Raw genomic sequence first — 71,408 nt, 5'->3', positions numbered from 1 at the left:
CATACCCTACTTTTTGCTCACAAGCTTTGCTCTGGAGTCAGAGCTGCCATGAGGCTGAGGCAAGAGGTCCATCTTTCCTTTGAGGAGGGCCCTAAATGGGTGCAAACACTCCAGGACTAGACTGACTGCTGTGGGCTCCTGCTAAAGCACCCAGGAGATGTGCAGAGAGCAGGAGGCGATGGCAGCAACAGGAATGACCCCAAGGAGAAGAGGGCACTGTAGAGCACCAGGAATAAAACCTCTTGAAATAAGGGATAGTGGAGGCAAGGCACCAGATTTTGCCCTCTCTCCGACTGTGTACCAATATGATTTTTCTGTTAGGTCCTTGCTAGAGCTGCACAGCCACAGTGCCACAGTTCAAAGCAGCAGGGAGGCTGCCCAGGAGGCTGGGGATGTTCCTGGGCAAAGGAAATGCAGGTATCCTGTGGGTTTCCAGTGTGGCACCTCTCACCCAGGGGTCTGGCAGGATGCCATACATCCCAGACACAGGCTGTAGGGGTCCAGTCAGTCCCTGTGGCCCAGTGGGACCGTGGGCTGCCTCACACCAGGAAAGGTTAGTGGCACAAGCCCTTGTGCTTGGAGAAGCTTCTTACCGCTCTCAACAACTTTGCAGAAGTTGTCTATAAGTTGGCTGCTCAGGTAATACCCCAGTGGAGTGTCCATCTCAGGGTTCCCTGTGTGACTTAATATTTCTTTCTGGCCAGCTTTGTCATCAGTTGTGGTGTGACTATTTCATTCTGATTGCATATCATTAGTTAAAATAGTCCCATGCTAGCTCACCTTTTCCTGAAGCCTCAGAGAGCCAGCAGGCTCAGTTCTCAGGTAGGTGCTGATCAATGTCTATGGATGAGGGCTGGAGTTCTGCAGCATACTTGAACCAACATCAGGTTTCATTTGGGTTTCTCAATTTAGATTTAATTTCAAGCAATTTGAAGATTTTAAGGTACCAAAGGGCACATTTCCAGGTAGCTGCACTCAACACAAAGGCACAGGTTTTCTTACTGGATGTTGGCAGGGTCTTGTTGTGTATCCATAGGCAGCATCTTAAGGCACAATGCAGTCAGAGCCTCAGAGTCAATGAAAAAAATTCTTTTTGCAAGGAGCTAAATCCATATGGCTTTGCAGAAGGGAAGGATTTTGGGGGGATCACTGGGCTGAGCTGTATGCCTGAACCATGCTGTGTCCTCAAACCTTACTGGGCTGGCTGGGATGTGTGTTCTCCTCTCCCACTGCTGTCCTCACCACCTTGCAGGACCGTGCCCATATTTTGACTCCTGAACGCGTGGCCCCAATGTGGCCGGGTGCTGATCCCAGCCTCTCCAGCAAGCAGAGCGCGGTGTTCCGCCTGTCTGCTCGCAGCTTTCGCCTTTCTTCTGTCCTCCTGCTATTCTATCGCTACCATAAAATGCAGTTCTGACCTTTTTGTCCTCAGCAAGCTATTCATTTAAAATACAAATGCTGTCCTCAAACAGCAGTCATTAATATGAGGCAGCAAATTCTTTTCTTTGTTCTTTATTGTTGATTTCCCCCCATTGGGAAACTGGGTGGCAGGAGAACTGCATAGCTGCAGAAGCAGCTTGCTAATTGCATACTTTCAAATACTAATTTGTACGGGTTGGTTTGGTTAAAAAGGGGAAAAGAAACAAGGCAGGGGGTGATAAAAAAAATGTCAAGGTTATAAACTCCACAGAAGCTCTCTAGCCTGGAATTTTTATTAATTCTTTAAATGTAAATTGCAGGCCCATGGCTGCACATCCATGCCTCCCGCGGAGTGCCAGGTAGTGTGGTGCAATTTGCCCTGCAGACCTTCCCGAGGAACTGAGCTCTGCCCTCAGCTGCCCGGAGCGAGGTCGGCGAGGTGCCAGCCAGGAGCCATTCCCAACTGCACCCAGCTGGCGCCTGGCTGGCTGTGGGCAGGAGCCAGCCCCTGGCCCAAGTGGGCACAAAAACATCTCTGCCTTTATGGAGCTGAGGTCTGGAGTGCTGTCACACAGAATCACTAGGTTGGAAGAGACATTCAAGATCATGGAGTCCAACTCAGCCCTAATATCTCAACTAGACCATGGCACCAAGTGCCACATCCAGACTTTTTTAAAGCACATCCGGGGATGGTGACTCCACCATTTCCCCGGGCAGACCATTCCAGTACTTTATCACCCTCTCTGTATAAAACTTTTTCCCAGTATCCAACCTGTATTTCCCTTGGCTCAGAGACTGAGTCCTCTGGTTCTGTCAATGCTGCTGGGAGGAAGAGACCCACCCCCACCTGGTGACAACCACCTTTCAGGGAGTTGTAGAGAGCAATAAGGTCACCTCTGAGTCTCCTTTTTTCCAGGCTAAACAACCCCAGCTCCCTTAGTCGTTCCTCATAGGGTTTGTGTTCCAAGCCCCACACCAACCTTTTGCCCTACTCCAGTCAGCCTTGTGTCCGTGATGGTGTAAGGGAAGAGGGGAAAGAAGGTACTCATCAAGGAGGGACACTTTTTACTATACCAAGAGGTATAGCTGGAAAAAAAGCAAGTCTTTGAGCACACCAGATGAGATTGCTGCTCAGAGATTCCCGACATGCATCCCAATATCTGCTAATGAAAGTGCTAAACATGAACTGCAAGCTTTCAGTATTTTTTAATGTGCCTGGATGATTTGTATTGGAAAAAAACCCCAAGACTTACAGTTATTCAGCTCTTTCAAGCTCTTGACTACCAAGAGGTGGTTATTATTATTTTGAGTGGTTGTCTTTTTTCCACTTTTTTCCCACTTTTTTGCCATACTTGATGTCTTCATACAGATTCTTCCTTGCCACCAAATAACGTTTGCTATTTCTCCTTGTAAAAGGATATTTTTAGATGCTCTCTTCGGAGAAGATTACAGTACCCATCATGGTACTCATGCATAGTGGGGACATTTCTGCCTGCAGCAGCCATCTCAGTTCCATTTGGACATTATTGTCACTTTATTTCCTTGCTTGTCTCTGTTTCATGCATTTTCTTGTTTGGAGAAGCTCCCTGTGCTCACCCTCAGCACCCGTACTGCCCTTGCACTCAAGAGCCATGGCAGCCAGCAGCCCCTGCAGCCTGCGGGGATGTTCCCCAGCACGGCTGCTGCCCACGCAAGGCTGCCCCGAAATGTGTGCTGAACTGATGTGAATGTGGGAGAAAAGCAACCCTAAGGGCCCCCTGTGCTGCTCCTGCATGAAGGATGTGACAGAAGCCAGTGCCAGGAAGGACCTTCCCAGGACAGCGAGGGTTGGAGGGACAGGCACAGCACAGGGATCTGGAGTTCACTGTCACACCGAGCACAGTGGGCAGCGTATCAGCAGCTAAAGATACTGGAGGGCTCCAAGGCTGTGAATGCGAGGGAGGCAAAGTCAAGGAAAAAATTTATTAACTGTGTTATTTTGTGTCAGTTTGCTCAGAACAGTAGCTATCTCTGTTCACTCTCTTGTCACACGATGTGATACAGAGTCAAAATGGATTTTATTGTGTATTATTTGCATTTAAACAAAATCCTTCCCAGTTTATGCTACAATGTATCACTGTTATTATTTCCCTCTCTGCTTAATAAAGTTATCATGGATGCATGACAGCATCAAGGGAAAAAATATGTGGAGGCACCAGCTCTCTCAAAAATAACTCTTATTTCATTGCTGACAAAAGGTCAGAATCACTGGCCAAGTCCCACAGCTCAAGTGGGTTTGCAGTGGAAAGCACCATAACTGCCTTGAGCAGCAACAAAACCAATATCTAATTATAACACATGCAAATGTTGTGTTGGCTGGGAACTGATACCTGAAGGTTGTTTCTCCTTTATAAAGGGCAAAAAAGTGGATCCCTTAACAGGAATCTCATTTTTTTAATTGAGTTTTATGATACTTAATATAATTGACCAATTGACCATTTCCTTAATGGTAAGAGAAAGGATGAGTCAGTAATCTTTATGGCTTATTATTAAAATAGAGTTTAATCAGTGAGTGGCAGGGAGAAAATTGCAATGGAAGTAGTAGTGCTTAGCAGCTTGTGGGCCATGGATAAACCCGCTTGGTGAGCCATTAGGAAAACCCCACTTGGTTGCAGAGAGTGAGGTCTGTAGCACCTCTGGCTCGCAGAAGATGACCCTTACTGGCTCCCAGATGTCTGCATGCTCAGTGAAGGATCCTCCCCTGCCCCAAGTCTACAAGAAGTGGCCTTTGATGGGCTCCAAAGCCAGACTTTATGTTTTGTGAGAGCTTTCATATGTGCTGGAAAACAGAATCACACAATGGTTTGGGGTTAGAAGGGACCTTAAAGGTCATTTGGTTGCAAGCCCCCTGCCATGAGCAGGGACACATCCCACTACACCAGGTTCTCAGTGCCATCCAGCTTGGCCTTGAACACTTCCAGGGATGTCAAGGTGGGTGGATACAAACCACAGAGTTTGAAATGCCATGCTGGTTCTCAGCAGGCTTGTTCCATGGCAGCTAAGCTGTCACCAGCAGGCTGTGAGCTAGCGTGCGTTCCCTGCCACTGGGGTTCCTGCAGCCAGACAGTGGCATCTGCCTCCATCCTGCTGCTTGACAGTGGCCTGCTGGTAGAGGGGATGGGCTGCAAAGCCTCTGTCAGGACTGTGGAAAGTGGGAGGTGCGGTGGTCTTACCATGGGAGCACTGCCAGCTGTGAAGGCCCAGCGCCACCCTGCTCCCCTGTAATGCCAGGAGAGGAAAACAAAATCCTCCAGAGAAGACAAAGGGGACAGTGATTCTTCCCCAAACTCTGATTGCCCCAGAGCCCTCAGACACTGCAGTTTTTTGGGAGAAAACTTCCTAGGACAGCACTTAGTATAACCCACTTAGTATAAGCCTGTTGGTTGATGCTGGTGGACCAGCATCCACCAACAGAACTGCAATTCTGCACCAGCTTGGGAGGGGGAATTGGGAAGACATGTATCTCCATGGGCTACAGATAATTAAAATGAAAATGTTTCTTCAGTTTAATGAAGAAACATTCATAACATTACAGAAATTGTACTAAAATGATGGTAACACACATATTCCTTTGACAGCAAAGCAATAAGCTTTCTTTGCTACAATTCACTCAGAAAAAATCCTTCCTTAACATAACATGGAAGCAAAATCCTTGCTTCCCCAGGTGGGGGAAACTTGGAGATTGCCCATGTAGGTGTATTTTTCAGGATGCCTTCAGATAAGCTGTTCCTCAGAAGACGCTGCTCTGCTAGCACACTGCAGGGAAAATAGCAGTGCCTGAACTGTAACATGAAGCAAGAAGTTATCACAGTCGTGGGTTCGAGTTTGAAGCTGGCATCCAGCTGGCAGAGACCGGATGACTATTAAATATGTCAACAGCCCCAGATGAATGCCAGGATAGCCTTGTGAACAGGAACTCCTGATGGTGTTTTTTCTTGTACTGTTGCTATTTTAGTTCTTTTTTATTTCTCTCTATTTTGGTTGTTACATAGAGGATAAAAAAAAGACTCTGCTGGAGAAATCAGAGTCCTGGAAGGAAAAGAATGACCAGCTGGTCACTCTTCCTTTGCCCCTGGCTGGTATAACTGCAGTGTATTTGATTTTTTCAAGTCACAGAGGGTTTAAACGACAGGTATAGTATGGCTCAGTGTATGTCATCATCTGCTGGGTATTCAAGGATTTCTAAGGATTTAAGCTTGCCTGTTGTTTGAATACAGAATGAGCAGTGATTTCTGTTCTCTGGCATGTGTTGTGTTTCCCTGAGGGTGGAAAGGGAGAATGGGATTTAAAGTGATTCTCGTTTACTTAGTATTTCCCTGTAAAAAAAGCAGGGAGTTTTCCAAAGCTGACTGGAGTGCAGTCATTTGTGGAGAACAACCCGTGGCTGCTACCTGGGTTACATCGGCATGTAACAATACCTGTCTGCCCCGTGAATGTCAGACAAAGCTGTCATAAATCTTGAAGGTCAGGCAGTAAAATTAATAGAAATTGCAGAGAGCAGGACCTTGTCAGCTTCATAATAGTGCTGTGGGTGGAAAAAAAAAATCTCATGGTTTCCTTCAGGCTTTCGGCAACTCACCTACTGATGCTCAGTGGCCATTATCCAATTATAAGCGCTTTTTGCTCAGAAGAATTCAGTCGTTACTGCTTTTGGTGTGTTAAATAGTCACCAGCGTGGAGCACAGGCGAGGGAGCAGACCCCGGAGCGGCAGGAGCCGCACGGATCGTCCCCTCCTCCTGCCGGCGGTGTGGGAGCTCTGTGCAGCGCCGCTCGCACTTTGTCATTTGCAGTAATGCTTTGTCATTTCACAGGTGACCGGGGCGCAGCGGGGCCCCGGCCTCTTCCCTCTTCTGCCTTGTCCAGCTGATCTCTATCTGCCAGAGGTGGGGCGTCCTGTTTATGTCCCCGAGCAGGACTGGGAGTGCTGGCGCGTCCCGCGGGCACCGCCACCGTCCCTGGTCCCTGGAGCGCTGCCGGGGCTGCTCCCGGAGCCTCGAGCCGGGCTGTTTGTCCGAGCCGCCGTGCTTTGTATTTACTGCGCCTTTCCTTCGGGGTTTCTGCCGGTCACCCGCCGCGACCCGGGAAATATTTTTGTTCCCCCTCTGCTGCATAACTTGGCTTCTGTTTTCTTGTTGTTGTTTTTTTCCTCCTGACTTTGTAGATGTTGGCTGCGGCCAGGGCCAAGTCACGGGGCAGGATGTGCTGCCTCTGTGGAGGTACAGACATGGGAATAAATGACACAGTTTTCTGGAACTTCCCCAGGCACTGCAAGGTGAGAATCTGTGCCGCAGAGCTGTCAGGCTGGCTTTTGGCACAGCCCTGCACCACTCCATCCCCTCCTGAAGCCCCGGCCTGGGGGCTGCCCAGGGGCAGCATCCCTCAAAAAATGTGTGTGTCAGAGGTGTTTGATGGCACAGACGGGGGTTGCTTGCATTGCAGAGTGGCTCTGGGCAGTTTATTTTGCACACACAGCTCCACATGAGCATTTTCAACCCACTTAGGCAACTGCAGGCTGCGTGTGTTGCCATGACCAGGTTCAGACTCCCTTGAATCGCCCTCCCTGTTCCAGTCCTGCAGCTCTGGGGGCCTTTTTGAGGACCTGCTCTGCAGGTCAAGGAATGGCCTCTTCTTGTAGCACTCTAAGGTAAGAGGCTGATCAGGTCCAGGCAGCCATGCCCAGCAAGAGGCAAATGCTGAGGCTTCCTTGTCTCCTGTGGCTGGGGTCCCTTGTCACTGTATGTGCCCACAGCTACAGAGGTGACAGTGTCCCTGCTTGCACCTCTGTTCTGTTTAACTTCCCTGAAGCATGAGTTTAATCCTCTGCTTCTATGCCAGGAGCACCTTGCTGATGCTCCTCAACTTGCACAAGTACCTGTGCATCTTTCTGCCCCCTCCCCTGCCCCGGTGGGGCAGCTGGTCAGCTCTAATGACCCCTCAGGGTGCTTCTGGGTCTTTTCTGCACCCCTGGGGGGATTGGGGGATCCTGTCCTGACCACCATCTGCCACCAGCACCTCACCTTAGGGGAGGTGAATCTCTCCTTGGCTGTGTATCTGAAATAATGTTTTCTGATCTCTCAGTAACTGGTGTTACTCAGGTGAAGTCCAAGGAGAGATTGTGCAGCAGATTTGACCACACAGAGGCTTCACAAATGCTTGAGGTCCAGATGTGAGTTGCACCTGGTGCAAATCAAGGAAAGCTCCGATGAACAGCAGAGACAGAGAGCAAACATATTTTTAAACGTATATATCTTCAGGTAAAATGTGAAAAATACCTCCTACTGATCCAGGTAGAGATCATGAATGAATCTGCCACAGGAATTGCAGTGAGGAATGTCCTTTCCTCCAGGTTAATGCCAGCTGAATGGGTGGTTGTTTGGTTTTGATCTTTTTTCACCTGTTTGTGTACCTCAGCATGTGTCCTGAGTCTGGAGCTGGGCTGCATTTTGCACCTGCTAGAAGGGGTGCATATCCATGTCCCCAGCAAGTCAGTTTGGGGAAATTTCACTAATGTTTGCTTTAGGAAGCAACTTTATTCTTCTCAACAATTTTCATACAGACCTGAGGGCCTTTCGCCAGCCCTCATTTCCAGATGGCTTAAAAGCCATGTCCTGTGCTAAATAACTGTACTTAATTTCTATGTATAAATCTGAGACAAGAGGTCAAAGACAGAAATGCAGTCAGAATGAGCAACCTGCCTGGTCAGGGGGAGCTCAGAGACATGAGCAGAGTAAGCACCATCTGGGAATGAAGAAGTGAGCATGGGGATGCACATACACACACTTTCATCCATGCCCACAATCCCCCTAGACCTTTAGTGGCCTGGCAAACTTCTTTTACATTTCTTCTACAGCTGAGAAAGTGTCCAGGTAGTACTTGGAGATACCTAGAACTGCATGTGGCATTGCAACAAAGCTTGGGCATGATGACATTTTTCTGGACACTGAACTTGCCTGGGCTTAAGTGTAGCCGTGAGTGCATCACACCAGTGATACATCACATGTATTGTAAACAACCCAGCACTATTTTTGCTCAAAGGACCCCTAAGAGTTATGGAGAAGTGAGGAGATGAGCTAGACACAGAGAGTGGCTCTCCCAATGCCTGCTGCAGCACTTTGGCCTCTTGGCCATGCTAACATTTTCAATATGCCTAAAAGTTTCCCATATATAGTGTATTTCCCAGCCTTTGAGGCTTGCTGAGGCATCACTGCCTTCCCTTGAAGGAATACAAGGCATTCATGGAGTTACTGTGCTGAACTGTGGGAAAAAAGCAGCAAGAAACTGTGACCCCTGGGTAAGAGCATGCTTTGGAAACACCATCATCAAAAAATCAACACATCAGCCCAGAAGGCCCACAGACAGCTGATCCCCTCCAGCCTTATCAGAGAGAGAGCTCCTGTGGATGCTGAGGCAGCAGCCACCGGACATTTTTGAGATGTTTTTCTATCCTGTGTTGATATTGAAGTCAATACAATAACTAAAAATAAAGATTAAAAAAAAATTACACTGCAGCTATTTGTTCCTGAATGGCTATGTTTACCCATACCAGCCCAGATTTCCACTTAGGCAGGCCTGTAGTCCCAGATGTTCAGTCATTTTCAGCAACATGGTCATATCCCAGAAGATTTAGCCTGCTGGAGCAACTATATTAAACACGCCTGTAATTTTCCACTGTAACTGGGAGATTGCATTCCTCAGGGGCAAGCAATCGCTGACTGGGTGGCCCTGTGCACATGCAGGCAGTGACTGCCTGAGTCCTCTCCAGCCTCTCACCATGGCAGGAGGGCACAGCACTTCTGTAGCCCACCAGGGCTTGGTCTGGGATGAGGAGGCTCCCATCAGTAGCGCTTCCTAGGGGAGGGGGCCATGCTGCTGGGGACCCATGGCCAGCTGCGGCTGCAGGGATGGATGTGGCTGGGCCTGCTGGTGGCTTCTCTGCTGGCCCTCTTTGCACTCAGAGGCATGGTTAATGTCTGTTGAGGTGATCCAAAGAGAAAAATGGTCTTTAACTGGATAAAAGCAGATGCTTCTCCTAATCACCTCCTGCTTCCTGGAGGGCTGGGCAGAGGTACCCATCACAAAGGCCCTGCACAGCTGGGGAGACTCACCCTGCTTCCAGGTGCTGGTGTAAGGCCACCTCTCAGGGAGGATGTGGGATGTCTCTGAGTACAGCCTTCGCAAAGAACCCAGCTTCATGTTAGGGAAAACTAATGGACAGATCTGTGTGGCTTATTCTGCTTTCTTCCACAGGTAGCAGTGGTGGCAGAGGACAGTGGAGAAAGCCACAGTGGCTTAGTGCCTGTTCCTGACAATAGTTTTGGCACAGGATTTACCTTGGAGAGTGCAAGGAGGCATTGAAAACTAGCTGGAGCCAGGTGTTCCCTTCTCTGTGCCGAAGCACCTGCTGAGAGCTCATGTACCAGAGAGTGGAGTGCTCATGTCCACCAGAGTGAAAGAGGTGTCCCGTGAGTGCCTTGGAGTACGGGTTTGGGTCAGGTGTTGCTGTGCTGGAGGGGCTGTACTGCTGTGGATAGCCAGGGTCAGTGCTGTGCTGGCAGCTGGTTCCAACACACCTGCCTTACCTCCTCCAGCCAAGCCCAGCTTACCAACACCACGCACTCCTGCAGTGCTGACAGACAACCAGGAGCACGGGGCTCTGGCAGGCAGCCCCAGCCCCCATCCCTGATCCCTGGCCACTGCTTACATCTGACCTCCTGCCTTGGAAAAAGGAAGACTCCACCACGCTTCCTTCAGCAGCAGAGAGGTTGTTCTTTAGGTTCAGGTGAGGCATAAGGACAGCATGAAGATGCTCTAGGGAGAACTGTGGCAATTCCCATCTCTGGTTCCTGAAAATCCAGCACTCACCTCTTGACAGGAGCAGCACAATCCAGAAAGGGCAGCCTGGCCTCAGCTTTGCCTGCATCAGTGGGGCAGTTCTGGAAGAAAAGACCCTTCTGTGGGTGCTGTTGCCAACTTTGGTTATGACTGGGTTGGTTTTTCTGCCACTGATTTTTGTCACACAGAAGGACTGGTCAAGGCATTGCTACTCCTGGAATCATCAAGCAACACATCTACTTTTCAGGTGGGCAGAGACAGTTATCCTCTTCACATATACTCACAGAGGGGAGTAAACAGATAAACCAGGCAGGCTGCTTCCATTAACTCACTGAGCTGCAAAGACATAGCGTCCAAAGAAACTTTTCTTGCTCAGGAGGGCTTGTCTGGCCATCTTGTGATCTCATATGAAAAGAGGGACAGAAAAGGCCTAGAGGGTAAATGCTGTGAGGAGTGGCTGAGGGAGCTTGGATTGTTCAGCCTGGAGAGAAGGACATTCCGGGGAGACCTTCTCTCTCTCTACAATCACCTGAAAGGAGACAAGACAAGAGGACACAGTGTTGAGCTGTGCCAGGGGAGGTTCAGCTTAGACGTCAGGAAGAATTCCTTCACAGGAAGGATGTTAAACACTGTAATGGGCGGCCCAGGGAGCTGGTGGAATCACCATCCCTGGAGGTGTTCAAGAAACATCTAGAGATGGCACTTAGTGCCATGGTCTAGCTGATCAGGTGGTGATTGGTCAAAGCTTGAATTCAATGATATCAGAAGTCTTTCCAACCCAACTGATTCTGTGATTATTTGATATCCAGCTCACCTGCTTCTGGTAATGGGACACTTCTTCCAGCCACAATCCCCTGACAGAAATGGCATGGGCAGATTTGTCCCTCAGAAGTTAACCCCTTTCCTCCATGAAACCACCAGTGCCCAGCTCCAAGGCTAGGACAGGAGTCAGACAAGATGCTGTGAGCAGCACTGCTGACAAAGCTATCCTGATTTCCTACAGTGCTTGAGTAGGCTGGGACATTGGAATCACACCCTCCAGCTCTCACAAGGTCACATGAATCACCTAGCCATTGCAAATGTATTTTCAGTGGCATTAAAATAAAATGAAGCTAAAAATGTGTCAAGCAGGTAAACTCACAGTTTTAAATCCAAACAGAGCTATTGGAGGCTCCTGGTCTCTGAGTGCCTCCACAGGGGAGCCTGTCCCTGCCCTCTCCTCCACCAGGGAGATGGGTGCTGCTGCAGTCACTGATTAACCACCCACCTGGGGAGCTGCTGCCCACACTGTGGATTATGTCTTGACCCCCTGGCCACTAATTTCTGATGCTTGACTTCACTCTGCAGTGTTTTTGTAGACCTTTTGCCATAGCACTTGTTTCCCACAGCCTTTTGTTTCCCCTTAGTAGTTTCAAATGTAGGGAACAAGCCTTATTTCTGCCATCCCCGACTTGCTCCTTATAAGTACTTGCTCCACAGCTCAGCCTTCAAGACTGTGTGGAGGCAAGGATCTGGCCAGCTTTGAAAATATTTAGGTACAATTCCCCTTCTTATGAGAAGAACTTATAAACCTGCCAAAACAAGAGGTGAAATGGGATTTTTGTGAGCCATCCATGCTACTTTGCTTTCTACCACACATTGCATTTTACCCCCCAACCAGAGAGGAAAATATCCCCCACGGCAGCTTCCCCTCGCCCAGTGCAATCTTTGCTTGTGCTCTTTCATTCGGGCATGAAGACCCTGCTGCCATTGGCATAAACAGTAACAGGAGAAGAAGATGTTGAAATCATATTATATTTATTACATACATGAGATAAAAAAACAAATTACCAAAATAGCATCTTTTTTTTTGTGAGTCCACAGGACCTTGAAAGAAAAATACATACATAAAGTGGATTGGTAGACTAGTGACTTTTCTGGTGTTGTATGTCTTCTTTCCCCTCACACTCATGAGGGGAAAGAAGATATACAACAAAATACACTCTATGCAATGTGGTTTAAGGATGCTTTACAGAAAGGATATATTTTAGTGCTGAAAACTGCAGTAAACTGTGCTATATTTCATACTGTGTTAATGAGGAAGTATAATGGCTGTATATATTGCAAACAATAACACAGAAGAAAACAAATAAAATGTTCAGTTTTAAATACTAACATAAAAATAAAATAAACTCCAGGCCCACCATGAATTGCTGGGTTGTGATATGTGAATGCAAGTCCTTTCCATTCTCTGCATCCACTCCTTTTCCTGCAGTCAGAGTTTTTCTCCTCCAACAATTGCATTTTTATCTCAAAGTCTCTTCTCCCCACTCTGTTTGCAAAGTCTTGCTGGAGTCCTGCCCACGGGGTCCAAGTGCTGGTCTGAAGCTGGGACTTCAGTGCAAATACTCTGTCTTTCAGATTGCATCTTCAGATATTCTGAGTGGCCAGTGCCAGGCTGGCCATTCCCTTTATACTGTTAACGCTGTCCAACTGCGGGGCGTCCTCCGGAGTGCTTCTGTTTCAGGGAGTTTTTTACCATGTGCCACCTTCAAATTCTTCTTTCCCCAACACAATTAGACTTCCCGCACCATGAAGTGGCAGGTAGTAAAGTGCTTTATACAATGAAATATTTACACTAGGGCTAGGTTCATTTTTTAACACTTCAAGGACAAAAGCTCAGAGACACTGCACTCTCTGCAGCTGGCTCCTCTCTGCAGCCATGCAGTGGGTGGAGAGCTGGCCTCTGCCCTGCATCATGCCTGTGCCAAGGCAGAGGGATTCGATTCACTCCAGCAGCTCTCTCCTCAGCAGCATCAGCAGAGAATCTAGCCCTTGAAACCTTCAGCAGGGCAAACAGGTTAAAAGCAAGGGGCACCCACTTCTCTTTGGTGGGTGCCATGTCCTAACCTGTAAGGGGGTGTTTCTAAAGAGTGGTTCTCCTTGCCACGCTGGTGGCAGCACCTACCCATTGCCTTCCCCACAGCATCCTCTGGGAACCCCTGGAAGTCACTCAGGATGCACACTAGTGGCACTGGCAGTGTTTTGTTTCTCAGCAGTAGCTCTTCTAAATTCACCCCAATTTAGTCTTGGGTGATCAGTGGCTTCATGGGAGTTGCTCCAACAGTGCACTGGAGCGAGACAAGCATCCACCACCCTTTGTTTCCCTCAACATAATGAGCAGGGCTCAGGGTGAGGCCCTGACAAGGAAGATATAGGCAAGTGAAAGAACATTGGCCAGAAAGGGTTAAATTAGACAGCGCCTACAACTCTGAATGCCTCACTACATGTTTTGGCACTATTTTCTTACATTCCAGTTTTCATGCTAGAGGTCTTCTCTTTGTGGAGGCTGTTGCATTTTGTGCATAAAGAAATGCCCTAGGCAGTTGCACACCTCTAGTTGCAGTCTCTTTTCAAAATCTCCAAGACCTTTCTTCCGAGTGCTGACTTCCACTGATGGACAAAACTTTTCATGTTGACAATGAGTCTGCCTGTTCGGATGTCCTCATGTCCTGCCACAAGATACTCCAAGCCTGCAAACCAGCAAAGTGGTCAGGGACTGCACAGTACCATGCTTAAGAGGCTTGTCGAGCTGCAAAGTCAGCCTGGATATCCAGTCCCATGTAAAAAAGCACTTACACCAAGAAATATTTATATGTATTGGCTCTCACGTATATCTGTATATCTATAGCTCTATCTGTATCTATGGCAAAATGACCCCTGTCAGAGAGATGCAGTACACAAAATGTGACTTTGTGAGCTTCTAAATATAAGTGAAAGCTGAACACTGCAGTTTACACCTCTTCTGGGAACTGCTATTACCCTCGTTTGGCAGCCATCTGCCTCACTTCTCCCTGCATAAATCTGGGCCTGGAAATCAGTTCCGTGAATTCAAGGAATGGAACAGTGCAGGATGGTCCAGTGCGTGGTATCTTGCTCAGCGTGGCCAGTGGCCCCTTGGAGGCAAAGGCACACCAGACCCCAGTGAGAGCCAACACTAAATGTGCAGGCAGCAGTACCCTGGAAGAGCCTGAAGGAGTGGCTGTCACACTTTAAAGAACTGCTAATTTCTGCCTCTGCCAGGTGTTTTAGAGACATGACAACAGGGTCTGACAAAGCCAGCTGGTTGTCCAGAAACAGATAGAAAGGGCTGGAGTGTGTCCCTGTAGTGTCCTGCTGCAGGTCTTTCCTCAGGCATCCAGGTCTTGACTTTCACTCTAAAGAGTGCTTGGAACCAAATAACAACTGCTAAATAGGGGGATAGAGCAAAGCCTTTGGCTTGAATTAGCTAAAGAAACACTGCCACAGATCCAAACAGCCCAAATGGGCCACAAATGTGCCATTAATGGGGATAATAAGGAGTATAATCCCTTTCATGGCAGGAGGAGTTCCCTGTCAAGGTAAGCATGCCACTGCAGCACATTTAGGGTACAGCCAGCATTAGACACCTCCTGTACCCACTCCTTCCTTCCCCCTTCTTGCACCAGTTTGAGGAGCACAACGCACTGGTGCAAACCAGGCATGGGAGATGGACCTTCCCCGGTGCTCTCAGCCATCCCACTCCATCCTGGCAGCAGCTTGTGTTGTTTTGGGTTTTCATTTTGCAGTCCAGAATCAAAGGAGGGTGCCTCCCAAGCTAAAGGTCAAGCAATGCAATTTGCTTTCTACTTTATCTGAGTTTTTGGGCACGCACATCCTCTCTTCTGCCAAGTAAACACAGGATAGGTGTATGGCAGCATTGCCCTTTGAAAGACATTAATTTTGGCCAAGTCAATCCTGCTGTTAAAAATATCACTTTTCAAGGGTTCCTAGATTTATTTCCCTTGAGAGAGAAATGTGTCACACACACTCAGAGAGCAAGCAAATATTGCTGTGGTTGCTGACTGTGTAGGGCTTTTTAGATTTTCAACCTGTTTGCTACAGAACTGTGAAATTAAAACGAATCAAATCACTGAGATGCCACAAGCCAGGACTTGAGGCTGTGCAGTTTCCCTGGCAGGCTGCTCTCTGCCTCTCTGCCTGTGCTTGGCAGAGCCATGGAAGGGATGGGCTCCTGTTACCTTGCTAACAGGTGAGATGTTTAAATCTTTCAGCTCAGTGTCCCCCAGAAGCAGAATCTGCCTCTCTGTATGTGTGTGAAGCAGAAGGTGTGCAAGGGTGGTGAAAAGGTTCCCCTTGTATGAACTTGAGCACGCTTTTCATCTGAAAATAGCCCGCAGACAATTGATAAGTGTTTGCAGGTTTTTTTTGCGTTGTCAGAGCCTTTAAGAGCCTACTTTCCTTTTGGTATCCCTTTACTTCTATAAAATAGTATAAAAACACATCTGTCTTGCTTTTACGTTTATCTTTGATCTCCTCTATGTTTTTGAAGATGTGATTTCCATTATAGCTGTATGTCAGAAAATTGCTTTATGTCAGCTTGACTTTTCATCCAGCTGGTTTTGGTTTATGCACCTGTAGGACATAAGCTCTTACTGTTATAGAGGGTTAAATCTGCTCATATTGTATTGCAAGCCACTCAGAAATGAATGTTGTAGCTAAAGAAAATAATGAATTTAAAAAATATTAAAAAAAAAAGGATCTGGGATCTTTTTTTCCCCTCTTTGACATAATTGAATCTTAAAGATTCACTCAACGGATGTTTTCAAGTTTCCTATTAGCAACAAACTTCTTTTCAACATGAAGACTGAGACTAATTTATACTCATGGGACCAGCAGCTGCATTTCAAAACAATACCAAGTTTTGCAGTGTAAGTCATGAGAGCTGGCAAGGAAGTAACAAGGGATTAACACCTGATGTGTCAGACACCTGGACTGTCACTAAAGACAGTTGCATCTCCACCTTTCTGCTGTTGTCTAAGAGGCCTCCACTGATTCTGTGATTAATGCTGTCTTTTCATCTATTGGGGAAAATCACTGAAGCTCCTCTGAAGTTAGTCAAGTGGCAAAGCTGGGTGTCAGGTGTGGGGCTGCCCTGCAGGCTCAGTTTTGGACAGCTTCCATTGCATTCCTTCAGGCTCATATTCAGGCAGCTGCATCTGGGCTTTCTTGCTTGAGTTTTCATTGCATATGGAAAAACACACCAGCTATGGCTATTTGATTAGTGATTTATGGTGTTCCATATATCCAAAGCAATATCCAAAGTCTTGCTGCACTTAAACAGTAGGGCCCTACCTAATGCTGCTGATTCATCTGACCTTTGTGCCTGACAAGACTTCCTAGCTACAGCTGAGCTATCACAGCAGCTTGCCTCCAAAACCAGACAGTCACTCCTGAGGACATGAAAGAAGGCTGCAAACACCTCATCAGTGAATAACCCTTCTGCACAGCCCAGCCCCACAGACAGCCCTGTACCCCCTAGCTCCTAGTGCTGCACATGAAAGGGATGTCTCAGCACCTGCATCAATGCTTCCATTGCCAATTTCCCAGTGGTGTATACACCTCATGGAAAGAAAGCCCTTCATTTGAATTAGTTGGTAACTGCTCATTTATCTTGGAGTTATAAAGAGAGGTGTGTCAGCTGGAGCTTAGTTTTGCTCTGTGGAAGAAACCCCTGAACCTGCATGTCCTTGTCCATAGTGGAGACTGCATGCACTGTTTAGCCACTGTTGCTTATGCTCCATTTCTGTGAAAGAAGATGGGAAAAAACTGTGGAGCTCTCCCCTCACTGCATAAGAAAATTTCTTCCAAATCTTGTAGATCTAAATTTGTGTTACTTTCAAAGAGAAATCTTCCCTTGAGTTTAGATTAGAACTTCAGTGCAGTAACCCAACTCAAATTAGATTTACCTATTTTTTATGGATTCAAATTAGCTTTAGCTTTGAAAGATGTATCATGCTATTATGGTGTGATGTGCATCTCCCTCCCTTTGGGAACAGAGACTGGTAAAACTGAAAGCCTGTTACTATGCTATGTAAAGAGAACTGTGTGTTTCAAAGCCTATAGGATGAACCAAGTTTTTCTCTACGAAATTTCAATTTGATGGAGATTGCTGTTGGAATCCAAGTGATGTAACAGACAGTAATTTTTAATCACTGGGCTGCAATCCCAGCTCATTGGTATTAGGGGATAGAGGGGCAGGAATGAAATCTGTGTATATGTGGTGGGGATGTACTGTTCAGGGAGTCAAACTTACCAGGATTAAGGATGGGACAAGTGCAGCCTCTGTTAGTCCAGGATTCAGGGTAGAGTGTCCTCTTGCCCCGGAGGATCTTCAGCTTTGTAGACTTCAAGACTTTCTTGATCTTCACACTGACTTCTGCATGGGAGCCTTTGTCATGAGCTGACAAGATCTTTGTCTTGATCACTGGGAATACAGGAATTCAAAACCAGGAATATACAGCATCTTTACAGGGCTCTTTTTTTCTTTTTTCTTGGTCTAGTGCTGGTATCTGGACAATTGCTTTGTTACAGTGGAGTTAGCCCAGTGCTCCTTGCTGGGGAGCCCAGGATCACAGCAGCTACTGGGAAGTACGTACATCCCCACACCCATGGGCAGAAATTCTGCCAGTTTTGGCAGAATTGCCCCTGGAACTGCCCTGAGAGTGTGAGGTCCATGTTTTGGCCATGGCCCCTGGAACTGCCCTGAGAGTGTGAGGTCCCGTTTTCCTCCAGAGTTCAGCAAACCCTTTCTGTTCCTCCCCTCTTTTGGAAATCAATTTGATTTAGGGATGGACCTGGAGACTTTGCTGGCCTCAGCCTCATCCCACCCTGGTGCCAGTCCTGCTGCTTTGCAGAGCTGCCAAATCCAAATTCATTGGAGGAAAGCGAGATATTGGTGGGGACTGGGGCAAATCAGGGAGTATTTTGAGCTCACTCATACCCACATTTCCACCACCTGGCATTCCACTGCTGAGCCCCTGTGAGGTGGAGGCTCAGGGCTCAGCTCCTGCACCCGACCTGTACTGGTAGGTATCCCCATATTGGTGGTGCTTTATTCAGCACTCACGCTGGGAAGCTCAGGGCAGCCTCTCACAGTGTGACCTCCTGGAGCTCATGATGAGCCCCGTAATTCATCTGTCTCTCTAGTTTAGCTGACACCTTCACATGCTGACTGATGAAAGCGGGGGAAGCCTGAGTGCACTTTAGATAAGATTTATGAACTTGGAAGTTTTGTGACTTTCTTTTTTTTCAGTTGCTTATCTTTTGCAAGATTAAACACAGTTATTATCGTGGCTGGGAAGCAAAACAGAGCAGAATCAAATTTTTTCCTAATATCACTAATCCAGGGCTACATTTCAACAACTGGCAACCCCTTGAACTCCACTTTGTGGGCTGCTCTGCAGCCTGCAGAGGTATGGGCTAGCTCTCTGTGCATTTTCAACTTCAGTGTGAGACGAAACAGGTGCAAGAGACCCCTGCAAGAGATTCCTTGCGAAGGAAGGGAGTGCTGCACAGAGCATTCCTTGCTCTGCCACAGTATGAAGGAGGCAGTGCATTGGCACACACCAGGGAGGTCTTGGGAAACAAAGAGCTTCTTCTCATTCATTTAAATCCAAAAGACACATAGACAATATACATCATCCCCTTGCAACTTTGTTCAAAAAAGCTGAACTTTGTTGATAGTGGGAGTTCCCAGTAGCTACTGGAAATGTTTTATCCGTGGAGTGGTGATCACAGTCCCTCCTTACATTCAGTATCATTCAGATACAGTCATTTCTAGACTCTGATTAGGGCCCCTTGTCTACAGACAGCGTTTCAGTGACCCACTTTGGGTAACAGTGGTTTATAGTCTGTGTTGGATCTAGACAACCTCCCAGGGACCTTTCCAGCTCTCGTCCTCCCATGATTTTTGTAAGGGTGTTTTGATAGCAAGAGAGATGGGTAACAGAACAAGATTCACCCACCTTGACTTGGAAACACGATACCTGTACATTTTGGCTGAAGTTCTGTCTTTAGCCTAAGTATCCCGTGGGTTTGCCAGGATGGAGTGGTGCACACACAGCGACTCTCATGTTTTACATACACTTTTGCACTGCCTTGCAGCACTTCCCTTTACAGCCCCCTCACCCACAACTCACCATAGGTGTACTTCATCCCGCAGAAGACCTTGGGATTCCCTAAAACTTGCTCTTTACATTCGCATTTACCTGGGGAAAAAGAAGGGAGCAAATGGCTGTGAATTGTGCTTCAAAGACAGGAGCATTTGCAGGCAGAGCCCAGGAACTGCCAGAGGTTTTTCAAGTGGTCCACAAGCCTCATGCAAAAAAAAGAAAGAAATTTGCAACTGTTTTCAGACTGAGAGTGAATACAGACTCTTAGTCCAAGGGCAATTACTCCTTGTTTACAATTAGAAGAGAAGGAAAACAAAGGCCTTATTATTTTGCCTTGGGATGCAAATAACATGCGTATCTTTCCCTGTGGTATTTTCCACACCGTAATGTACCAGACAAAATTTTAAAAGGAAATGTTGCAGAGGTTAAGGCAGATTAATGACTTCCGTGATCTTAGAACAAAGAATAACATGATATACTTATTTACGTTTAAAATGAAGTCGCCTAGACAAATGATGGAGCTTTCCCCTCAATTAACTCAATTATTGTATCTTCGAGATGGTATCAAGCCCCTCTCTGAAAATGGAGGAAATGACGCTTGCCTGCTTGCATGCAGCAGCTGCAAGGGAGGAGAGCTTGATGCTGCCCCACGGGGCCAGCCTGCCTTGCACCAACCTTCACCCACCTCCCCCAGGCTGGGAACACTGGAGGGAAATAACTTCTCCAGCTGCATGCTAGACCATCTCAAATCACATCATAAGCAGCAAGCAATGCCAAAATCGTTGTGGGTATTGGGGAAATAAATTCTGAGTTAGAAATCCCCTAAGTGCCTGCCAGTGAAGTGGCAAACCCCATCCTTTAAATAAAGTTGCTGGTTTGTCGAGTTTGAGGGAACATGAAGATACCTTTAAAACATGATGGTCAAGTAAAACATGAGGGCACTTAGCCTTGAAATTCAGAGCTGGGATGGCAAATTCTTGCCTCACAACAGATAAATGTTGGGTACAGGCATTCGGCACGGAGCATATGTCTAATGGGTTTGCACATCCTTGCATTGATGGGATGAGCCATAAGGCTCCTCTGGCTCTCGGAGGGGAAGGAGGTGCCCACAAGGAAATTCCTCCACATGTTAGTGCGGGAATGTCCATTCCCCCCTGCAACTGCCAGGGTGCTAACTACAAGTCAGTGCAGGTCTGCAGTGGCTGCTGATGGGAGGGATTGGGCAGGTGGAACACGTGCAAAGCCGCAGTCCTACCAGAGTGCCGGAGTGCTGAGAAGCCCTGCTCATCCTCCCAGCCCCAGGTGGGCTCGCTCTCGTTGAGCACTGCCTGGAAAGGAGGTGCTTCATTGTGCCAGGAAACATCTGAGCTGTTGAGGGGAAAGGGAGATGATCAACCTTCTTCCAGGAGCCAGTGGAAAGCAGGGCCACTACCAGCCCATCCTCCAGACACAACGTGACCGTGTGTCTTGATGATGGTAAATGCAAGAGGCAGTTTTGGAAGTTTAATAGGTTGAGCGTTGTCAGAGAGGATCATGGATCCATTTTGGGTTTAAAATACATTGTAGGGATTTATATACCACAAATATCTTCAGTCTGGTAAAAAAAGCTACATGTCAGATTTGGAGAGTGGGGTATTATTAAAATGTGCTGTTTTCTAAAAGTCAGAGCTTGACTCCAAGCCACAGTCAACATAAGCTGAGTTACAACAGCAAAATTAAGCCTTCAGTGTCACTCAGATGTCCCTGAGGCTCACATTTTGCTTGTGGAGAGGAAACAATTGTGAAGGTTATGGAAAACACTCGATACATTAACACCAGCACTGAGAGCAAAAACTCCAACATTGCTGGAGCCCTGCCATGGTGTGCCAGGTACCCAAGGGAACCACAGCCTCAGCTCCCACTCTATCCCCACTTCTTGGCCATACCAAACCCATACCAAACCCCAAGTATTTGACATAATGGATACTTTTCAGCCTGCTTGCCATGTGCAAATAGAGCTGAGATCAGAGTTTTGGCGAGACCCCCCAGCTCACCTGCTGCTGAGGCAGTCCCCGGTGTGGGGGTCGCAGCTGCGGGCGCAGTGGCAGGGCCGGCAGCCGTAGGGCCCGAAGCCCCAGTAGCCGGGGAGGCAGTGGTCGCAGCGGGGCCCTGCCACGCCGGGCTTGCAGGGACAGTCCCCGGTGCTGGGGTCACAGAAGGTGCGGGGGCCCAGGGGGAGCACGGCCGATCCCACGGGGTGGCAGGAGCAAGCTGCAGGGGAGGGACACCGTCAGGGACAGAGCATCTGCGAGTGCACAACCTCTGCATTACGAAGGTGCAGGAGATGCCTGCAAAACCACCTCCCTGCCGAGGGACATTCCGGGGTTTCTGGGCTTTTTTATCCCTCACCTCTACAAATCTGAGCAGAGTCTCCCTTTGGAAACTGTAGAATTTTACGTTTTGTGAGCTAGTTTTTAATTGGTCAGCGTACCCTGGTGTTGTGTTATGCTTTGTCAAACAGGCCTTTATTATTTTCCTTGCAGCATCTGGATTCTAATCCGGCCAAGTAGCCAGAGATGTGCCTGCTTCGCTGTGATGTTTAAGCAGCTGCGGGTGCTTCATTGCAAAAATGAATCAGAGCATAATTGCTTTTTAAAATAATAACAACTCTCTTGCATTCAGGAGGTTAAAAAACCCCTCAGAACAGTCATTTTAATTAAAGTGAAGGCTGAGCAAAAGTACCCCTCTGTCTCTGTCTGATTTTTCAAACCATCAATTAAAAACATTAGGAAAAAAGAATGAAGAAAGTGACAGCTCAGAGACAGGCTTTTGCATATTCTCCAGGATACGTGTTTGCAGAGTGCACATCAGAAATGCCAGCTGCTCTCTTTTCTCCCTCACAGCCCCTTGCATCAGAACAATGCACCAGAACTGTGCTGTGTGGGAGATACTGTGTTCTCAGAAAAGATGCCCTAAAACAGGTGCTGTGAAGTTTTCCTTACCTACTCCTTAGGGTTTTTTTAACATAAACATAACTTATGTCTGTTACAAAGCTACTTCCCCACCAAGATGTTAATGTTTTCGAAGAACAGAAATACAGTTATCAAAAGCATGAGCCAAACCTCTAACCATGTGGCCAGGTCAGCAGATGATGCTGTGGCCTGCAGGACCAGTAACTGTGTGACTTGTGCTCTTCTTGCTTCAGGGTTTGGTTCTCTGACCAGGACATGGTACAGTCAGCCTTACACATTATGGCAAAAAATTCCCTGCTGAAACGCCTTTGCCCAAAGCATCATTTACACAAAATTGAGTTTCCTGAGAAAATTATACCTGTAGGGAAGATTTTCGCTAAATTCTAATACCAATCTTTCTATTTTACAACTTTGAAGGCAATAGAGCAGGAAATCCATTACAGCCAACATATTTCTTTCTCTTAAAATACTTATTACTGCACACATACATTTAATTTTGCTCTGACAACATTTTTGTGGTTTCAGGAATCTGACATACCTGGAGTATAATTTCAAAATATTAAAAGATAGATTAATATTGGCAGTTAACTTAGAGGCGACTATGATTCCAACATCTTTGCCAAAGTAATCCCCAAATTTTCCCCACCCTTTCCACTTGCAAACAAATATAATTATATAAAATTAAAAGATTAGAAAGGCTCTCCACAAACTGCGTAAGTAGCTGCAGGCAGTGAACTCTGGTACCTTTAATAGCATAGTTTTCAACAGTGTGCACTGCGACTTGCATACCTTTCTCCTGAAGTCTGTGAAGTGTTTTACACCTGATACACACAGCCAAATGCTCTATTTTCCTACTAGATGAGGAGGGTATTTCTGGCATTCCTCAGGCCCTCCAGGGGAAATATTAGGCACTTAAGGCTCTTCTATTCTCCTCCAGTTATTGAGATAAACCCACTGCTCAGCCAGAGATTTTGTCCTGTTTTGGTCAGGTTTCAGCTAAATTTTACATACAACGCTATTGGGGTTGGAGCTTTTATGTTTTAGACAATTCTTTTACACACTTTTTTTTTTCCTAATATATAATTTAACATCAGTGGCAACACTATGGTGAAGCAAGAACATTAAATTTACAAAAGCTATTTTGAAAAAGAGCAGTAAACTCATAGGTAATTAAAAAGACAACTAAAAATGAGAATGTAGTTGGCTATACTTTTTAATAAAAGCCACAAAGAGATGTGTGTGAAGGCTGGTAATTTCTAACAGGCCTCCATATCCACTTCCATGGATCCCATCCTTCCTGGCTGCCCCTCAATGAGCCAAGGTGTCAATCCTCTTCCCAATGGTGGCTGGCAAATTGAAAGTTTTTGCTCTTGGATTGTGGGTGAAGGCCCAAGATGTCACTAAAGGGCATTAATCTGAATGGTTTGTGTGGCAGATTTCCAACACAGTAAACGTTTGTGATGGGCTGCAGTGGGAACTTACTGAGCAATGCAGACATAAAGTGAAGCCCATCGCTATGCACCAAGCACAGAAATGAGGCTCCAGAGCTCAGATGTGAGCATGTTATACCACATTTGAAAGAAATGCATGGGAAAAGGATGGAATGCTTCCATACTATGGCGAAGGCAGGAAGGAAAAATTGCAGGACTGATTATACAATGTTTGAAAGCTAGAGCTATTGGTGCCTCATGGGCAGCTGTGCTGTGTTGGTTTTCGATCCCATTTTCCTCTTTCCACAGAATCTGCATCTCACTGTAGCACAGGTAGTAGGAGTCCCACATCCAGGAAGGTGAGAGGAGCAGCTGAGCAGCAGAGAAAATAGCCACAGTCAGTGTTGGATGGCATTTCATTGTGGATACACAGGTGCAGAGTGTAAGACTCAGTGTGAGGCTTCTGCACAGTGCGTGTCTCATGTGCTGTGGTCACTTCACCAGCGAGGCTGGGAGTCTCCACAGCCAAGGGAGCTCCTGTGAGAGAAGGAATGGCTGGGCCCTAGCCTTGGATCAAGAGAAACCTTCCACAAGCTTGATCCTTTTCCTTTCTTTTTGATTTGTAAGCAGCATTGCTAAAAATGCCAATTTACCAGCCAGTACTACATAGCAGTATTCTGCATGTGACTTCCATGCACAGATGAATTAGCAGCTGCTTGTCCTGGCATTGCATGTGCTGACTGGGATGGAAAACCAGTGAGTGGGATGCCAGCAGAACTGGATTTCCCTGCCCTGGACTGGTGATACTGTTGTGGTTTCCTCGGCTACCAGCTAACCTTTAGAAATGACAAATATTTACCCTCAAAACCCTACAGCTGAAAAGCAAAATAAACTTGGCAATTATAAAACTCAATTTTATTGTCTGCAATTGTACTGTAGCTGAGGCTTAAAACCTCATGAGGATGGAAAGAAAAGAACTCATAGGTATGACAGAGGGAAAGAGTCATCAGATTGGTGTTTTAAACATCAGAATGTTTCATTTTATCAGGTACACTCCTACTCCTGAGCAAATATCATATACACTCTTTGCCTACAAGAATCTTTAAAGTATCCTTAAAGATTATGGCTTAACAACTCCTTTATTTACTTTGTCCTAGGTATTTTTAAATTTTCAGTGGTTGAACAATAATGGTGTCTTGAGCCAGAAACAAGCAGGCAGTGCCATGGCCTTCCCACGAAATAATAATAGGGCTCCACGCACGTCCCTTGTTATTGCAGACCATGGCATGGTGCTTGGAAATGTTCCAGGCATAGGCTGTAATTGATCTTATATAATTCAATTTAACAGTCATTAGTCATTTTCTACGGCCCTGCAGCTGCCATCTCCCCTGTGAGATGCTGAGTCCCTGGGTGCAGGGAGCATTCCTGGCAGCAGGAGACCAGAAGTGAAGAGGTGAAGGGGCCCTAGGGAGGAGAGCATTTGTGAGGGTTTGAAAAGCCCAGAGAGAAATCATCTGGGAGTTTGTAGTAACAGGGTCTCTGAAAAGAAAGCATTCAGATAATCCCTATATTTCTGGAATTCAGTTTGTGCTAGGAAAAGTTGTCTTCCTCAGATACTTGAGGGAGTATCATGCTCTGCACTTCATAAATGCAGAAAGTGATGAAGTAGATGTACTTATGCAGAAGGTAAATAAATGTAAACTTTTTTGCACTATACTCAAGAGTATCTTTCAGTTGTTAAATATATGTTATCTTTGGCTTTTAAATACCAGAGTTCATGAATGTCTAGTGGTCCATAAAACTGGATTGCTGCATTAAAGAGTAATGGAGGCACATTTTTTTTTTTTTAATGTGGAAAGTGGAATTCCATGGCCCAGGGATTCAGAGATGAATGCAGAAAGCCAAGAGAACCAGGCACTGGCATATGTCAGGAAAAATACTCACTAATCATCTAATATCCACAGCTTCCTCCAGCTTGTAAAGGTGGGGAGAAACTTTTTAATCAAGAACCCTGGAATCTGGCTAACACATAGTTAATGATGTGATGTACTGCCTGGCTTTACTAACAATGGTCTAACTTGCACACAGGCACGTGCACAGGGCTGGCAGCCTTCCCTCTGAGCTGGGGCTGCTTTGCAGCAATATGTCCTGAGACCTCTTGTTTCCATCTGGCTTTGCAAGGAAGGAGGCTCTGTGCTCTGTGCTCCTTGCTTTGCAAGGAAGGAGGCCAGCCCAGGAATTGCCATTTGGCTTCTTGGACCCTGCAAAGAGCCACAGATTATGGACTGGGCAGTCTGGCACAAGGACAAGCCTACAATGAGTCCCTCATGAAACTCCCCTCCCTCAATGGACTGAGTGAGGTGACAAAGGAGATAGAGTCACTTTTACTGCTTCCAAAGTAAAAGGTGGTGTCTTTAGTGTCCAGAAAAACACACTCAGCTCAGGGCCAAAGCTTCACTTGTCTTCAATGCCCTCAGAAAAGTGCATAATCTTCCCTGATGGGAGCTGGCATGTAAAGAATATCAGGAATTACAACCCTAGCAAAGGTACCAGAAGCACAGAACAATGATGTTTCAGAGCCTGAGGGTCCCACACAGCATTTACTTCAGTCTTCTGTCCTGCACTATCTACCAGCAGTCAATTAGTACTATTTGTTCTTTTTTTAATCAGCAAAGATGAATCCACAAGTTAGAAAAAACCATATAGCCTCTGCTCTGAGTGTAAATGCAATACTTAAGCCTGTTTTTTTCCTAATGAGACTCCAAAACAAAAGTTCATTGCCTAAGTTCTGGCTATAATTAAGGAAGGAAAGTATCTGATGTTACAGAGGAGACTTACAACTTTGATGTATACAAGTAGGTAATGAAACTTTTCAAAGTCATTAAATTCACTGTTTAAAAAAATTATTGTGTACATACTACAGCAGTGAAGTAATTATTTACACAAGCAATGAGCTGTGGTCAATTCCATTTCCATAAAGAGAGCTAGGGCTGTAAAGCAGGCAGTTCAGCGGTTGCTGCCCCTCCTTGCAATGAGTGAAAGGTGGAGAGGAGGAGGACCTCTGCAACACACTGCTGGGGCTGCCAGGAATCCATGAGGATTACATGCAGCAAGGGAGCAGGACAAAAGCAGCTGTCCCCAGCAGACCTCAATGAACAACTGAAACCTCCCACATCCTCCCAGCCTGGGGTGCAGCTCCCCACTGCAGGGGAGCTCTTCCTTTACATGCAGGTACTTCTTGAGAGGAGAGAGATGTGCTCAGGTACTTCCCTCTTCCTTTACATGCCGGTACTTCTCCTTGAAGTACTACTCTCCTCCTTGAGAGGAGAGAGATCTGCTCAGTGTCTCCTCAAAAGACATAGGCAGGGTGTCAGTTGGATTTCTTTCTGTCACTTGTGAAGGTCCCCCTCATAGTAAGTGAGTCAGCATGGAGAAATGTGGTGAAGCCAGTGGGTGGCTGTAGGCTCAGAGAGGAGGGCATGCCTGCACCCTGGATTTAGCTGACCAGGATAATGTTCTCAGCATAATTTGGGGATCTGGAGTCCCCCATGATGAGTCACCATCCTGACAGTGGTCCCTGGGGAGTGTGGCTTTTGGATTCCTTCTTTGCTTGGGAAAGATTTAATTTCACATGTGCCTGAATCATTGCTTTCAGTCTTGCCTCCTCAATGTCCCACCTTCTGGAATATCAGTTAACTTGTGTTCCTGTCTGTCCTTCCATACCCACCTGCTGCTGCTGGGAACACGAACTGGTGGGTGATGCTATTTATTGTCTGCATCCCTGCTGGCTGAGGAACCCCATTCTGGGGTTGCAACAATCGCCAAACAAGGAGAACATGAAAACAAGATGCAGCTTTTCCTCTCCAAAAATAGCAATAGGAGAAAGTAAATGAATCATCTCTCTTCCCCTGCCCTCAGGCTACAGGGATCCTTGGGACAGATTTGTCAACAGCATCTGCAGACTTTCACCCTGCAAATATCACCGCTGCTTTTTGCAAGTATTATCGCAAAGAGGATTCAAGGAACTCCCTGGCCTTCACTGAGGCAAGAAGAATGCTCCAAGGAGGGGCAAGAAGATCTCACCTTTCGTTTGACCCTTTCCCACTTGAGAAGCCCTTCACTAGTCCGTGGTTGCTGACTTACGTTTGCAGGCGTCTGGGGCAGAGAAGGGTTTCCTGAGGTCGCGGTAGAAGCCCAGCTTGCAGCGCTGGCAGTGCTGCCCTTCTGTGTTGTGCTGACAGTTGTCACAGACGCCGCCACTGCGATTGCCCGACGCCAGCCACGCATCCATGTCAAAATGGCAAGTGTCGGCATGCCCATTGCACTTGCAGGCTGAGGTGAAGCCAAAGGGAACAGAAAGACTCATTAAGGCAGTGAAAGATACTGGTTAACAGAAAAGAGTCACAAAAACTCAAACCATGTTTTGGAATGGGGACTGACCTATGAACCTGTTATTCATTTGAATGCATGAAGTAGCATGCATTTTCATCTACACTTCCCAACCTCTGGAGACAGCATTTAAGAAAAAGTATTTTCTTTAGATCTTTTATTTCCAATGCAGGTTTTCCAGTACCAGGAGAGCCACAGGTGGTCAGGCCAGAACAGAGAGACCCACATTCACTGGTCCTGCTGAGGAAGGATCCTTCCCTCCCAGCTTTAGAAATCAGCACTGCCCTACGTAACATCTGCCATGAGGGTGCTGTCAGGATGTTCCCTGCAGCTGATGGAGGAAGAAGGCAGGTGGAGGAAAGGTGTGTGAGAGAGTACAAGCATCCTCCTTACCCTGTGCCGTGGAGGAAGTCTGCATGTCCACACGACTGAAGTCAAGGGCCAAGTGAGACCTATTCCAATGCCTGCTCATCAGATGCTGCTGGTGTAAGTAGGAATTCACTGTCATTCCCTCAGGGATTATCCATACTGCAGTGAGCATGACCATAGCCCACACAGGCAGGCTGATGGTTGCTTATGTATGGATAGCATTGTAGCCAGGGCAGGATGGCACTCAGCAGGCCTGCAAGCCTTCCTGGGGTGTGGGTAGTCCTTGGCACCCTTCTGGCTAGACTGCATTACTGAAGCACATGGCCCCATGACCTCTGCATTCCCCTGCTTCCAGCACTCACCCTAAGCATCCTTCCTGGCACTGCAGAACTGATCTTCAAACCTCCAGAGCCCATGGCTCCTCCTGCCCTCAGCGCTCAGGGGTGAGCAGAGCCCACACTCAGCAGCAGAAAGTCATACCTCCTGCAAAGGTGTCCATGGAGAGGACAAATCTGGCCCCTTGTCACCTCCAATGTACCCTGGTAGGCTGCAGACTGCCCACAGCAGCAGACCTTATCCCCAGGAGCTGCCCTTGGGTCCCAGAGAAAGGCCAAACCAACAGACATCACGGTCTCACGAGGATTGCCAAGTGAGGGCCGTCCAAACAGCGCTGTCCTTGCCACACAGACATGTGGTGGGCGCTGGGCAGGGGTGTGGCAGTGCCTCTGAGCTGCTTGGAAAGCACCTCCGCACCACCTCAGCATGCGCTGTCTTTCGGACACACGGGAGAAAGGCAAGCATGGAGGAAGCATTTCGCTCTGGCAGAGGGTCTGGAGACACTGTTCCTAACTGGCTACTTACACTGACACTCCCTGGGGGCTCCGGTTTTGCCGTCGGCAGCCTGCCAAGGCTGGTCGTTGTAGAGCGGGGCGCAGTGCTGGCAGTGGGACCCTGCAGTGTTGTGCTTGCACATGCATTTCCCATGGACCTAGTAGGGGAAAGAGAGCAAGGATCACTCACAGCAAAGGCCAGAGTCTCTGGGGCTCAAGCAATGCCCACACACAGGAAATAGCTTGCCAGCTACATGCTATTGCATTGACTAGAAGGAGGGATACAGCATGGTGTCCAGTTCAGCCAAGGACAAATATTCTGTAGTTACACTTTCCGTTAGGTTAGTATGTGTAGATCTGCATGTCACGGTATTGTATAATCTTACTTTTTTTTTTTTTTTTTGAGATCTAGAAGGGTCTTTAGCCATTTGCAGATGAAGCATGAATTTCCAGGAGAGATTTTAAAAATGCCAGGATTCAAACAATTCTTGGGAAACACTGTAAATCCTTTCTCTTTTTCTCACTCATAAACATGAATACACCTTTGCAGTACTGCAAGAATAGCACCTACAATCTCAGCACCCAGCTCTGTGTGCCCAACTTTCTCCAGCACAAATAAGTATGAGAAAAAAGAAAATCAACCCTCTGAAACATAAATGTCTACTCATCCTAGGTAGAATTTTTGTCCTGCAAAGGAAGAATCAAGGCTAGCACAAGGCCCCTGACTGACTATACTCAGATATGTTCGTGACAGATAGTTCAACAGCTAGACAGCCCACTGTAAGGGGGTAATTAGAGATGAAAAGCCAGCACAGCACACTTGGTGCCAGCTGCCCTGTCAGTCAGCTGGCATTACTCACCCTGTTGGCAAGCGCAAAGAAAACAGGATGTAGCCAGAGGGCACGAGCGGCCGGCAGTGCCTGGGTGCAAGATCAAGCTCTGCAGCAGCATGGCTCTGCTGGCAGCACTGAAGGCCCTGCCTTTTCCCATGGAGCATGGCAGACAGCTACCTACTGTAGCTATTTTGATATGTGCCTGTGTTTGCAGCTTTACTCTGCCCCACATTTTTCTTTTAAATGCAGGGTTTGGCTTCTCCTGCTGCTCGTGATCGAGCCAGGGGCCTCGGTCTGCGCTGCCAGCGTGGCACTGTGCTCGTGCCACAGGCTGGCCATAAAACCAACAGAGCTGCACCAGCTGCCGGCTGCTTTTGGCAACAAGGGGAGCACAGGGTGCTTGGGGTGCCTGGTGATCCAGCCTGGAGCTGGGGCATGGCTTTAACTGCTACTGGAAAATGCTGCCTTCCACAAAGTCTAACTTGTGGTTTTACAAGTGTGCTGTTCCTAACTGCATGACTTGCTGTCGAGACTGCCACACAAAAAGGTTCCTGTGAAAATCCTGAACAGTGAACAAAACAGAAGAGGACCTTGAACATGTTGTAAACAGCTCCTGCTTATTACATAGGTGCACACACACACACACACCACACACGCTCCTGGCTTATGGTGACTTTCTGATTTATTCATTTGTAATATATAGATTTCAGCTGCTGTCTCACAGGACTCAAATGCAACCAGTACAGATAAAATTTCAAAACTGACCTGGAAAGTCCTTCCAAGATTTTTAAGCAGAAATTAAAATAGTAAGATCTTTCAAAAACTTCTTGAATTCATTCCTGTCCTATTAAAATGTCAGATCATCAAAAAAAAATGAATACCAACTGGGCTTTGTAAGCAATGGCTATGTACAGATGGAGTCAGAATGCACAAGCATCTAAGCTAAAGTGAAAATACTAATGTTTTCTGTGCTATCTGACCTCATCACAGGTATGTTATCGTATTGATATATAATATGAATATATTAGTTATCGTATCAATATAAATGTGTGCTAATGTTTGAAAAGAATGAGAAATATAGAAAGGAAACAAGAAATTTGTGGAGGGTATATTTAGTTCTCAAAGTGTGTCTTGTGTTTTCATAATTTCATTTTTGCTACCACCAACAAAATGTTCTTCAAGCTCTCAGATACCTCCCTTTCCTAAATTACCACCCACTGATAAATTTCTGTCTCTCATATTTTTTAGGCAAGATGCACACACAAACCAGTGTTACAGAATCTCTTCACACGCATTTAAAAACATACACACCTGCATGGAAACAGAAGATGACCAAACTTATATTGGTCATCTTCTGGTGGTTTTGATGGTGTCCTAACTCTGTGATGACACTTTTGGTAGGAGTTTCTTGCAAGCCCTTTGGCCACTGAGTGGTTAGGGCTAGACATGTTGTACTAGCCTGAACCACATCTGTGGCCAGAGACATCCTCCAGAAATCCTTCCTCACAGGACTGTCCCAGCTGTAAGGGTAGAGGGACCCACGAGACACAGGACATATATGATCAAGAAGGGAAGGTGACCAGAAGGAGTCAGAGGGTGCCATGGCCAAAATCAGGGGGTCCTTTGGTGCTTTTGCAATCATGATGCCAAAGTGAGAAGGACATGGGAGAAGAATTGCAGCCAGAAATTGTCTCAGACATAGGAACACTTGGGATTACTGTGGGGATGTGTGCTTCCCCTTTCTGACCCCACAGCCTGTAGTCTCATCCTCCAAATTCAGTCTGCTCCTTGCCAAAGAGACACAAAGAATCAGTGGGGACCCAATCAATCATCCAGAGGCTGCTCAGCATTAATAATCCAAAAACTCATCCAAAACTCAGCAGCACCTCAGAAACCCTCAAAGGATTAAGCATCCCAAGTCACCAGCAGAGAGCAAGGCAAAATGCCCCACCAAAGAGCACTCATGGTTCTAAAGAGCAAGAGCTTGGATTTTCTGAAAGCCCAAGTACTGTATAATAGAACATTGCTGAAATAAAGGAAGGTGGGTGAAAATAAAACAAAATAGGATGGGTATGCAAAGAATTTGCTGTCCCACCATTAATTTGGTATGCAGAGCTAATAAGTAAACCACTGAATAGCTGTGCACCAACATATTAATATCAATCTGTATGTGAACTCTAAGGAAAGAGGTTGTACATAATTGAAAAACTGTTGCAGCAATGGAAGGCTTGTGGTCTCTCATGCTGTGGCAAGGACAGCTGCAAAAGAGCCAAGCTGGAGATGATGCAAATCAAGCAGCTGGTGTTTATCTAGATAGACTCAGAGGCAGAGCATGGCATGGCACTCCTGGTATTGCTTGTAAAGGTGCCATGCACTTGGGCAAAAGGAAACAAATGGCCTGGCTGAAAAGCTAAAAAAATAACAGAATGGCACAATTCTGCCATCTGCACAAAGGCAGGACCAGCACAGAGGCCTGTGGGCTTGGGCTCCCGCCTGACTCAGTGGGTGCTGTCAGGCTGGGCCAGGAGGAGCATGTTCCCCATTCTTATCATAAGATAAGAAAGCAGTTTTGTTTCCTCAGGGTTTATCACCACCTGCCTCCATCAGCTGCAGACCCCACTGTGGATCCCACATGCCCTCTGCTCACCTGGGCAGGGCCTGGCATGGCTGCTCAGCAGCCCAGCCTGCAATGCACACTTTGCACTCCCGTGTGCCCTGATTGCTGCAGGGCTGGGCACTCGTAATCTCAGTGGGATTCATGTTTGGGTAAACACCTGCAGAGGCATGGGATGCAATGGCCTGGCTGACCCTGCTTCTGTATCAGAAGCAGCTACCCAGACCCCAATCTTTGGGAGTAAGCTTTGGAAACGGCAGCAGGTTTCCCAATTCCGACACTGCTGTGCCTTTACAGCACTGCTACTTAAATGGGCTGAGAAAACTTTGCCTCTCCCAGGTCCCCTCAGCTTTCATGGTGGCCCCAAGCCCTCTCAGCCAGGTAGAGTGTGGGGTGCAGACCCATTAAGGAAGAAGCTAAAGAGCTAAAGGGAAGTCAAAGTGAGGGAGCAGAGGGAAACAGAGTCCTTAACAACTTGCTTCCCAGGGCAACCTTTTAGTTAGTACCTTCTTTTCCATATTCCTTTTTCACAGAAGTTTAATGAAAAGTCAGACCTAAGTGATTTTAAAACCTTGCCTCAAGCTGATGTATTTGTTCTCTAAAAACAGCATTACAATTACTACCAGCCAAAACAGCTCCACATTAAAATGTCTCTCCAACCTAGCTTTATCCCACTGAAGAAAATATCTTCTTTCTTTTACATAATTCCAGCATGACAGCAAACATTTTTATGCATTGGAAGCAACAAAAAAGGTGGATACTAGCAAGCCCTTTCTTGCAGCCCATAGGTATATATTTTTTTTTAGTTATAAAGAAATACTATGAGAGCTAGAAATACGAGAAAGGTCAAGAAGGGGTAATACAAGGAGAAGTGGCAGCAGGTGAAAAGAGCCAACAGACTGTCTACACTGAGCAAAATTAATGTCTGTAAGAGCTGTAGGAGGGCCACTTGCAAGACTGGTCTGCCATGCAAATACCCTGTCATGCCACGGAGCAGCTGGGAGACGGGGCTCAGAAACCAGCCCAGCAGCTCTGCTGGGACACAAGGTAGATGGGAAAATGACATACCTGGCCTTCAGCATTGCTCCAGCATCTCAGCACCTTTCTGAAGGCAGAATCTGATCCCTGTGCATTCACAGGGGGGAAAAGCACCTATTTTCTTCCCTTTTCATTCACCTCACCTTACAGCTAGCTGTAAGGCGCACCCACTAGGGTCATTATGGAGCATCACTAAGTACACAAACACAATTGTCTCACTCCTTTAAGCATTCACACAGTTCCTGACTCATTTAAGCAGCAAGGCCTTCCTATAACATTTTTCATTTTGTCATGGGGTCTTTATATCCCAGTTCACTTTCACACTGTTCCCCTTCTTAGCTTGACAGCCCTGTCGCAACGTCAGTCATTAGAGGGCACAATGCAAACAGTGTTACAAAAGTTGCCTTCTGTAAGATAAACGAGCGACTGATTTCTCTATACAAAGACAGTTGCTAGGGCATGCTTCCTTCCAGAGCCTTTTGTTGCCAAATTATAACCTTCCAGTGCTTCCTTTCAGATTGTAAATACATAGGGTTTTTCTTTAGTTGAATCCTATAAAATCCTTTTCCCCATATTTATCATGTTCCAAAATGTTAGGCAGTGACAAAGACTGCTGCACTGAGGGAAAAATGCTTTCAGTCACCTGTTATGAATTGATTTATATTGTAAGAATTCACCCACTATATGGAGTCCAACACAAATGCATACTAAAAGAAAATCAGTGTCCCAAAGACCTGATAGCGTAAACAGTCTAAATAGCTGGGAGGGGCAATGGCTTTTAATAGAAGTTCCTTTTTGGAACTGCTAAAACTGTGGGTTTTTTTCTTTCTCTCTCTCTTTTTTTTTAGCTTTCATGGAAAATGGGCATGATTCTAGCCTAAAGGAAAATGGCAGCATTCACACTGAGTCTCTAACCATAGCTTTTAAACTGTGTTGTTCTTCAACTGCTGTGCCAGTGTTAGAACCAATTCCTACTGATGGCTGTCAGCACATGGAGAGGTATTCTTTTCCCAAAGCACCAGACAACCAAATTTATGCATGAGAAAATTCTCATATCCTATCTTGTTCTTGTGAAAGAATACAAAGCTTGTTGTCCAGGGTGTGGGGGCTGTGCAGTAGGGTTTTTTTTTAATTCCTTGTACAATAGGCTTCTGTCAGCGTTGCTCTGGAAGACCTTGAACATCTTTTGATGTCAGTAGCATGATAACAATTTATAACAGCCACTGGGTTGGCCACATGGGAAGTGGGGGGGAAAATTCACCCTGCCTGACTACACAGAAGTGCTTTAGCAGAGTATCTTAGTCCACCCAGGATCCCGACCTTCATAACTATGGAAGAAGCTTGGAGAGATCAGCTGGCTAAGCTGCAGGAATGCACATTCAGGGAGGGCCAAGGAGTCTCTGAGATGGATGAACTCCAGCTCTCACCTTGAGACAGAACTGCAGAACCCAGGTGAGGTATCTCTGGGTTTGCTTTCCCCACTTTGGAGTCCTAAATTGCAAGGTCCTACTTATCTCCATGCTTGCACAACACTTGCCTCTCCTCTTGCATGCCACTTCCATAGCTGCAAGCAGGCCACGGGGATGCTTTAGCTGGAAAGAGGCATGCAGTGCAATGGCTCCATGTGCAGAGGTACTGGCAAAGGGTGAGAAGCTCCTGGGCCACAGATCAGAGGAATAACCAGTTTTCTCGCATCCACTGAAGATCAGGAGGGATCTCCTATTTATGGCAATTCATTTGTTTGCTCATATTTGTGGTTTGCCATGTAATGCAGCTCAAGAAGTGATCAGCTGCTTAGCATGGTATGGTAGGAGGTCTGTCTGTACGTGCTTATCTTTTCTGGGTATGCCTTGGGCCTTTGCTGATGAGATTTGAGTAGTGACCCCTGGAATAAATTTAGGAGAGGTAGGAAAGAGAGAAAGTGTATCTGTATCAACCTAACAGTTGCCTGTTGCACACAAGTGTCCAACAAGGGATGGACAGGATCATGCCACCCATGAGGAACAGCCTTTGCCATCCCAGGCAGCCAGGTCTTCTCTGGGGAGCTCATGGAAATATACCTTCTGCTAGAGCACAAGTTCCACCTGTATATTCAGAATTCACCTGAAGGCTGACATGGCATTTCTGACACTCAAGAAAAACCAGAGTTTTTCTACACAAATTCCATTCTCTTTTAGGAGAAAGGATAGGTGGAGGAATTGCCAGGAGGAGAGGAGCATCATGGAGAGTTTTGCAGCTAGGCGGTGATGAGGGCACAGAAACAAATCTCTTATCAGACTCTGTCAAGTTGAACTTTGCTTTGACTTGACTCAGATTGCAGACGGAGGTTTCCCCAGCCCAGAAAATGAAGCTAGAGCTGCTTCTGCCAGGGCAGAAGGAGCCCCTCTTTGTTCATGAAGCCACCCTGTTTGCATCCCAAGCCCACACCCTGAGGGTGTCCCAGGTAAGTATTTTCTCATGGCCTGTGGATTTGTAGCCTCACTTAAGCCACTCACAATATTTACCTCCAAAACCGTCACCTTCTCAACAAAATTGCCAAGATCTCAAGAAAAAAATACACCCAGTGGGAGGAATCCTGTAGCAGTAAGCTGGGCCCATGTCCCAAGCTGACCTTCCTGGCCCCTTGGGTGAGGATCCTGTATCAAACCTGCCAGAGCAGCAGCCCCCAGCATTCTCACCTACCCACGCTCTTTTCTCAGATTGTCTCTGGGTGAGGTGGCTGAAATGCTTCTGGTCACTTTGTGAGATCTGACTGAGACCTGGCAGCTGTGCCCGGTGCTGCTGGGATACCCCGGCTTACCACCCAGAGCAACCCAAGAGAAAAATAAATATATCACAGCTGTGTCTTCTGCTGGCCAAGCAGGGACTGAAACCAAGGCTGCGGTTAGGATTTTGCCTGTAGGCTGAGAACAAGTGGGGGGTTAAGAAAACTTGCACATGGATTTTTTGGAAAAGTTTGGTTTTTTAATTAAATTATCTTGAACTTGCTTAAATTTTGATGTTAGCTCTCTAACTTAAAGCATACTCTTCAGGGTTCTTGACTGGTCATAATTCTTCAGAATTATATTTTCTGTGAGTTTTTCAGCTGAAATGTATAAAAATGCTCTCTCTCTGAAGTCCTACTCTCTTTTCAGAAGTTTTTTGACTGCTACCACCTAAACAGCCATGGACATCGCAATCTTTCGTCCCTGTTCAGTTCATTCACGTGTGTGATGAATTCTTCCTATCACCTTGGAAATAATTCTCTCTTCCAATCTTGGTGCAATGCACTGGCAAACCCCAGGCTGGGCTGCACGAGGTGGGTGCCACTGCAGTCCCCAAACAGCAGTAGCCTCATGCCACAGAAACCTGGCATGGACTAGGCTCAGCCAAAACTGCCCCAGCTCTATGATGGAAAAGGTGGTATTGGGAGAGGAAAGCTCTTACCACAACTTGACCCTCCCTGCAAACCCTGGGGCTATGTCACCCCTTCACTGGCACACCCCTCACGGGACATGCAGGATGAGGTGTAAGTAAAACACAGTATGACACAGTAAAATGAGTCAGCCTCACTGCACAAACGTCACCTTTGGGACTCCTGCCACATAAACGTTTATAACCAGAGTTGCATTTCCCCCTCGGGGCCAGTACAGGGGTTTGTTGCTATTTCTTGCTCTGTTTTCAGCATGATTTTGGCACTTGCTTCCTTCTCCCAGCCCTGCCTGCTACCTGCCCACTCTGGTTGCCCTAGCCTGTAGCCGTACTGGAGGCTACTTGGCTGCAGGCTCTGTTACAGCTCTCAGTGGTGCTCCAGGGCATGCTCCCATGCAATTGTATCCCACCAAAATAATCCTGAGCAACAGCTCCTTTCAAAGACTTTCACTCAGGGGACATCTGCAGAAAGCAGAGCAGTGCTACTTGAAAGAGTCTTATCAATCACAGAGCTGCACGCTTTCAAACCGGTATGTTTTCAAGATGTTGCAAGGCTAGCTCTAGTAGAAGGGAAACATCCTGTCTACTCCATGTCTGAGACTGTAATTTAAGTGAAATGAGAGCTCCCCAATGGGCTGGACTTCTTACCTAGACTAACTGCCTTTTTTTTTTTTTTTAATGATCTTTCTCTGTCTAATATTATTCAGCACAGTATATTTGGCTGCTCTGTTTCTCCCTACTGCTCCTCCTCCAGCAAAGCCAGAGTTTTCAGAGCCAGCCCGGATGAGCAGAAAGGATGAGATGTGCTGGTGTCAGCAAGTGTCCCTGGATTGGCGGGGCGCAGGCATGCCATGCCACAGGCATCCAGCGTGTTGGCCACTGCTGTGCCTGTCACCTGCCCTATGGGTTAGTGGCTCTTGTTTCCCTGGAGTTTAGGTCTTGGTTGTTCCTTAGGAATTTGAGCTCAGAGCTCTTGTGATGGGAATCCCCTTGAAATCAGAGCATAGAGTTTTTATCCAGAGAAAGGTATGGTAAAGTGCAATAGAAAGCCTGTGAGTGAGAGTCAAAACCCATCTCTATCCCCTTCGTTCAACCCAATATCCTTGGATCCTCCAGAAGCAATGGTAGTTACATGATGCCTCGTATCTTCAGAGAAGCTCTCCTCCTTCTTTGTTACCAAAATGCCCTGCATTTTTTATCCTTTAGATATTGTGTTATTGCAAGTTAGCATTTGGGGAAAGATGGGTGTCAGTAATTTAATTATTTTTAAAGATTTACCTGAAATAAATAAATTACTGTGGAGCACTTTTGAAGGATGAGAGTCCCACACCAAGACACAAAGGAAGTTCAGCACTTCAGCCCCACATGGAGACCACCACCTTTGTAAAGACCATTTCTGCTCACTGTGCTTGGAGTCCAGGGCATCCCATGTCAAATATTGCACACTTGGACCTACACTATACTCTATACCATCCCTTACTATTTTTAAACTTCTGCTTTCCTGCAGTGCAGACACTGTTGGGTGCACGTACGTACCACATGGAAAACCCCAGCCGCCTTGTTGGGCCTGAATCCAGCGACAGGGATGCAGTGGTCAGCGTGGCCATTGCAGAAGCAGCTGCCCTTCACGATGAAGTCGTAGATGGCGTAGTGCAGGGCTGGCGGGGGCTGCGGGGCAGGGCTGGCCGGCAGGCAGGGGCAGCCCTGCCGCTCCAGCAGCCGCACCCGCAGGTTGGTGATCTTCAGCTGCGCCTGGGCCACCGCGCTGTACGGGTCCTCCGCGGCGTAAGGCGGGGACAGGGCTCGGAAGATCACCTGGGCAGAGAGACACAGAGGGTGAAACAGAAAGGAGGATGTCAGCCAGCCCCAGCGTGGGCCGTGGGGTGAAATGGCAATGACAGCATCTTCTGGGAGCGTGCACCAGGCTCTCATGATGCTCTTCCCCTTCTATGGGGGGGAGCAGCAAATCCACCTCCAAATCAGTGCACACAGGGTGACCACCCCATGATCCCTTACGTTGCTCTCCACAAGAAGTAAGGACCTTATGGGTGTCAAGTGACATTTTGCCATTAACTCAAATCAGAGGTGGGTGCCCCTGCAATGTGGTGTGGCCCAGCACAGGGAGCAGCACCTTGCCAGGTGATGCGCAATTGGGGGACTCTTCATTAACATTCCCTCTCCCAGAATGGGTGTATTTTTTAACAAATATAGTTCATATTTCCAGATATCTGGTTCCTATCAGTCCCAGGCTGCTTCCTAGTGGAAAAGTGATTAGGTGTGGCAATTAGTGACAGAAAGCTGATAATCAAGCAAACCGAGATAAGAAAGAGAGGAAAGAGGGGGGCTTCCAAAGTTTAAACAAATACTTATCATCCATTCTTTATTTTAACTTCAGTCTGATTGAATAGGCAAATATTGGCTCAAGCTGAATATTGAGAGCACTAGATAAAAATAGCCAATTTTCTTGAAAAAGCTTATTTTAAAGTTTTTAGTCTAGCTGCCTACAATGAGGAATCAGAAACAGCATATACTTTATATGACTACCACTGACATTAAACAACTTATCTATAACATATATTAGCTATTGGAACATTCAACTTACAGTGACACTTTCTGAATCACTAAGTAGTTTTTCACTGAACAGTCACCGACAGCTTGATGAACTATGATAATTATAAACAACATTTGATCAAATCACTTGAGTGCTTGAGGGTGTGATGCAGCCAAATGGCTCCATACACTACTCCCAGCACTGAGTTAAAACCTCCTAAAACTACAGTGCTGCCCCACTGAAACCATCCATGCCACCCAAAATGCTGGCCAGCCTCTTGCAGGCAGCAAGGAGGTGACCATTGTTTCCTGCCCAGTGAGAGGCAGGGCATCAACTTACTGCTGCCACTATCAGGGATCACAGCCTCCTACCTCTAAATCCACTCCTTCCATAGAAAGCAGCTGATATGCTTTAGCTGATGAACGCTTCCCTTTTATTTGACCAGGATCCACAGATCCTGGAAATAATGACCACAGTGCTGCCAGCTGGCCTGCTCGCAGGCTTTGCCTACCAGCTGCTGCCTCCATCAGCCCCACCGCTGCTGGCACTGCTCCTGGCTGGGACCTGGCTTTTCTCCAGGGCTGCCTGAATCCAGCCAGAGGAAGCTTTGTGTCAGCCTGGAAGGAGATTTAGCCCTTGTTTTGGAGCTGGATGGTGGCAGCATGCTTTTGCGTGCCCCACCAGCCTGCCAAGGTGCCACCAGCATGCTGGTGACAGCAGGGCTCGGCCGTGCTGGAGCTGGGCATTGCATGCTGGCAAACACATCATGGCTGCAGTTCTGCACTGCCCTGCTGCAAACACTCCCTCCCAAAGGTGTCTGAGCATCTTCTGCCAGAAAGACACAGGTAAAGGAGAAGGTTAACTGGGAGAGGTGGTCAGAGGACGAGGCTGGTGAGCATGCTCCTTGTGCAGAAGTGTTGAGTCATATGAGGGGTATTAATAAACAGTAACACACTTCAAAAGATATCTTTTCCTCCCTCTCTTTCACAGATATACAGAGTTTTTTCTTATTTCCTAAAATAAAAATATAAACCAGATATCAAAAGAAACCCAAATGAACCCCAACCAGAACAATTCTTTCACCTCAACCCAAGGCTTGTTATTTACCCAAATTTAGATCAGTGACATTCTGATCACATTCACTTGCTAGTGGTTTTGTGAACACAAGATGCTTTCAGATACGGAAGGGAAAAATCCTTGGGAAAAATCCAAACTGAAGATATTGATTTCCTTTTAGTGGACATGACAGAAAATGCTGGTTCAAGAACTTTCAATAAAAACTAGCATTTTGGGTTTCTTGATACTACATAAATTGCATCTCAGAGAATTCTCTCTTTGTCCTAATTCAGATGAGAGCAGGGGAGAAACTATATAAATGGGAACAATTTATACTAGATGGAGCTGCAGACTTTCCTCTCATGTTTTCAATTTTCCTTGTTTATCTATCCCTGTTTAATGCATGTGACTGATGTTTGTGGTTCTAGTAAAGACAATCATAGCAAGGAAATCAATAACCCTGAGTGCCTCTGCACTGACAGAGTTAAATCTTGTCTGTGTGGAATTCAGGGGGAGTTATGCTGCTGATTTCAAGGGAGCCAGTATTCCTGCTCAGACCCTAAAATGCTACAAACATTTCTTTTTATGGCTACATGAAAACAGTGATGCTAAACATGAACTCTATCTGTAATTCCCAGGGGCTGCGGGCTCTCAGTTTCTCCCTGCTGGCTGTCCTGTGCTGCTCTGGCTGTGCCCAGCAGCCCTGGCCTGGGGAGCTCCACTGTGCCCTGCAGCCCTGTAACAGAGTGAGCCTGGTCTCAGTGCTGCCAGGGCAGTAAACATCCCCATGCCTCCATCCCAGACCCCAGCAGCCCTTCTGCAACCAAATACTAACTGGTCATTATAATATGTAGGAGATCATACAAATAGCAATCTTCTGCTCTGACACAGCAGATTCATCTGGGATTCTACAAGCCCTCAGACACTGCATAACAAGGATAAGGATGTGTTTCCCAGCAAGATTTTCCTGTTTAGTTATTAACATCACTAATGTATCCCAGCTGGTCTCAGGAGTCTGCGCATCACTGGGGCCACACTGGTCTTACACAGCTATCATGGCTTTGCACCCCTGTTCTTTCCAGCAGCCCAGCCACACATACACACACAGGCAGTGCCAGATTTCCTGCTTTTACCTCTTCTTGGGCTTTTCCATGCAATTGTCCCACCAATAGGATGGGCATAGGTTTCAGCATCCTCTCTACTAATGAACCATGGTTTGCACAGCAGACCTGACCAGGCTTTCACACCTCTAGTTCTTCTGGCTACTCCCAGCTACAGCAATCAGAGGTCTCCTCAACCAAAATATGGTTCAGTTTTAGCAGTGTAGAGGAAGAGTGTAGGAAAAATGGAAAAGAACACTTTGTCAACATGTGTGTTGTCAACATCTGATGATGTTGTTTTAGAAGCCCGTTGTCTCCCTGGTGCCACTGTCCAGCCAGGACTCTGTTGGGCAGTGGCCCCCAGCCACTCTGCAGGCAGCAAGCCTCAACAGTAAGCACTCCAGGGTGACCAGGCTTCTGTCTTTCCCACTCAAGTCTCCATCTCTGTGTACAAGGCTTTCTAACAAAACATCAAAACCTGGCATCACAACATTAGGCAGACAATGTGACTTACTGCAATAGTATGATAGCACAGTGTGGGAGCCCCTGATCTTTATACCAGCAGCTCTGAAACATATGCACTAATTAAAATATTATATTTTGTAAAACAAGTCAGAAGTAATACATTGAAGCAACCCAGCATTTCTGAGCTTTACATCCATATTATATTCTATCAAAAAGATGTTTTCATTCCCAGTGTTGCTAGCTCACAAAAAATCTTATGATATTTGGGATTCTTCTTAAATACAGCCCCAGGAACTGAATCTTTATCTCAGCTTCCATTTAAAATTAAGTATCTATCAATAACTCATGTCACAAACCAGGAGGCAAATAGAACTGCTAAGAAACAAAATAACTAGTCCTTGGGGTAATGCTCCTTCTGTGACATGTGGAATGATGCTGTTGGATCCCACATGCTATAAAAGCAACCTTTGCATGAAGCAACATCAATTGAGGAGTGATTTAAAAGTTGCACAGAGATTTTTTTTTTTTTTTGGCATGGTGGTGGTCTCTCTACACAGCCAAATGGGAGCTGTAGTCTGCAGCCTCTGAGTGAGGAAGGTCACTGCTCTGCCTCGAGAGGGCTGGGTTAACCTGACCCTCAGTGCGATGCATGTTGGTGGTAGGAGGAAGCCCACTCCACTCCCAAGGGAAGCCCACTCCACTCCAAGGGAGCAGGAGTGGATAAGCTGTCCCTCAGTACCTTGCACATGTCATGGAGTAAAAGTACTCTGCTCTTCATCCAGACCACTGCAGCTGTCTGCAGTTTGGTCACATCATTACATAGACAGCCTCTAATAAATTCCCACATTGATGATTTCGATTTCCTTATAGGTTGTCATGAGCAACTCTTGCTCTGCTGATTATTTCACAAGTTCTAGTGGCAGAAGAAGCCTGAGCTCCTCACCCTTCCACAGATGCAGGAATGTAGCCCTGTATATAAATAAAGCAGCAGCCATGGACATGGTGCACTCAAGTAACCACTTGCACCACAATGACCTTGATATACAAACTCATCAAGTCTCTTTGCAAGAAGTACCCTCATATGTTTATGTGTGCGAGGGAATAAAAGGACATCTTTATACATATCTCCACAGTGGGAAGGAAAATGCTAATGAATGATTCTGACTGCAACAAAATAGACTGTGAAGTCAAAATAGACTGTTGAAGTCAACAAAACCAATGAAAGACTTGCCAGGAGCAAAGGTTTCTCAGTGAGTCACAGGCCCGCCTCCACTGAATGCAGCTGCAAGGGCCTGGACCTTTGTCAAGATGCAAGTGTCCAGAGCAATGGAATGGGACCCTGTGGGATACAAATGCCTGCGACATTGAAGAGACACGGGTGAGCCACAAAAAGGTTCTTCCTCACAGACCTTCGGAAACAGGCACAGAGGCTTTGCACAGTCTTGCAGCTGCTGTGCATGTGCCTGTTCCCTGGGTCCGTGCACCTGGACAGAGGTGCCATGCTCCAACCTCCAACTGAGAGCCTGGCCTCAGCCAGGAAGGCAGCAGGGGATGGTTGATGAAATGGCAACATCAATAAATTGCAAACAGGGAGAACAAATGGATAGAAGACTCAAGAAGTATATACACACGGGAACAAGTCAACAAACAGTAATACAGCAGAAATAAAAGCAATAAACAAATATTAAAAACATAAACACATTTTTACTTGGTTGTAAATGAAAACCAGGGTGGTAACATTGCATGAAGTGATGTGTGGTTTCTTTCCAAAAGAGACTGATGAACTCTACCCTGTATTGTCTGACCTAGATGCATGAAAATATATCTATAATTACTCTACAACAATGACACATCCATATTAGTGATTCATGTAATTAACTCAGGGGCATTAGATAAATTCAGTACTGATTTATTTGATTTTTGCTGGTAGATTTATCCCTTTCTATGCATTTTACAGGAACAAAAGAAAAAAAATAGTATTAATAAAAGGAATGCAAAGTTTGTTGTCTTATCCAGATAGAGAGCAAAAGCGATGAGGAATGTGCACCACTTTACAAAAGGGCGTATGATGTCTAAGTAAGTGTTTAACTGAAAAGTTAACGTTTGCATTAGGAATCTGCAGTGATTCTTGGTATGTAGGCATTAAATAAATGTGCTTAATTGGCTTGTATTCTGGGGCCCTGTGGAATATCCACGTCACTGGAAGTGATCTGATTTATTTAGTGCTTGGACTCTGAAAGGCTCTGAAAATGTAGGCAGTAAATGCAATGGTGGAGCTCTGCCAGCACATCCAGGACCTCAGCCCTTTGCCTCCTGAGAAATTTACCTCAAGCACAACAAGCAGCTGAGGTTAGGCACTACTTGCCTGGTGCTGGGGCTGAGGGGAAAGTGAGCTCTTATCTCTGACGTCCTGGCCCTGGCATTCCCAGCTGTGTATCCAGCATTGCTTCACATCTGCTTGTGCTCACAGGCCTTGGCTTTCACTTCAAATGATGGCACAAGCTGAGGTAGTCCATGCTCTATCCACTGCATGGCACACCTCTGTCATCCCCCAGCCACTGCCTGCCTGCACCCTGCCCCCTGCACCTCCCTCCCTCCAGCCAGCCCAGCCATCCAAGAGCCCAGGAACTCTCCTGAAGGCACTAGCCAAAGGTGGCAACTGCTTTCAGCCTTGGCTGGTCTTGTTCAGAGAAGCTTAGTAGGGATATTTTATTGTGGCACTTTCCTGCTCACTAGATGGAAAAGTTATAGGTAGTCAATTCACTTGGTAAACATTATGGAAAGTTCCCAGGGAGAAATTTCATTTGTAGAAATGTGTAACTAAAAATATTAATAAGGACACAATATGTATGCCAACTGTCAACCTGCCACAGTGTCTGCTTTCGACTTCCCCCCAAGAAATGAACTAGAAGCAATAAGCTCGTCATAACCACAAAGGCCTGGTTGATGGAGCTGGATGTAAATTTAGCTGCAGAAATGCAATGCCAGTGAGGTGCTCCCCCTTCAAAGAGAGCGTTCTCACACCTCTTTCCCACACCCCTGCTTAGTCACCTTCAGTGCTGCAGAGGAATCTTGGAGCTAAGACTGTTCTGTGCTTGCCCCCTGTGCCTTCCCAGAAAAGAATAATTAAACTTCTCACACAACAGCATGTGCAGGGAAGACTGATGTGAGGATGTCTTACTGCTCATTTGAGGATGGCTAGATTTTCAAGGTTTGCTGTGCAAGACTCAAGCTGCAGCAGTGAATCTAATTTGATACCTTTGGGGAACGTGGACAGTCCTACTTGCCCTGACAGCTTCGGGGATCTTTTTTTTTTTTTTTTAATACAGTGGGAAGCCTCAGGCACAGGAGCTGCCTGGTTTGGTTAGCAGGGCTCCCTCAGTAGCAGCAGCTCAGGCACACCTGCTGTCAGATGCACAGTCTAAACACCAGACCTAGTCCTGGCAACAGCCAGCAGATTCTGTGTCCTCATACACCCTCTGAGAGAGACACATACTCTGCAGGTAGCTTCTTTTGTCTCCCACTTTCAGTATCGAGGGTGCAACTCTGTGCTAGCATTTACCCTGCTGGTCAGTATTTTAGTTTCTCGGATTTTCTGCATCAGTGTGGTCAAAGTCTGCCAGGCTGTCCTTGGCACTTCCTGGAGGGGAGAGCTGTGTCCACAGAGGAATATTTTGTTACAGGAATGGGCTCTGTGCCATTGCACTCCATGTGCATCCATGTCCCTGCCCATCAGTCCACTCTAATAACCTCTGAAAACACTGTCTAACTTCAACCACCTTTTGGAGATACACCTTAAATGTTAAACTCCTGCAAGTTTTAAGAAAACAATCTCATTGCTTCACAAATTTAAGCCTGTTGGACTACTACCCCTGAAGAAGGCTGATAGGGCTGCAATGCTGGTACTTCCTACTGACAAGACAGACTTATTTCATATATTACCACACTGAGCAACAAGATTTTAGGAGAGAAGCCAATGTGCATCTCTGTGCTATGTTCATTGCAATGACCCTAGGCTAAAAAAAGACAAGATTTGCTTTTGGCAGATGCTGCAAATAAATCACATGGTGTGGAAAGTTCATCAGCTTAAGCTGGGCAGGTATTACTCACCAGCTCCTCTAAAACACTTCTTTGTTTTTCTGCCTGTCAGACCAAGTGGACTCCAGGGAAGAAGAGCCTCTTGTGCTTGTGGAGAGGTCTGACTGCCCCCATGGTGTGCACTTCAGCATCACCTGGATGAGGTGAAACAGCAATAGAAATCGGAAAACCTGCATTGCCACCATCAAAGACACATCACACTGGGCATTGGAATCTTGCAGGCCACAGTGTTTGGCACTCAATCACATCCCCAAGCAACCATGACAGTAAGCCACTGTGTACCAGCAGTCCCTGAGCTCCTGGAGATGCTGGAGAAATGGCATTCCTGCAGCAGACTTAACAAGGCTCCTTCATATAATTTGACATAAGACAGCATTTGGCCCATGCCTCCAGTCCTTCTGCAGCCTTTTACAGCACATAAATCAAGACAAATAATCTCTTGCCTCAGCATCCAAAAGTTATACAATCTTACAAAGACTTCAGGAGGAAAATCCAGCTATTTCAAATAATCATCCCTCCCAAATTAATTTATACCAAGGTAACTTTTGTCTTTTGGGAATCTCAAAGCATTCTTCTGCCATTCTCAAAAATGAGAACCTATCCAAGAAGAGCTCCAACTCACATGTGGCAGCTGACCAGTGAGGGGCTGGAAAAGGCAGAAGGAGAGCTAGGGAAGACCCTTGGAATTTCTCCAGGATCCTTGAAGTCTTTGACAATAATCAGCCAGATGAGAGACATCTTCTCAACTTTTCTTCAACATTCAACTACACAATTTCATTAGATGAAAATGAAACACTGCTAGGTCATTCCTGTCTTCATGCAGTCAATGATCACAAAAGTAATGTTCTTATCAGGAAAATCTCACTACAGCTCAAACCTCTTGGATTTCGTCATCTCGGGTTAATAGTGCTTCTCCAATAATTCATAATTTATTCCACAATGGCTCTGTTTTGCTTAACCACTACTTTCGCTCATCAGGTAGAAACACTCAGTTTCTTGGCTCACAAAACCCTCCAGATGCACGATATCATTGGCTATGGACTATCAAGGAAAATTAAAACAATTATTGCCTTTTTCTCATTTTTAGAATCACCGTTTCCAGGGCTGCGCTAGCCCAGTCAGGAAAATGCACCAGCACATCTCAGCTGATGATATGAAGTCCTTTGAGCTATCAGCAAGAAAGATGGTATTTAAATACTCATCCCTCCAGCAATTCCCCTCCTTTCCCCATCCCCATAAAAGATTTATGTTCTCAGCCTTGTCCGGCTGGCAGTACTGTTGTGCATATGGAGGACCATAAAAAACCCTGGAGCTACCTCCAAAGAGCCAGACAAAGGACTGGACTTGCTTCTTCATTGGCAGGGCTGTAAGAAAAGCTGGCTCACTCCCCAGAGCTGCAGAATAACCTCTTTGACAGCTTCTGAGCACAACACACCACTGCAAAAGCCTGAAAGGCAGCAGGTTAGTGTTTCAGTAACTGCAGTGGTACTAAGGATCAAGGGGATTTTCTTTCAGCCTGTGAGTAACACAATTCCGTGAATATTTTTCAACTGCTCTTGTTTATAATGAAAAGGCTTTGTATCTATAGGACTGTCTGCTTGAACTACCATGAGATACACTTAATTCTAGGAAAAAGAACACTTGTTGGAATTATTTGTAACTGCTCAGTGTCAAAAAGGTCACAAGAAGCAGCACCCTTCTTTCAAGCCATAGCTATAGATTTTGATTACTGGAATGAGGGGTGCTGCAGAGAGACTGGTGATAAAAGACTCAAAGCATATGCAGTGAGTAAACTGGGTTCTGGACATCAACTTCTTTTCTTCCTGTAAAATGTTACCCATGGAGAATTTGAGAACTTCACCATTTGTGTAGGATTTTGAATGTTAGACTGGGTATCTCACACTGACACCCACTGTTGCATGGCAATTAATCTCAAACGAGCTTTTGATCCAAAGCTTCTGAGACATGTCAATACATTGCTTTAGGTTACATGCTTCCCATGTAACCAGCTGTATCCAGGAATCCCAATGAGAAACATGGCAGTCTACTTTCCAGCCAGAGAACTGGGAGCTGAATAAGTGAGCTAGCCTTCTCTTCATGCCAAAAATGAACTGTGAAATGAAGCAGTGGGGTGCAGTGCCTGAAGAGAGGCTCCGGAGGCACCGTTAAAATCCCGTGGCACTTTTCTCAAGGGAAGCAATAGTCCTGCTAACAAGGCCAGATGCCAATTTAGAGAATTAAATTCTGCCTACCCAAACTCCTCTTGTTTTATGTGGGTACAGTGCTCTCCACATCCTACATAAGAAGTTTGGAAAGGGTCTCCTGGAGCCCTGGGACCCATTCCCTCTTGCTGTTGGCAGCCTACAATATTCCCCCTTTCACAGACTGGTCAAGCTCCCTCCAAAGAATAATTTGTTTTAGCCATAATTGGAGGTCGATCCAGAAGCAGTTGTTAGAAACTTGATGTTCCAAGTGGGGGACTGCTGATATGCACTGTTAAGCACTGGCTATGCTCCATCCCAGAGGCAGCTGCATTTCAAGAGCTGGCCAAGCAGGGGGCCAACCCCATGTGCTAAAGCACTGGGATATCCAGGAAGAAAAGGAGACCATCCTATGGGCTACTTGTAACGGGAGAAATCACGCAGAGGATCATGGGGCAGGTTGGAGAAACATCTTGCTTTTCACATGCCCTTGTCCTTCAGAGATGCTGAGCATCCAGGAGGCCTCATAAGGAGACATGTCACTCCTCTAGAATGGCTCATGGGAGAGGGATTTGTCACAATCAGGTGAAAACTAAGCTAAAGTTTCCCCTTTTCCCCTGATTCGCTTTTTGCTGCCACATTATTTAAAGGGAAAATCTCCCTTCCTCCAGTGCTGGAAACTTGCACCAGCTTGGAAACCCTCAACAGTGCTTGGGAAGATGAGCATCCATGCAGGAAGGAAAGCTTGAGGACCAAACCAAGGGATGCACTTCACCACAGCCATCAGCAAGGTGGCTGGTGTGAGATAGTGTCCTGCCAGTGTGCTGCTATTTTATTGCTGCCAGTGTGCTGCTATATTTATTATAATAAATATTATAATATTTATATATTATTTATATTTATATATTGCCAGCTGCCACAGCCTGAGATTTCTAGGCTCCTATATAATTTTATTGACTGCAGCCTAGCCTCATTTACTTCATTTCATTAACTATTCCCCTATGAATCATTATTCTTGTGCTTATGAAACAACAGTCCCCATGTCTTGCTAGGTTTAATGATACAATGCAAAGAGCTGGTCAGGATTTGGCCATCCCCCCAGCCACGCCTAGCTGAACAGACTCTCCTTTGCACATGGCATTTTTGAACAGAGCCCAACAATTCGTGTTTTCCCAAAGATAGGAGGATCAGGAAGACACTCTTAGAGAAGTCTTTTTCCTACAAAGTGAACTTGTACAAAGTGTAGAGATGGGACTTGAAAACATACTTCCCTAGCTATGTCCTCACACGTCCTGAGCACTGCTGAACACCTGCCAGGATTCCTCTTTCCTTCTCATCAGTTTGGGCCCTTGTTTTCTCTCTGTGCAGATGTCAGTGGGACAGGACAATTAAAAAAGATGTTTGCAGCCCTCTAATGGGTTGACATCCCAGGCTGTTTTGAGGTTATTCTTGCATATTTGCCCAGGTTCTTTGTGGAGTCCTGCAAGAGACTGAACTCAAATCTCCTGTTACCCACAAGATCCTTGAAGGACCTCAGCACAATTAAAATGTAGCTTTAGTTAAGGACAACAATGATAATCTTGAAAACCAAGCTTATTCGGGCCTAAAAGGTAAAAAAGCCCAACCAGGCTGAAGTTTCTACAACCCAAAATCAGGACTCAAAACTAAAAGTCACTGACCATCTTTAACTCCTATTAGTTTCAGCAGTGAGTGTTACAACCACTCACTGTCATGGTCAGACTTCTGACCATGTTTATTTCTGCTCTACACAGCTAATTTCAGGTAAAACCAGTAGGACTGGTGTCCAAATCCTCAAGGAAGAGAGGCAGGCTGCATGCAGTAACAGAGAAAGGCAAAACGTAGGGAGGTTTTTCCGCCACGGAAGGCACGAGATCAATAAAACGCTCAGTAAGACACGCATCCCACAGCAAAACAGTGGTAATGTGATGCTTCAAAAGTTTAAAAGCATGTTAGAATTTGTTGCTGGAATATAGTCAAACTGCAAATATGCCTCTTCTATAAATAGCAAACAGCAACAATAGCTGAGGTCTCCAAGTGATTTATTAGCAGTATTCTGCATAGATGAACACTAAAATAAGTTACTAATTTACTAAAATCTTGTCAAGGAGACTCTGCTTCAGTAAGCCCTTTTATCCTGGAGCTTGTCTAAATGGGGACACTCAGGCGAGCTAATCTGAATTGACCACAGATGGGAATGTAAAGCAAATGAGATAATTGCATTGCAGAGTGGACAGTCACTCTCACTCACAGTTAAAGAATTAACATCTGCTAAGGGCCCCTTGAGCCCTCAACAATGATCCCTAGCCAAGGATAATTTTAAGATTAGTGTGTTGAAAAGGAAATATTAATATAATCTGAACTATGGGAGGGAAGATAGCCTTTTATGCATATGAGTAAAATTAGTATTCCTGTCTGAGCATGAAGCTAAAAGAGTTTATTTATGCATCTTGTTTACTTAGATCAGATTATGTTTGGCTGGTGGATCCAGTTCTGATTTCCCTTGCAATAATGTGTCTGAAGGGTTACACCCTGAAAAACAATGAAAATACTCAGCATTTGTAGCATTTTTGTATGATTCAGGCTAAAACTTGGCCATAGCCTTTCTCTTAAAACATTGGTGATACAAGGCTAACTGTATATGAGGTTTCTGACCTATGCTTAACAAACTGCTGTTGTGAAACAATTCACTGTATTAAGCATAAGGGAAGTCTATAATGACCTCTCTGTATGCAGCTGATCTGAAATTATTCCCTGACATGGGAATAGGTCCCCTTCACAATGCTGCAAATCCAGCTCCTCAAACAGGCAGATGCTTGAAGCTTGCTGGAAACCCAGGTTGGCTGTACCAAGGTTGGGACGCCAGGGCAGGAGGTGGGCACCCACCATCTGCCTCCTTTCTGTTCCCCACTGAGGAGAGGCTCCGTTGGTTTGTTTGGCTTCTGTGTAGCTGCAGACAAATCACTGACTACTTTGCTGGCTGCTGAAACAGTGGTTCTTCCTTGCAAGAGGTCAGACTGCGGGGAGGCTGCCCTGGCATGGGGCTCAGCTCAGCAGAGCCCCTGAGGTCTCTGGCACATGCTGACCTGTGAACTCAGGCTTACTTCCACCAATAAAACTATTTAGACCAAACCCAGGGCATTTTAGTGACATCAGTACAGCCTTCAACCTCTTTGCTTGGCAGTTCTGTCCAGATTTGTCCTTTCCTTCCTACTCCCACCCCTGGGCTGTTGATCCTCCATCTCTTGCCTGCCTCAAGCTGGAGCCGCATCCACATCAGAAATAACCAAGTCCGGTGGACTTGCAGCTTTAGGGACAGGCAGCAAAGAAGAGCAGGGACCTAGCAAGCCCCTGATGGTGTGATTCTACCCATCAATAGACCATCCAAGTGCCACACGTGGCGTGTGACTTAATCACCTTGTATGGCTCCCACTGCTGAGGTGGCACCCAGCTGAGGTGACTGCAGCCTTCCAAAAGTGTCACTCTCCCAGGGCTCTCTAGCACCCCAGTCCCACCACTGCATAGGCAAGCCCAGAGTCACACTGCTACAGAAGGATGAAAGACATCTCCCAGAGCCATTTCAGCATTTCTGAGGTCTGGGTCTTTGAAATGAACCTAGAGACTGGCAGCTTGTTTTCTACACTATCATAAATCTCCTCAAGATCAACATCACGGCAAATTCTGATGAGGGAGGATTTTTGTCATAAGAGTTGAAGTAGGCATCTAAGGAATGACTCATGATGATGAGGGCAGAATGCAAAAGGCTGATCTTTTTTAATAAAAAGTGAAGCAGATACACCTTTGACCCAAATTAAGATGGGTGATATATTGAAAATAGGCCCTAAACTCCTGAGTACTGTGGGGTTCTGCACACTGCTGCCTTGAATCAGGGCTTGCAGGCACCGTAACAATCAGCAGAAATGCAGGTGGATCAGCACTGCCTGTTATTTACAGAGGGTAAAACCAGAAATCACCAGCCCAACAAGCTGTTGTCTCTGTGCCAAACTCCAGTGATATTTGGGGTGAGTCACCACCACCTGAGGCCTCACCTGAGACAAACTGCTCATCCAAGGGGACAGACAGCAGTGACTGAGCTGCCAGCACCATGCAGAGAGACCCTAACATCCTGCAAAATCCTGCAAGCCCTTAATGCTGTGCCCAGAAATGCACATGTGGCGTTGAAATGTCTGAAGTGTGAGAAAGCAGCACACAATGTGACACATGGTTTGGATCATGGGTTACTGTTGTTACGTCCCAGTTAAAAAACAAATCTAAAAGTTAAAAAAGAAACCCAGTGGCACTCACGGAATTCGTAGTTGTGCCTTAAGGAAGATGAGTAATACCTTCAGAGTAATGAGCAATACCCTTCAGACATGGACATTTTGGATGACTGCATATTTGAAACCACTGTTTCAAGTGAAATTACTGTTTCCATATGTCTGAAATTAGGTGCGACCAAAGTGGGAGTAAAGCACAACATAACTCCAAACAGAACACAAAATTCTGATGTTTCTTTAGGTCAGATACATGTTGCTATTGGCAGCTACTAGTAATTGCTGGAATGCAGCACACTGTAATAAATTAAATGTGATATTTGCTAAGCATGCAGGCTTGCCATCTGGAGAGCTGCTGCTATTACTTTGCAGGTAAAAAGTGGTGTTTAAGTGCAGGAAACTGAAGTGTACCATGTGAGCAAAATCTTCTAAGCTTCAGCCCCTCGGATGCAGTATTTGTTTAAAACCTGGAACAATTAAATGCTCTTGACTTTTATAGCTTCTTTGCAATAACACAGACTAAAGTGATGCCAAAAGAAGAGGTCCCACAGGAGCAAGCTCAGTTCATAGCCTCTCTTTGCAGCATGCTACTGCAGATGCATCAAACAGCACCAAATTACTTTTCTTCTTGAGACAGGCATTGGTTTCTACACACAAGACCTTCATTCTATGTCCCCAGATTGCACCAGCCCAGACAGCAGCTAGCCTGAGGTCGGGATTCGGACAGGTTCTCTCCTGGCAGAGCTCCCATCCTGTGTGCAGGGACAGCACCATCCTGGTGTGCAGTGACCACAATGAAAAGTGCACCAGGATGCTAGCAAGAGGGGACCCAATACCAGTGAGGCAAGTACTGCCTTGTAAGATGCCCTGGGTTTCTTGTCCCTGAGTAAAAATCCCTGGAAAGCTAAAAAAGGAGCATGCAAGTCATACACCCAAGAGAAGTCCCACTGGCTGGCCTAAGAACTGTAGATTTCTCCATCCATCACAGGCTGGCATAACTCCGTGATTCAGGTGGTGGGACACAGCTGGCACAAGTACAGAGGGCCTGAGAAATTTCCAGTGGTGTACAGACATCCTTCCTTTTGTAGATGTTACCATGTAGCTAGCAATTCCCAGTGGTGTACAGACATCCTTCCTTTTGTAGATGTTACCTTGTAGTTAGCCCTGATTCAGAACCACAGGATTATCTGTCTGGAAAAAGACCTTCAAAGATAATTGAGTCCAACATCCCTGCCATGGGTAGGGATGTATTTCAGTAGATCAGGTTGCTCAAAGCCCCATCCAACCTGGCCTTGAACACTTCCAGGGATGAGCCATCCACAGCTTCTCTGGGCAACCTGTTTCAGTGCCTCATGACCCTCATGACAAAAAAGAAAAGTCTTATGTCCCATCTAAATCGATTTCAGTATAAAACTGTTTCCCCTTGTTCTGTCGGAAAAGGCCATGTTGAAAAGTCTTTTTTTCACCTTTCTCGTAAGCCCCCTTATATATTGCACTCTGAAAGGAAGTTTAGGCAGCTTTTTGGGAGCACAAGCAAAAGATGGCAAGAAAAGAAAGGTAGTACTTTTTCTCACCATTTGATTTAGAATGCAATGGAACAGTCACCCTGGATCTGTCTGACAGGTCTGGAGATCCTTGTTTCTCAGCTGATGAGGGCACGGAGTAGCTTCTCCCAGAGCAAGATACTGGCCGCCTCCTGAGACCCAGCTAACAGATGCACTTTAGTGAAAAAACAGCTCCCACAGAGTGCAGAGAGTGGCTTCCTAGCCAGAGCATGGCTAGAGGTGATCACAAGTGACTGCAAAGGGGTCTGAATACATGATTTTTCTCAACATGAATGCTGGTCTCCAAGGATCGGGCTTTCACCTCAAAACCAGTTCTCAGCAGAAACTGCAATGATATAGGTGACGTCCTGATTCACCAACCAGATTTTATCTTTTCCCTGTGTTAGGCCAGAGAGAAATTTAAAGTTTGATAAAGCTTTCAGGCAAGTTCAATAAATTAGGCCACTAGAGGGAGCAGCCTTTAAAGTCCAGAGCCGGTGACCGGGGATGCGTCCCCACGACTGGGGGACACAGGAGCGGGCCCCGGCTCCAGGGGAAGCTCCGCAGCGCGGGGGGATGGAATTGCACATTGGGAAGAGTATTATTGGTAGAGCCTGCAAATGCATCACTTGCTATCTGCTGTTTCTGATACTGAAAATCGTCCGACTTTCAGGTGTATTTTTCTTCTTAGCAAATATGATGCTTTTCTTCCTTTTTTTCAAGTTATAAGTGTGCACAGGAAAAAAAGACAAGGTATTAGCTTTAAAATTACCTGGCTAACCTGGTTTGTGGGAGCCATACTTCAGTGTGTGGTGAGTAGTAGCTACTTTGGCTGGTTATGTGCCTGCTTCTCAGCGAAGGCAGTCACTATTAAAAGTCAGTCTGGTGATTATTCATTTTAACATAGTTGCATTTTGGTCAGACTGATTTGCATCACCCTAAAACCACACGACTGCAAGATCTGGAGAAAGCTGTCCAGAGTGACGTTCCTTCCCTTTGGCACTCCTGAGGAATTAGCAGCACGTGCCTAGGCTGCAGTTGTGTAGCGGGGTTTACCAGGTGAAAGGAGAGGAATTTTTTGGAAAAGAGAGGGACCGCGAGGGCAGCAAAGCAAGAGACAGGGCAGTGTCTACATCACCTAGGAATGAATAACGTTAGTTCACTTTGTGAAATACGTGCGATGACAAGAGATGCCGGTGTAGTGAAATACGAAGCGTAAACACGGGTGCAGAGATTGCAGAGAGAAAAGGAGCTGGAGCGGGGGCTCTCTCGTCGCAGCCCAGGCGGACTTACCTCTCCTCCAGTGCAGGGGAAGGGGCTCGAATATCTGGAAGTGCAAATGGCTCCTCTCTGCCTCACATCATCCTCCAGCCCGAAGGTGGCCGAACAGTTAGCAGCAAAGTATTTGTAAGGCTTCCACGTCTCGCCGAAGTCCTGGGAGCGCTCCAGCACCATGGCAGCCGGCCTGGGCGACTTGAAGACCATAATCAAGTGAGTGAAGTAGAAGGCGGTTTCCAGGTCCAGGCGGATGGTCTCCCGGGGGGCATCCTGCGCCGCCTGCCACCAGGTGCGGGGCCGGCGGAACGGGGAGTCGGCCATGGCGGCGGGGGGGTGCGCCAGCCCGGCGTGGGCCCCGCTGCAGCGGCCGCAGCGGGGCCGGCGGCAGCGCCGCTCCGCGTCCTCGCTGTAGCTGCAGAAGGGCTCGGCGGCGCGGCGGCCGCAGGAGGTCTCGGTGCGCAGCGCCCGCCCGTGCGCCAGGTTGCCCATGCGAGGGTTGCAGGCCTTGTCGCAGGGGCTGCTCGCTGCCGCCACGCCGCCCAGACCTGCGGGGCAGAGAGCGGGGCTGCAGGCGGCTCCTGAGGCGGGAGCACCGCAGCCCCTCAGAGCAGACACGGCCCGCGGCCAGCGGGATGCTGCCCCCGCCGCAGCCGTGTGCCGCTGGCACCCACCGAGCCCTGGAGGGGCCGCGGGACGGTGTGGCACTGCTGCTCAGCTCTCCCCTCTGCGGACCTCAGTGCGTCTATAAAAGCAAAAAAAGCCACCCCAAAGCCTTTCCGGGTTTCCCTGCACTTGGGAAGATCTATCAAGAGATGCAGAGCAGGCAGCAGACAGAGGGAAACATGAGTACGCCCTGCCCTCCCGCCCCGAGGCACCAGAGCAGGGCTGAGGCTTCAGGGCCATGCCCCCCATGCCCCGAGGTCTCCACAGGGATCCGGGGGAAGTGGAGAACAGCAGAAGAAAGGCAAGCTGCCGCCAAGGCAGCATGCTGCCACGAGGCCAGGACACTGCCATGGGGAAAGCACTGCTGCAACCCAGCCCACCGTGCAGCACATCAGGTGTCGGGGCTGTGAGAGCCCACAGGAACATCACCTGCCAGCAAGGACCTCAAGCCTTCACCCCCTTTCCCACCACTCCATCCCTACCCCAAATTTTCCCACAATCAGAAATTGCTGCTGACACCAGTGTTCAATTGTAGCATGGCTTAAGTTTGGAAAGGTTGTTGCTGGTGAGTGTAAGTGGAAGAAAAAAAAAAAGTTTTGGTTGAAATTATGTTGGCAAGCTGCCACACAGCTGAGGCTCTGTGGGTTTTGTCCAAGCTTTTCTGGAAGTCCTGTCAATTTTAACATCCACAGTTATAGAGTCAAAGAAAAATAAAATCACCATGGGCTTTACTGTGAAACCATGGAACTCTCACATGTAATCTATGTAACTCTTGGTGCAGCAATGCTTGATTAGGGGCTCTCCAACTTTTTATTAATAAATTTCATAGTAGGTCAAAGCGGTATTTGGGGAATTATTTAATATATTAAAAAAAAAATCTCTGTTGACTTGGATGTGTGGAGGTCAAAGCATCTGAGGTGCATAATGTCTTCTTTATCACCAGGCCAGTCATACACAGTCAGCTTTGTGCACCAATTAATGTCTTCTTCTTGGCATTTTTGTTATGTCTGAAGGTCATTTCAGTTTAACATCCAATAAATCCTTTATCTGAGGCTTATTCAGCTTTTGCCTAGTGTCATAGTTGCAATTAAGCTATGTTATGCACTAGCAGTGCTAAGCCTTTCATGCCTGACAGCAACCCCCACTTCTCCCACTCTTCAAGAAGCACCCTGGATCAAAATCATTTTTACCACAAAAGTTCTATATGGGTTTTCTATAGCATTTTCTCAGAACAGCTGTGGAGCACTGCTTGCTACGCACCCAGTACAAGGCACTTCTGAATCCAGTCTGTGGATTTCATCGGGTAAGCAGTCTTGGGAAAGTTTTGGTGAATAAGAAATGCTCAGTCAAGTTAGCTTCCTACAGTGTGCTGGTAAAGCTGTGCTGGAGATGACCTATAGTAACTGTGCAGAATATGTTTTTTCCAGAAAAGTAAACAAATAGAACTGTAAGGTCAATGTAATATCACCCACAACTCCCGAACATCCTTTCCAAAGCGCTGTATAAACATTAACTAACCTAAGTAGCTCTCCTGAGGGGTAGGTAAGTTAAGTGCTATTATCATATTATCAGTTAGGCTAGCCAGTAGTTGGCCTAATTTATGTCTTTGGCTCCTTTCCTGGATTCTTGGCTTACGTGTAACACGGTGCAGTTGGCCGCTACACAAATAGATGAACATTTACTGCGGTTCCCTCAGTTGTGGGATTGCAAAGCACATTTGGGAAGTGGTAGGAAGAGCAGGGCTCAGTCAGCACCATCAGACAGGTTGAGACCACTGTTTGTGTTCATCAAGTCTTTTTGTTTTTTGCACACCAGACTGCTGCCTCCAGGAATGCAGTGGAGGAGGACCTGGTCAATGGGAGGTTTCCCGTGACTGCAGTTGGTGGTAGGGCCGTCGTAGATGGCCCCAGGGCAGGGACGAGGCTCTGCCTGAGCCCAGCTGCAAGAGGTTGGCTACAAAATCCCATGTCAGAGCCCGGGAGCTGCGAGTATTTGATTGCTCCCAGCTCGGGGTGTGCTCCAGCCCTGGTCATGCAGGGTCACTGACTGCAGTTGTCTTCGGGCCAGGCATTGAGGGTCCTTTCCTCACCCGGGATCAGATCTGGAGCAAGGGACCTTGGCTTCAGCAGGGTTTGAGAAATGCTGCTGGCACATAGACGTGGGTCCCAGGGACAGAAAGGGGGGAGAGGAAACCCCCTTTGAAAGGGTGTTTGTTTTCACTTGAATTGGAAAAGAGTTGCATGACCGATGCAGGGCACTTCATGTTATGAAAAGTGACAGCTTTCTAGTGTAACACTGGCTGCCACAGCGATTCAGTAAAAGGACAAGCTGAGAGCATAAAGGTTTCTATGCTGTCACAAGTTCACAACTGGTCTGCCACAGCACTGGAAAAGGTGCTTTTCCCTATTGCACTTAATGCATCTGCCCAACTAAATCTTCCCATTCTATCTACTGTACATGCCACCGGACTGGGATCCTCAGTAATGAGTAAGAGCATGCAGCAAGTACCATGACTCACCTGGGAAAACATCCATGGAAAATCATATGCTTCCTGCTTAAGCATTTTAGCAACACATGCCTTGTGATGTTTCGTTTATATCTTGTGCCTGATTGAATGTTTGTTTCCCATCAGAGTTTTTTTCTTCTTTTTAAAAAAGAAATTTGGCACTCGGCTCGCACCCGGCCGAGGAAGCGTTACGCAAACTGTTTATGCCCGAGTGTGTCTGCTGCGGGACCCCGCTGCGGGCAGCTCTGAGCGCGAAGTGTTTACGCTGCGGGAAGGGGCTCTGGGAACCCTGCCCGCCCCCCTCCGCACCCCGACGTCTCCGGGCACCGCCGCCCAAAGCGCCTGCGGAGCCCGCAGCGCCCCGCCACTGCCACCCGCAGCGCTCCGCAGCCGGGCCCCGCTTCCGCGGCACCCCCCGAAACCCCGGCCCGAGCCCACCCGGCCTGGCGGAGGCTCCGCGAGCAGGGGCGGCCCCGCGCAGCACAGCGCGGTGCGGCGCGGCCGGACCCCTCTTTGTCTGCGGCGCGGGGGACGCGCATCCCGGCCCCTGGCTCTCCACACCCATCCGCGCACGCCGCGTACCGACAGCCCCGCATGTGCGGACACACGCGCAGCCAGCCTGCGCGCACGTACACGCGCACCTAGACGCGTGTGTGCGGACACGTGCGTACCGGGACCGACGCGTGTGAGCGCACTGCGCGCACGCCCGTGCGGTTCCCCGTGCGTGCGGACACTCCAGCACACGCGCGTACCCGCACGCGCACTCGCGGCGCGTATCTACCTCGCACGCCCGCGGAGGACGGAGAGCGCCGAGCGCGGCCGGTCACGACCCACCTGCAGCGGCGGCGGCGGCGCCCAGCAGCAGCAGCGCCAGCCGCATCCCGCGCCCCATGGCCGAGCGCCCCCCTCCGCCCGCCCGCCGGGGCCGCCGCGCCGCGCCGCGGGGGGCTGTTGCCGGTGCGCGGCCAGGCGCGGTACTGCAGCGGAGAGCGCCCGTCCGCACGCACGCACACACACCGCCCGCCCCGCGCCCGCAGCCCCAGCGGCTCCGCCGCGGCAGCCCAAGGCGGGCGGGATGGAGCCCGGAGACAGAGAGAGATCCGCGATGCCCCGGGACACGGCGCTACCCCTCGCCAGTGCCCGGGGGCTTTGGATTCCGAGCCCGGGCGCGCTGTCGGGGCACAGAGGGTGGAAGTGAAGCTGCAAAGGGCAGCCTTCCTTCGGCTCGGCTCGGTTTCAAACGAGGGACTTGGTTCACCACAAGTAACGCCGGGTCGCTCAACTTTGAAGACGTTACTTGTTTTATCGGCTCTTCTGGTAACTGAGCGACGGAGCCACGTAAACGTGAGAGGTTTTCCCTTCATTCCCTTCATGGGAATTGGCAATCTATGGCTTAGCTCCCATGTGGTCGGATGGGTTCGATAGCACTGGTCACCATACCGCAACAGCAATTTTGGGCTCTGAAAATAGGAAAAGACACAGTTACATCCACTGCTCGCCAGCAGACCATTACCTTTTTAGGTCTCAGCGAAGGACCATTAAGAGAGCAAGGGTGGAGCACTTCTGAGTAGTCCTTTTTTTTTTACTTACCTGAATCTAATCTGGGAGGCGAGCGTGTTGCAAGAGCTACAAAATGCTACAATATGTCATTCTCTGCACTTTGAACTTGGACGACTTCAGAACAATTCCGTTTTAAAAATCAGCATAACAGTATCTTAAGACTACCTCGCTGCCTCCTGTAATGCACTTCAAACGCACATTTTGAGCTGCTAGGATTATATCATCACCAAAATGCTCACTGAAAAGGATTTAGTGCACAATCATCTGACTGGACAGTGCTATCTCTATGTCTTTACCCTAAAAGGTAGAGGAAGGTTGATCTTTGCCATCTTTCTAATTTTTCAGTGCTGACTTACATGCCACAGGGAAGCATTTTGCTTGCCATGCCACTGTCATTTTCTGTACCCTCCAGGTGACAGCTTCTAGACAGGGACTTCTAATCCCCAGGCACCTGTTGAGTGCCCATGGCTACTTGTGAGCTACTCAGGGGCTTTTCCTGCATCCTGACTGTCATGGTGTGGGATGCTCCCACACGTCAGAGCCTCCTTATAGCAGAGACCATGGAGGTAAAGGATGTTCCAGGGGCTTTCTGCCTTGCATCTTTCAAAACGGTGATGTATTGCCAAGGAATCACACAGGGGTTTGTGTTGTTACAGACAGGCTGCTGCAGTCACATTCTGCAGGGCTGGGAAATGAAAAGTGCAAGCCACAGGTGGGGAATTTATCTCCATTGCAACTCATAACTCATAGATCCTTCTACGTCAACAGTGCCAGGTGATAAGTCTGCTGTAGGGTGATAAGTCTGGGTGGATCTGAGCAAGAGCTCACAATGCTGTGTCAACCCATTTGGCATCAGGAGCAGAGAGCAGGTTGAGGTCCATAAGCAGCAGGAGTAGTTTTCTTGATAGGGCAGAAGATGAGACCTGACAGGAGCAGAGGATGGCTCTGGAGAAATCCCTGAGTAAGGAGGGAAGGAGATCATCTGGACTGAAAAACTGCAGAACAAGCATGTTGAAGGAGGTGAATGGTGCTATCACAAGTGGAGAGAGAGACTGCAAACAGGCTCAGGCTTAAACTGGAAGAGGGAAGAGCAGTGCCCACTGAATGGAAATGAGGAGAGAGGTTACATGGTGTGTAATTGTGGGGATGGGAGAGGGAGAGAGTGTGTGCTCAGGACAAACGCAGAGCATTGTCAGAGGCGGGAGGTCGGATATTGCTGAAACAGATTAATGGAATAGAAAACTGGAGAGAATAAAGGACAATTTACAGATAACCTCAGAGATGGCATCCCAAAGTCATCTTAGGTGTCATACATCTGAGAGTTTTATACCATGATCCCACTCCTTTTAGATGCTGCCTGGCTCATGTGCCTCAGTCCTCTTAAGCCAAATAACTCAGCTGCACTTTCTTGCCTATCAGCTCTGCTCTTCCTAGAGGAATTTGTTTTACTTCTTGGAGGCCTCACAGTCTGCAACTTGGGCCAGGGGGAGCCCGTATCTTCCTGCACCCCTTTCCTGGAGGCTGCATGGGACCTGCATACACCTGCAGCCATGAGTGCACCCAAGCCAGAGGCTCAGTGAATGCATCCTGGGGAGCTGTGCATCACCATAAACTGTGGGCATCTTCCCAGGACATGTGCTGCTGTCTGCTGCTTCACAGGGCTGCTGGGAGTTCACCAGAAGGTTAGAAGGACACAGAGGTGTTTCAGCACAGTTTTATTTCCTTTGTTGGTCAGTGTTGCCTCTTGAGTTGCCAGAGGAAGAAAAATCACATATTTGCGAGGAGGCGAATGTACACCTCTCACCAAATTTCTTCAGGATCATAAGCTTTTGGGTTCATACTGTACTACTAGTTAAAGAAGAGCAAGAGTTCTTTACAGCTGTCATTTGATAGTTCATCATCACCTTTCACTGTGAGGGTGGTGAGGCACTGGAACAGAATGGCTCAGAGAAGTTGTGGATGCCCCATCACTGGAAGTGTTCAAGGCCAGGATAGCTTTGAACAACCTGGGCTTGTGGAAGGTGTCCCTCCCCATGGCAGAGGGCAGATGCTGGATGATATTTGGCCCCTTCCAAACCAAACCATTCTGTGATTCCATGATTCCTGCAGTGTGGCTGTAGGTAGACAGGTAGATGGAAAGGCTCAGAATGTGAAGATCACCTGTCTGGTGTATGCATTTCCCAATTATACTTAAAAAGTCTTTAAAGAGCAATGATGTTCCCTCAACAGGCGTGTCACAGTAAGTGTGAAGGAAATAATCAGGGATGACAGGCCTGGGGGCATGGCCTCTGCCTTCTGAGAGATGCTGAGGAAGTGACCTGAAGGAAGGAGCCTGCTGCTTTGGCAGAGGTCTCCAAAGGCATGATGCTATCCCTGGGGAGTGGAAGCAGAAGCCTTTTGGCCTTATCTGTCTGGTCCCTGAATCGTGTGAGGAGAGATGATCCTCAGTGGATGTCTTCCCCAAGCACCCTGCCAAGGGTAAGGATGAGCTGAGAGTAACACTTTTGAGTCATTGTATGAAGCTAAATTTAGAAACAGACCATGGTGGGGAGGGGGTGGAGAAATACCTCACCCAGTTAGACCCACCTGGTTTAGACTTTTGCCATTAAAAAAATCTCAAAAATTCAAAAGATCAAACTTATTTTTAACTAGAGGCTTGTTCAAAGATCAGCATTTTCTCTGCTGGCATCTGTGTAAGTATGCAGAACTCCTGTTACAGTTTAACTGGAGGCCCTTGGGGTCGATGCAGTCCTTCAGACGTGCCTGGCTATTTTAAGTGGTGTGACGTGTGCTGCTTGAGCCTGCTGGTCCATTCACTGCTCCTCCACCAGCTGGGCATGGCCTGCTCAGGGCTGTGCACGGGTGGAGCTGCTACCCAAACAGAGCATCGCAGTTTGTTGGGAAGATGAGAGGCTGGATCGGAGCAGTCTCTGCCAAGCAGTACAACTGCAGGGCAGCAATCCCAGCTGAACAATTACCTATGTGTTTTAGCTCTAGAGATGCTTATTTTTGTTAATTAGTTTTCCTCGAGGGACCCTTTCAGTGTCCTCTGGGCAGGACTGGATGTATCTCACTCTGCCCAGCAGTAGAACTGGTCCCTTACAGAGTAGGATTTGGTGGTGTTACTGTTTCTATGAAGGACCTACTGAATTAGCAGTCCTACAGAGAAAATTTGGCTGATCCAGATCTTGTGGCTGTTGTAATTTTCAGGAGATGATCCACTCCTCTAGCCATGAACGGAGGCTGATGTACCATGCACACATTTAAACGTTAGAAGAGCTTTGTAGAAAGGAACAGAAATTTGTTTCAATAAAAAATATGGTTTTGATTCAAAGCCCAAGGAAGTCAATGGAAGTTGACAGCTGATAAGTGGATTTTGGATGGGGTCTGGAGTCACCTCCCTCCTCTCTGTTGTGGTACTACATCTTTAATCCTTCCTATTAAAACACCTTGTTAACTCTTGTACTTCTCAATTTTTTTTTTTTGCAAATCACTGAAAATCTTCCAACCATCATCCAATGTGCAACAAAAACCTTTCACTGACTCATGAGATTTTCAAACAACTTGATTCCCAAGTTTTCTGTTGGAAAATAAACCAAAGGAAAACCCAGAGCAAACATTACTGAGTAATGCTCCATATTCACAGTGTCACAGAACCACAGACTGGGTAAGACTGGAAGGGACCACAGTGGGTCATGTGGTCCACCCTCCCTCAAGCAGGATCATCCTGGAGCAGATTGCACAGGATTGAGTCCAGACAGTTCTTGAATGTCTCCAATGAGGGCGACTCCAAAGCCTCTCTGGGCAATCTGTTCATGTGCTCTGTGATATGCAAATTCCTGTTAAAGCTGAATTATGATACATGACAACAGCCTACAAACAACCGGAGAAAATGAGGGAGCCAAAGTGCCCTTACCTTGCTCTTTACCCAGTGACTGACTTAGCTTTTTGCAGCCAAGTATTTTGCATGCTTGACCAGTGTGCATATAAGAATGGGAGAACTTTCGTGGGATTTATGGTATTCAATGTAATTGGAAGTCAAGTCACAGAAAGATTATACAGCGATAGTGCTATTCTTCAGATGGAAGATGTAACGTGGATGGAAAACACCCTATTTCTGCCACGACAAGGGAAAAATGCAAAGGGTCAGTCAGGAACCTGAAAAAGAGAGGAAGAAGAAATCCTGGAGTTACTGCACTTCACATTTTATGTGAGGGCAAAACTGATACCATGACAGTCTCTTGGCACATAATGCTAAACCTGTTCATTAATCACAGAAAAACCTGTTTACTATGTAGTCTGGTAAAGATTTGCATCCTTGTCACTCTGTGTATAGCACTGGTCCTTTTAGTGTGGGAATGGGTCTCCCCAGTAAGTGTTCATCACCTGGTCATGAAAGCAGGAGTTGCTTCTACTCACAGTCCTCTCGTGGGATTCAAGGGAGGGGCGAGAGGGTTAAGGCTGTTTCAGGTGTCCAGGAGGTCCAATAGCTGCTACACTTCTCTGACTAGCAGCACCAAAATGCCTTCTGACAGGGATTTGTTTTAGGAAGAAAGGTCAGTCCCAAGTCCATTGCTGCAGGGGATTGCCTGGCAGTGCACAAGGCTGGATCCAAGTGCATTAAATTCTCTACATCCACTGCTATAAAAATCCAACCTCAACCCCTATTTTCAATAATACTTTTTAAAGGTTTTGCCATCTTTCTGGAAGGGTGAGTTGTTTCATTCTCCAAGCCATAATAGCTCATAGCCCACATCAATTGTTTTTCATGTGCAGCTGTTTTTTATCCACAAGCCACAGCTCCAGGCATTTTGAGTTTGGTTGGGGTTTTTTTCCCCCTTTCTCTCTCCTTCTCTTTTTACTGTCCATTTTGGACAAGCAGGAATGAAGGGGAACCAGCTAATCTGCCCATGTTCCATTTACAGGGGATTCAGGAGGAAAAAAAGCAAAGTAAAAGACAGAAAGAGATGGGGAGGACTTGCAAAAGAAAGAAAAGTGTTGGTAGGCAGTCAGCATAATTGTTTGCAATAAGACCTGTGCTTGCTGGACTATTGCTCTCAGTGTTTTCTTAGCTCCCACATAACCTCTGCCCTTCCTCCTCCCCTTCTTTCCTGGGTAATTGATATGCAAATATCAAGACCAGGATGAAATTTAAATGCCATACAAACCCACAGCATCAACGCTTTCTATGTCAGTTCTCTCTGTCCTTCAGGCTACAAATTATTAGGAGGATTAACCTGCTGGCTGCTTCCTGAATGCCACCTCTGCCAACTTCATCATCCAGTCAGCAGAAACACTCCTGGCAGCCAGGGAGAGCGGCCGTGGCGGCGAGAGGTGGCTGCGGTGGTGGGACAGCGGCCACGGCCAGCGGCGATGGGGCTGGCGGTGGGACCAGACGGGCACAGCCCTCCCAGGCCCTCACCCTGGCCTTGTTTCAGCCCTGGCACTCAATCCCAAAGCTGGGAGCAGAGTGCCAGAGGAAAGCCCAGCAGCCAGCAGTAGCCACAGAAGTGGGATGTGGGGCTGGAGTAGTGGGCTGGGGATACAGAGCGAAAAGGATTAGCTGAAGAAATATGCTGTCACCTCTCCACTACCCTCCAAGCCACAACTTGGTCTGGACCTTTGCCTTGTGCTGGAAAACCATCAAGGGTAAGAGTTGGCACATCTTTCACCTCCAGGAAACACCTGGCTGGCCACGGAATACCACAGCCTGTTTCTCAACTCCTGATGTGGGAAAGACCCTTGGCATTGCTCTACCTCACCCCTGGTGTCAGGTGAGCCAAACCCCCAAAGCTGGGGTTCAGGGTGACTGAGGGAGGGTCCTCTGCCAGAGGGTGTTATTATGTGTGGACACAGAACCAATCGTGCTGTGCTTCCCTCTGTGCCTTTTCCAGTGGGAAAGGAGGGCAACACGGCTGTGTTTGCTCCCAGCTCTCAACCAGGACGTCTGTCAGGGGCACCCTTTTGTGGGACATTGGATGTATGGGATATAGATGTTAGTGAGGCCATGCCACCCTCTTTGGCATCTGCTCTTTACTTTTTGCTTCAAACTATGGGCATCATCCTTCTGTGATCCTTCTATGGTGCTGAGCAATTCAGGCATCCTGGGGATCTCAAAGCATCCAGCTCTTCCCTGGTGGCCTGATCAATGGGAATTTGGTACTGAAGTGCAGAAACAAGCCTATTGCACTGCACCTTACAGAAAGGTAATTTAGCAGAGACAGCTGCAGGGATTTCCAGTTGCAAACACAGAATTAATTTAGAAAACCAGCTTAAAATCTAACTAAGCGAGCCAGGAGTAGGCACTGGATGATCAGGGCTTCCTCCAGGACAGTGACTTGTTGCTGAACCTGCTTGCCCAGTGGGACTGTTCAAGAGCTGCATTGCATTTGAATTAAATGAGGTTTAATAGCCTTCAGTTACAATCACTACTCATGCGGAGGAAAGATGGTATTAATAGAAAGCAAGACAGAAAGAAAAACATGCCTCTGTCTGCCTGATCAACAGGATGAGCAAGGAAAATCTGACAAACTCAGTTTAGAAATGCTCAAACAAGCATTTGGCAGTGGTTTCATGGCAAACAGAGAGGGTTTAAATCACCCCCTTCAGGCATTCCAGATCAATTTAAATAATGACCATTTATCAAACATAGCAATAAAGGTAGCATTTAGAGAAAGCACATCACTGTTTCAAGATCCCATTGGACTCCACTGAAAAAGAAACAGAAATGACTGTCAGACAACATGTGAAAAAACACTGGTTAAATGATTTCACTTGATTGAATGAGCTGTTGGAGTAGAAAGTTCCTCCCGGGGTCTAAGAGGTACTGTGAGCACTGGTCCCCTCTTGAGCCTGGTCCCTCTGGGCAGCCTGAGTCCCTCTTGCAGTGCAAGGGCTCCCACCCCGCTTGCTGCAGGTCATGCAAAAGGCAGGCAGAGCCCCATGCATAAGTGATGGGGAGTTGGTACCCATGAGCCAGAGAAAAAGATGGAAGGAGCCACAGTCCCGAGTTGTGACAGCACAGCTGGGGAGGGCAGGGACATGACTGGCTGTCCTCCTCCTCCCCCCTCTGTGTAGCAGAGACTCCATACAAATATGACAGGAATGATGCCTGTCCTGCATCATGCTTGATGGGAAAGCTCTCTTGACAAAGAGGTGTGTTGCAGAAGGTCTATTTTCCCTCCTTTCTTTGGAAAACAAAGGAACATCAGGAATAACCAAAGGGAGCCACAGTCCTGGTCAGAGGAAAATACTGGCCATGCACCATGGAGTGCAGTGGAAAGGTCTAATGCTAGAAAGAGCTTGAGATACTTTCATTGCAGTCAGACTTCATGATGCAGGTTACTGGGTGTGAGCATCACTGAGTGCTGGCTGGTGGAAAACAGACCTTCAAAAGAGAATTATTTCTGTATGTCTAACATGCATCCAGCAGATTATCTGGAGTATATCATGTAGTCAAATGAATTAGCTTCAGTGGAAGTGGAAATGGAAGAGCACTTCTCTTTTTAAACAGAAAGAGCTCCATAAATGTGGAACGTGCTGTGTCTGTACTGTTGTAGCGCCATAACGTAGCAGAGCTATGGATTCATGTAACTTGTGCATTTACTCTAGTCACCCTTTGACTTCTTTCAAGCTTGGATCACTAGGGAGCTTTTAAACATAATTTTTTATGGGTAGTTAAATACAACAGCCCTGGTTGTTCAGTGTGTCTGGACGTAGAACACGTACAGAGTGGGAAGATGGCCAGGGAACCAGCCTAAGTAACACTATTCCCAGCTGCCTTATTCCTGCATATGTTAAAGATGCCAGGGGCCTCATGACTTTTGCTCTGGTTGAAAATAGAGCAATTAAGCTAAATTAGCCTGTATTAAGCTTTTTCTTACAGCCAGCTTTGGTACCTTTAAACCACGCTGCAGGCAGCAGTGAAGACATGAAATATCAGCATGGCCAGAACAAAGGCTGATCATCTCGGAGAGAGTCCTCTGGGGATTCTCCATCCTCCTCAAAGCAGCTCAGATTTCCAGGCCCTGGTGTGTATGCCTCTGATCCCACAACATGCAGCAGGAACATAGGGATCTAGAGGCATTTTTCAGTAGATAGTAGTAAAGTGACAGATTTTACCCCAGGACATACTAGCTGTGTGCCTGTACCAAAGAGTTTTGGGAGGAACTCTCAGAGAAGAAAAAGAGGTTGAGGCAGCTTCAGTCTGCACAGCCTCTTCTCACCAGCTGATCTGGTAAATTCACAGGAAGAACAGAAAATACAGCTGCTATAGAGCTGTGAGGACTTAAATGCCCAAAGCACTTCTGCAAGTGGGCTTTGGGCACTGGGAACTAAGGAGGAGTGTAAGGGGCTGCTGTTCCTACACGCAGCCAGCTGCATTTGTTCATCTACATCTTTTAGCAAAGGCTTATGCACTCCTATGAAAAAAGGCAAGACTTCTTCAGGTGGTTGCTTTAAACTCCTGAAGGGTAATTTTGATACATAGTGGTTTAAAATCACTTTTACTGGCCAACAGGCAACCCCTTCAAGTGCCATGAGTCAGTGCTGTGACTGTTCTTGGGAGGGGAGGAAAAAGCTCACAAACAGGGACAGATACCAGCCAGATGCTTAGTTTGTATGAATAAGACCATTCTATCAACAGCCCTGACCATCTTGCTCATAAGATGAGAATGCTAGTTCATTGGGGAATTGGAACTCCTTTACAGTATTTTTGGAGGAGTTTGCATGCTTAGACTAGGATATGCAAAGAATGAGGGGATTTTCTCTCTTTTTGCTGTTGCTCTTGACCTGGTTCCCTGCCCAGATTTGCTGTTAAGCCTTAGATGGGATCTCTGCTTGGGGTTAGCTGGCACAGCTGCTCCTTAAGGTTTGATTCCTTCTGATGCTTACATTGGGAAGATTCAGCTTGTTGACTGGAGACTGAGACTGCTGAAGTTCCCTGCACACATTAGGTGTCAATCCTCCTGGATTTCCAAGCTGTCTCAGTGGTGGGCCTCTGAAACAACTGAGAGCTTGGGTGCTTCTGTACCACTTCTAGGCCATGGAAGCACAGTTTTAAAGAAAAACAAAACCATTACTGAGGACTGAATCAATAGCTGTTTTTTCAGTTCATCACTGCAGTGATCAGAAATGTGATTGTTCTCTTTTCGGATGACTTCTCAGTAAACCAGCACTAATCATACCATTCTTATTCCTGAAATTAAACTCAGAACATCACTGATTTTCTGAGCAACTTTTCTTAGATGTTGTTATTGACTGCAGTGCCTGAAAACTTTCCTATTTGCCATGTTCTGCATGCTGAAATGCCAAGCCCCCAAAGGAGCTAAAGGAGTGAAAGAATGCCTCACGAACGAACAGCAAAGTATTGGTTTGAGTCCTGGGCAGGGTTAAACTTCCTTCTTGGGAAAACATCCTAACCAAACAGCTCTTGTAGGCTGAATTACCCTCAGTGTTTTTCCTTGCTTTTTTAGGTTTCTTTAGCAAATTTCACAGGCTGTTGCTGCACAGAGATTGTGCAAGAGAGGATGGCTTTGTCACCTGCTGCTCTGGGCACCACATTAGGAGGAATGGCCCACCTTTACACTCATACACATCCAAGTGCCAAGAGAATGTGCATACAAAGAAGTACAGTGTCAGCAGAAGCAATGAAAAGCAGCACATCCCAAAACACCCACCACAACCCAAAGCAGTGTGGCAGGAGACAGGGGTCTAAATGTCTGCAGGTAGTGAAGGGGCTTGAACTGATGCATTCTGGATGCACTGGCATTCAACTGGGATGACACCAGCAGCAGTCAGTGTTGATACCATTGCTGCCTGAATTTACACTTTTGCTGCTAACACAAATGTGTTCTAAAAATTGCTGTGAACGTTATGAAAAGGTTTATCCTAGCATTTCCAGATCATTATCTCTTGTAATAGCTAAACCTATGTCCTTAACCCAAAAATATTTTCTGCTACTCCAACCTGTACCTCTAAGTCAATGTACACTTTGACAGGGATGTTTTTCCCTCCTTGTCATGAATTTATCAGCTGAAACACTGATATTTATCAGCTGATACTATATACTTTAAGGAGAAAAAATGGTCTATTTAGGCTGGAAAATAAAATTAATGAGATTTCACTCCTATTGTTTCTTTCTTGATCTTGTTGTTTTCTTCCTTACTCTAAGTTCTTCTTGAGTCTCAAATTTGCTCTGCTTTTCCATGTTGCAGCCCAGATCCATCCTTTATTTCCTGCCATCATGACCTTTAATTCCCTCCTGTTAAAAAAACCAATCCTACCCTTGTGGCCTACACCTGAAATCTGTCTTCCCTTCCCTGATCTGTCATTCGTACCCACCCACTTCTCTCATTCCCCTTCTGCTGATATCTTTTTTTTACAAAATTAGTATAAGATTGTGTGTAAGAAATTATCCCTAAAGAATACTAGACAATAAAGGAAATGCTTAAGCATGACAGACTCCACTCTTCCGGGTCATTATAGCACCCTTTTGTGCTACAAAACAGGAGTCCGAAAAGCCAAGTCATCTGCAGAATGAAAAAATATGAGACAATCACTCTTTGTGTTTCCTGCCTTTATAAAATAAGTCTAGACTTCTTAGAAAGTGTCCATTGAGAGCCTTGAAACCCCTCCTTCCCAGGGCAAGCACAGTGACTGCAGTGACAAAGTGACTATTGTGTTAGCATCTGAAAACAGCAGAGTCCAGCAGTGCAGTGGCATGTTTCCACTATCACAGCCATAAAATCTCTGACAGACAAACATGGGAGTAGTCTTGGCTTTGTAGGAGCAGTAGTGCAGTTTGTCAACAAATTCCCTGATAATCTCCACTTATCTCCAATGTTGCTTACTGGTTGGATTTTCAGAGTGGTTCTGGCACATGAGAATGAGATTTCCTTCAGTGACCACTAAAGAGGAGCTCTGCTCCAGGTGAGCATCAGCAGCACTGCAGCACCCAGGGGCACGT

General features: G+C 46.9%; 1 protein-coding gene across 3 annotated transcripts; it reads right to left on the bottom strand.

Moving 5' to 3' along the window:
• Positions 1–12,069: 12,069 nt before the first annotated feature.
• On the bottom strand, positions 12,070–59,820 carry NTN4 (netrin 4). Of its 3 annotated transcripts, none has more exons than XM_041474231.1 (10): positions 59,717–59,820; positions 55,729–56,258; positions 38,665–38,943; positions 29,264–29,390; positions 27,788–27,976; positions 21,297–21,513; positions 20,519–20,631; positions 19,291–19,359; positions 17,406–17,576; positions 12,070–13,803 (listed from the first exon to the last, which is right to left on the bottom strand). In XM_041474231.1, exons 1-10 carry the CDS (start codon positions 59,772–59,774, stop codon positions 13,667–13,669), a joined length of 1,890 nt encoding a protein of 629 aa, XP_041330165.1. In that variant the 5' UTR covers positions 59,775–59,820; the 3' UTR covers positions 12,070–13,666. The 3 variants fall into 3 exon arrangements, with proteins under 3 accessions (XP_041330165.1, XP_041330169.1, XP_041330166.1); XM_041474235.1 differs by having other exon boundaries at positions 59,664–59,795; XM_041474232.1 differs by lacking the exon at positions 59,717–59,820 and adding an exon at positions 58,895–59,030.
• Positions 59,821–71,408: the final 11,588 nt, after the last annotated feature.

The sequence above is a fragment of the Pyrgilauda ruficollis genome, unplaced genomic scaffold, assembly GCF_017590135.1.
Source record: "Pyrgilauda ruficollis isolate IOZ18807 unplaced genomic scaffold, ASM1759013v1 scaffold32, whole genome shotgun sequence".
NCBI lineage: Eukaryota > Metazoa > Chordata > Aves > Passeriformes > Passeridae > Pyrgilauda > Pyrgilauda ruficollis.
The sequence above is the reverse complement of the archived record's forward strand: the minus strand, read 5'-3'. Positions and strand labels throughout refer to the sequence as shown.

Bases quoted from the DNA above. Each gene is read 5' to 3' on its own strand.
- NTN4 (XM_041474231.1), bottom strand. From the start codon at position 59,774: ATGGGGCGCGGGATGCGGCTGGCGCTGCTGCTGCTGGGCGCCGCCGCC. The intron at 27,977-29,263 runs GTAAGTAGCCAG...GCTTCACCTCAG, and splicing joins AGCCCCCAGGGAGTGTCAGT to CCTGCAAGTGCAATGGGCAT. The intron at 21,514-27,787 runs GTAAGTCAGCAA...CCTCCCCTGCAG, and splicing joins TGCCCCAGACGCCTGCAAAC to CTTGCTCCTGCCACCCCGTG.